Source organism: Zingiber officinale, chromosome 7B (genome assembly GCF_018446385.1).
Source record: "Zingiber officinale cultivar Zhangliang chromosome 7B, Zo_v1.1, whole genome shotgun sequence".
In the NCBI taxonomy this organism is placed as follows: domain Eukaryota; kingdom Viridiplantae; phylum Streptophyta; class Magnoliopsida; order Zingiberales; family Zingiberaceae; genus Zingiber; species Zingiber officinale.
In genome coordinates this window covers 69,041,201-69,113,289 of record NC_055999.1, presented here as the reverse complement: position 1 = coordinate 69,113,289, position 72,089 = coordinate 69,041,201, and the positions used below count along the sequence as shown (strand labels likewise).

Here is a 72,089-nt window from a genome sequence, read left to right as displayed (position 1 = left end):
TTCTCCTTTTCTCTCTTCCTCTTGTGTGGCCGAAATCCTTCATCTCTTGGAGCTTGGAGGAGGTGGCCGGATCTAGCTTGAGGAAGAATAAGAGAAAGCTTGCATCCTTTGGAGCTTGGTTGGTGAAAAAAAATTCTTCATCCTTTAGAAGATATGCTTGGCCGAAACTTGAAGGAAGGAAGAAGAAGGTGCCTTGGTGGTTCTCGTCTCGGAAGATAGTTGCCCACACAACGTCCGGGATTAGAAGAGGAATATGGTAGAAGACCTAGAGGTTTTTGTTTGCAAAAGAAAAGGTATACTAGTATTTAATTTCCGCATCATATTAGTTTTATTTCTTTGTAAAAATACCAAATACAAGAGGCATGCGATTCTAGTATTTCGAATTAGTTTTCGATATTGTGTTCTTTTGTTTTTCTTTTCCTTGTGATTTGATTGTTCTTTTTGGTTGACCTAAAGTTATTTAAGGAAATTAAATATTAGCTTTCCTTAAAAGGCTTTGTCTAGGCGGTGGTGGTTGTTCCCATATCCAAGAAGGCCATGTGCCTCGCCATGCAGTCCTAGAAGCCAATTTTGGAAATTAATATTTAATGGAATTAATAACCTAGGTGATTTGGATCGAACGTGTTAAGTTTCGCAGGAGATCCAAGTTTAAACCTAAAAGAACAAATAAATTAAACTTTGGATCAAACGTGTTAAGTTCCGCAGGCGATCCAAGTTTAATTTAAAAGAACACATGGTAGCTAGGAAAAGGTTCAGACCTTTGTATAAAATTTTTATACAGTGGAACCATTAGGTTTTCCGAGTAGCAACCAACATGTGTTGCAGACATTGACTCGTCATCCCCTTCAACACCATGAGATATATAATTACCATCATCCGTTGTGTCATTTTCTACTTCGTAATCCATGTTAAGGACATCCTGGAGGGTTGATGTAAAGGTCTCGGCATGTTCACCTATTGCCCGATCATTTCCAAAAATTTCACACCAATCCTGATAATAAGGCCACTGTTTGTACCTCATTGATCGTGTGGTGTGGTCTGACTGCAAGAATTAGGCAACTAATTAACTACACAGTATTATTGAAATCATTAAAGCATGCTTACTTAAAATACCTGAATGATTGCTTCCCATGCTTCGTCAGTAGCCTCAATGGTTGTGTCAGTATCATTCCACCCTACTCCACTTTTGGATAATATCGTTACCAAAGTACCATGTGTTTTCTTCCACACATGTACTTTTGAGTTTATATGTGGATTCCCACGTATATTTGTCCCTAGGATTGTTGCCTGCATTGCATTTTCTAATAAAGTCAAGTACCCAGCTCTAAATCCGTTCTCACTTTTCCATCCCTTGTTAATAACATCTTCTAGCGCTTGAATTAAAACTTCTTCTTAATGTGCACTCCAGCTACGTAGTGTTTTTTCTGCTTTCTTACCTTTTCCAACTAGACTCCCGGATGTTGATCCACTATCCATAGCTACCCAGCAAATAACCTCTTATTCCTATAAAAAAAAAAAGATATGAGATGTGTGAAGTATGTTGACAAATATGCAGCACGCAACTATCATGTAATTCATACATTAGTAGATAATATCATAAAATAATAAACATAGAATCCATAAAGGACAGTAGTACATATCTAGCAAAATAAAGTGACTAAAGTTTGAAATACATCAATCAATTAATTATTATTAATTGTTCCACAATAACATTGCAAAGTTATCTCTCCAAGTATCCCAGTCGTCTGAGGAGTCAAAACTGGTTATGTAATCATCTTTTATGTCATGACTCGGGCTACCAACATCCTCATCCACTTCTTCCATAGGATCATTTGGCATTTGTGATCGGATGAAATTATGTAATAGAAGACAAGCCATTATGATTTTGTTTTGTGCTTTCAACTGGTAGAAGGATGGACTTCGAAGGATAGCTCATCTCTTTTTCAGCAACCTAAACGCTCTTTCAATGACATTGCGAGCTTGAGAGTGCCTCCAATTAAATAACTCCTTGTAATTGTGTGGTCCGACTGCGCGGTTGCCCCAAGCATCCCTATGATATCTTACTCGTCTGTATGGAGTCAAGAATCCCTCAACATTTGCATATCCATTATCACATAGATAATAACACCCTGCATTAATAGGTAAATATTACGATTACACTATTTAGGAAATCTTTTTGTAATATCTTTCTACTAATTCAACCAAAAAGGATATATGATCCTGTCCGAACCAGGAGTCAACGGACACTGGGCACGTGGCGCTCCCTGCTGGATCCTCGAGCGCTCCGGCGAACCTGCAGCAAAACCGAGCCGGGAGGGGTGTCCCGGCGACGGCCCTCCGACGCTCAAGTCAGGCGAGGAATAACGAATAGGTGGCCTCAAGATGAAGATTTGCATACCTCCGGTGAAGAAATGGAGACCTTATATAGACCTCTCGAAGAAGCCTGGGCGCGCCAGTCAAAGCAACCACCCGCCTTTGACCATGCCCAAGTATGGGTCTGTCAGAAGGGCCATGCCCAGATATGGATCTGTCAGGAAGACGTCTATGAGGCCATACTGCTACTGTATCAACCTTCCCATGATGTGACGGCAAGATCCTCCATCGTGTGATCTTGTGTACGGCCTAATCATCAGACATGCTTCTGCTGATATCCCATAACCCGAGCCGAGCGCATAGGCCGCTCGGCCACCTTTGTACCCTCGCCCCTATCCTGGCCGAACGGACCACCCGATCGGCCCTTCGGTCCCAGCCGAGCGGACTTCCGCTCGGCCCTTCGATCTTCTTGCCTTGGCGTCGGAAACCCAAGCCCATGGATGGGTTATCTCTAGCTCCGCTCGGACCATTACCCGCTTGGCCAGCCTTCCATCCGTCCTTAGGTTGGGACCCTTCAGAAGGTGGGCCCCCCATTCTTACCGCCGGATCACTTGCCTTCCCTTCAAGTCTAGTCGAAGGAGGAAGTGAGTCCGACTGACTGGACCATATGTGTCCGAGCGGGCGGTCGCCGTCTTTCTGTAGCTTATAATATCCATGGGGCCGTTCGGCCCTTCTGCCAAATTCAGCCGCTCGGCTCTTCGTTTTGGTTGTCTTGTCGCTCAACATGGGTGTTTGCTTGTCTAAATCTTCCCGGAAATCGTGCAATCTTTTTCATTAAGGCGAAGCGTGCGCGGTATGGGCGCATTAATTGCGCTCGATGACAGGGCGCCACGTGTCGACCATTGCGTGGCGGCGGCGTCACTTACGATGGGACGCCCCCCGTTTGAAATGGACGGCCCGATGGCGTCCTTGTCCTTCGTGACCTGGATCGGACGGCGGAGGCCGACGGGCCCCGGCTGTATAAAGTCTCAGTTCTCCTCCTCTGCCGCACGCTCGCTCGTGCTTCCTCCTTCTGCCTCCTCTGCCGCTGTAGCCTTCGGCTACCTTTTCCCCGGTGATCTTTTCCACCCGTTTCCTCCTCGGTGAGTCTTCTTCCTTCACTTACTAGGTTTTCCCTGCTCATTTCGCCTCTTTCGCTCCCCTTCTTTCGATTTCTTGCTATCCTCTTGCCTCTCCGAGATGGCAAGTTCCTCTGAACCCGCCACCAGCGTTCACGGTCCCTAGTATGTGGCCATGGAGAGTCAGTTTGATGAGGAGGGTGCTCGGCGCCTAGTTCGGACATATGGGATTCCCGATAACCATGAAATAGTTATAGCCGACCCGACTGACCGACCACATGACCCGCCGATCGGCACAATCTGTTTCTTTTTAGACCAATTCCAGGGTGGCCTTAGATTTCCTACCCATCCTTTTATTTTAGAGGTTTGTAACTATTTTCGCATCCCGCTCGGCCAACTTGTGCCGAACTCCTTTAGGCTGCTGAGCGGGGTGGTCGTCCTCTTTAAGCTGCACAGTATCCCTCTTGACCCCAAAATATTCCACTTCTTCTTCTACCCCAAACAATCCGAGCCGGGCACTTTTATTTTCCAAAGTAAAATAGGCTTTAAATTTTTCGATAATATGCCGACCTCCAACAAACATTGGAAGGAGTTTTTCTTTTACATCCGACTTCCCGAGCGGCCAGCATTCTGAACCAGATGGCAGACCGCTGTGCCGACTCAGCCGGAGCTTGGCAAGTTCAGAAGCAACCCAGCCTATCTTCATGCGGCGAACTGGTTGTCCGGTCAGCGATACAAGATCGACCAGTTGCTGCTCAAAGGGGTGTTGTATATTTTCGGATTGTCTCCCGTTCGGGCAAATCTCCCCTTCCGCATGAGTAAGGACCCTTTACTCCCTTGGTCTTTTTTTGTCTAATTGATTTTAATTTCTTTTATTGCAGCTGAAGTCATGTGGCGCTCCAAGGCTACCGCTAACCTGAAATTGAAGTCCGTGGAGATTGAAGCGGCTACGAAAAAAGAGCTCGCCGAGCGGGGACTCATCCCCAGCCGCCCGGCGGATGCAGGAGAGGGAGGGGCGCAGTCCGCCCCTGAAACAGAAACTGCCCCATCCGCTTCAACGGAGGTTGAGGCGGATCCTGTTTCCTCGGCCCCCGTCGAGCTGGGCGTTCCCCAGGTTGGAGATCCACTATTGGAGGTTCGGCGGAAACGTCGAAGAGACCCCAGCCTTCCGCCGACCCAAGAGGGGGAACCACAGGCGCCGATCAGCGTAACTTCGCCTGACCGCACGCCCCCGCAGATCGGGACCCCTGTGGCCTCGCCTATCGCACAACCCTCCGGCTCTCCTCCCCGAACTCGCCGCCGCTTACGTCGGTTAGGCGAAACTTCCACCATAGGGGAGTCTTCGCATCAGGCGGCCGCGACTGAAGAAGCGCCGTCCGGCCACCCTACCATCAAGACTACCCTCCTATTCCCGTCAGAAGAATATTTACTGTCTGCCGATCGACCATCGAGCCCCGTTCACGAAATAACCCTGACTGGTCCGCTCGCCAAGCTCTTCGAGGACGCCCAGATTCAAGTGGCCCTTATGACGCCCAAGCAGCTCGGTGATAACAATATGCAGCAGGCCACTCAGGTAAACCCATCTTCATTCCCGTGTCATGCTGTTGTTTGATTCCTGATATTATTATTTCCCTTACAGCGCTGGGCTGAGCAAATTGCCACGAGCCATCGGCTAGCCGAGTTGGAGGATCTCCTAGAAAAACTCCAAGTGTCGGGAGGTCCCACGGCCGAGCGGGAGAAACAAGCTCTTGAGGCCGAACAGAAGAAGGCTGCCGATCTGGCTGCAGAGGTGGTCCGACTCGATGACTTGGTGAAGAAGCGGGACGGGGACGTGAAGCGCGCCAATGGTAGGAAGAGGCGGGCAATTGCTGATCTAGATAAAATGAAAGTCGAAGTCCGGGCCCTAGATCAGCAGTCTAAGAAGCTAGGGGAGATCCGTTCGGCCGAACGCACAAAAGCTGAGATGGACTTGAAGGCTGTCCGAGATACCTTAACCGCTTCCCGAGCGGCACTCAAAAAATATAAGGAGGGCGAGCCAAGTCGGCTAGCAGCAGCGCGCCAGGAATACCTCCGCTCGGAGCGCTTTGGCGAAAAGTTTGGTGGCAACGTCTCCTCAACCTTCCTCGAGGCGGTCAAGGTCACCACGGCGTACTTCAAGAAGGGGGGCATCTTCCTGCTGACCTGAGCATTCCCCCTCCCGAACTGGCGGCCATGATTGACGACATCCCGGACACCTTCTTTAACTTTGAAGACCCCGAGTGAGGCGAGTTTTTTGAGTGCTTTCTGTGTTTCATCCGCTCGGCGGATGTAAAATTTTTGTATGTGTCGTTCGGCATAATTTTTCTTATAATGAAACGATGTCCCTTTGCTTGTCTTCCTACTCATTGTCCACAATATTCTTCTGTTTGCTTAACGTTGATGCTTAGCGTCAGTCATGTTCTTAAGCATTCTCCCTCACGCGTCCGATCGGCTTGGCTCATTGCATAAAGTCCGAGCGAGGAGGCCTACTCGCTCTGCACGTATCCTGCCTGCGTGAAGTCAACAAATGCCGAGCATCGAAGGACCAACCCCCAATCGGGCCTGAATGTTTTAATATTTGTAGTTTCCGCGGTTTCTTACTCTGATATTCGTTCTTCCGCTCGGTATATTTATAGCCGATCGGCGCGGCTCTCGATTTTTAACGACGGTGCTCGTCGGCGCGGATGTTTATAGCCGATCGGCGCGGCTCTCGATTTTTAACGACGGTGCTCGTCGGCGCGGATGTTTATAGCCGATCGGCGTGGCTCTTGATTTTTAACGACGGTGCTCGTCGGCGCGGATGTTTATAGCCGATCGGCGTGGCTCTTGATTTTTAACGACGGTGCTCGTCGGCGCGGATGTTTATAGCCGATCGGCGCGGCTCTCGATTTTTAACGACGGTGCTCGTCGGCGCGGCTCTCGATTTTTAACGACGGTGCTCGTCGGCGCGGATGTTTATAGCCGATCGGCGCGGCTCTCGATTTTTAACGACGGTGCTCGTCGGCGCGGATGTTTATAGCCGATCGGCGCGGCTCTCGATTTTTAACGACGGTGCTCGTCGGCGCGGATGTTTATAGCCGATCGGTGCGGCTCTCGATTTTTAACGACGGTGCTCGTCGGTTTGCCGCTCGATTTTTATAGCCGGTCGGTGCGGCTCTACGGTTTAACGTCTGGGCTAGACGACTCTGGCTAATTTTGACGCTTCCGTTCGGCGAAGCTTTTGCCCTCCTTTTTATCACTTTTGGTTCCTTTCACCCAGCTCGGATAACGTACTCTTGGCCGAATGGCTCAGGGTCTGCTTCGTCGAGCATCTAGGCTAGGATAATATACCTCCGTCCGAATGGTACGGGGCCTTCAATTTTAGAGCGCTTGGCCCGACCCATTTACCTCCGGCCGAGCGGCTCGGGGCCTTCGTTCTTTTGTTGGCGATGTCTTATTTGTTCTCTTGATTTTTCGTTTCTTTCACCCTGCCCGGTAAGGCTGGAGGTGGTTCGCGCTCCACGGCCTATCTAGCTGTCGACCTTCCTCATCCTCCAGATAATACGCGCCCGAGCGGAGCTTTTCGATGATTCTGAAGGGACCTGCCCATGGAGCTTCAAGCTTGCCGACGTCGCCGACCGGCTTGACTTTCTTCCAGACAAGGTCGCCGATCTGGAATGATCGGGGAATGGCGCGCCGGTTATAGTTTTGCTTCATTCGTTGTCGGTACGCCATCAGCCGAACGGACGCCCTTGCCCTCTCCTCTTCTACCAAATCCAGCTCCATGTTTCTCCGTTCGGCGTTGTCCTCATCGTAGCTCTGGATCCGGGCGGACTCCACGCCGACTTCAACCGGAATGACGGCCTCGCCACCATATACCAAATGGAACGGTGTGACTCCTGTCCCTTCTTTTGGCGTTGTTCGGATGGCCCACAAGACGTTCGGCACTTCATCCGGCCAACTTCCTCCCAAATGGTCGAGCCGAGCGCGCAGAATACGGAGAATTTCCCGGTTGGCCACTTCATCTTGACCGTTGCTCTGAGGATAGGCCACGGATGTGAAGTGTTACTCAATGCCGTAGCTCTTGCACCAATCCTCTAACATCTTCCCTGTGAACTGCCGCCCGTTGTCGGACACTAGTCGGCGAGGGATGCCGAACCGACAAATGATGTGTTGCCAGATAAATTTTTTAACCATTTGTTCAGTGATCTTTGCTAGCGGCTCGGCCTCCACCCACTTGGAGAAATAGTCTACCGCCACTAGTAAGAATTTCCTCTGCCCAGCCGCCATCGGAAATGGACCGACAATATCCATTCCCCATTGGTCGAACGGGCATGAAACGCTTGACGCCTTCATTTCTTCGGCCGGTCGGTGGGAGAAGTTGTGATACTTCTGGCATGAAAGGCAGGTAGATACTGTCCGAGCGGCATCTGTTTGTAAAGTTGGCCAAAAGTATCCGGCCAAGAGGATCTTCTTGGCCAATGAGCGCCCGCCCGGATGACCCCCGCATGATCCTTGATGTACTTCTTGGAGGATGTAAGCTGAGTCCTCCAAGCTTACACATTTCAGCAACGGGCGCGAGAATGCTTTCTTGTAAAGCTGATCTCCGATGAGTGTAAACCGACCGGCTCTTCTTCTGAGGAGCCGGGCTGCATATTCATCGGAGGGTGTGGTGCCCGAACGGAGAAATTCTATAATAGGTGTCCTCCAGTCGCTTGGAAACGTGAGGCCTTGCATCCGATCGACGTGCGCCACCAGCAGTACTTTTTCAATTGGTGGCTGAATGGCAACTGGTGTTATTGAACTCGCGAGTTTGGCTAACTCGTCTGCTGCCTGGTTCTCCGTTCGGGGGATCTTCTGTATAAGGACCTCTCGGAAAATAGCTTTGAGTTTTTCAAAGGCCTCAACGTAGAGTTTAAGCCGAACATTGTTGATTTCGAAGGTGCCAGAAAGTTGTTGAGCGGCCAACTGCGAATCCGAATAGAGAGTCACCCGACCGGCACCCACATGCCGGGCTGCCTGCAATCCGGCTATGAGGGCCTCATACTCTGCTTCGTTGTTGGTAGCTTGGTAATCCAGCCGGACGGATAGGTGCATCTTCTCTTCTTGAGGTGAGAGCAGCAATATTCCAATCCCACTTCCGAGCCGAGTGGAAGACCCATCCACATATATTCTCCACATAACTTCCGGCTCTGGCCTTTGCACTTCAGTCACAAAATCTGCCAATGATTGGGCTTTGATCGCCGAGCGGGGCTGATATTGGATGTCAAATTCACTTAATTCTGTCGTCCACTTGATGAGCCGTCCGGACGCTTCTGGATTCAACAGTACTCTTCCGAGTGGACTGTTCGTCCGGACAATGATGGTGTGAGCCAAGAAATACGGTCGAAGGCGCCGAGCGGCTAGAACCAAAGCAAAGGCCAACTTCTCGAGCCCAGTGTAACGAGATTCAGCATCTTTCAAAATGTGGCTTAAAAAGTACACCGGCTGCACTTCGCCGCTCGCCTTCACAAGTGCCGAGCCTACAGCATGCTCAGTTGACGACAGATATATATAAAGTGACTCACCCCCGATCGGCTTGGCCAGTACAGGCAAAGAATTTAAATATGTTTTCAACTCTTCAAATGCTCGGTCACATTCTTCATCCCACTGGAATTTAGTAGCCTTGCGCAGGATCTTGAAGAATGGTAAGCTCCGGTCGGCGGTTTTGGAGATGAATCTGGACAAAGCAGTTATCCGACCGGTCAGCCGTTGTACTTCCCTTGTATTTCTTGGGGGCGGCATGTCTTGCAGAGCTTTCACCTTGTTGGGATTTGCTTCGATTCCCCGCTCGGTCACTATGTACCCCAAGAAACGCCCTCCTTTTGCTCCGAACAGGCACTTCTGGGGATTTAGCTTGACTCCATATTTGCGCAGTGTTCGGAAGGTTTCTTCCATATCCTTGAGAAGATCGGCGGCTCGGACAGACTTAATGAGAATATCGTCCACATAGACTTCCAGATTACGCCCGATCTGCTCCTTGAACACTTTGTTCATCAAGCGTTGATAGGTGGCCCCGGCATTCTTCAATCCGAACGGCATCACATTATAGCAATATGTGCCGCCGGCCGTTACGAAGCTTACTTTTTCTTGATCTTCCCGGGCGAGCGGCACTTGATGATATCCTTGATAGGCGTCAAGCATGCAAATTAGTTCGCAGCCGGCCGTAGAGTCCACCAGCTGATCTATCCGGGGCAGAGGATAGAAGTCCTTGGGGCATGCTTTGTTTAAGTCCCGAAAGTCGATGCAGACTCTCCACTTGCCGCCCGTCTTGGAGACTAATACCACGTTAGCCAACCAGCTCGGGAACTGCACTTCTCGTATGTGGCCGGCCTCCAGAAGTTTCTCTACTTCCGCCCGGATGATGGCGTTCTGCTCGGCACTGAAATCCCTTTTCCTCTGCTTCACTGGCCGAGCGTCCGGACGGACATGCAATTCATGCTGCGCCAGGCTCGACGAAATTCCGGGCAACTCATGTTTCGACCAGACGAAGACATCATGATTTCGTTGGAGGCATTGGATCAGTTCCTCCTTTTGCTCCTCCTTCAGATCAGAGGCGATAAAAGTCGTGGCCTCCGATCGGGTCGGATGAATCTGAACCTCCTCCTTTTCATCATAAATTAAAGCAGGAGGTTTCTCGGTGATGGCATTTACCTCGATTCGAGGCGCCTTCCGAGCAGAGTTGGATTCTGCTCGGACCATCTCGATATAGCATCGCCGAGCTGCTAACTGATCCCCCCGTACTTCTCCCACTTTGTCTTCGACGGGGAACTTCATCTTCTGGTGGAAGGTTGAGACGATGGCTCGGAATTCGCTAAGCGCCGGTCGTCCCAAAATGACGTTGTAGGACGAAGGAGAGTCGACCACCACGAAGTTTATTGTCCTGGTCCTTCTGAGCAGCTCCTCTCCCAGTGAGGTAGCTAGCCGAATTTGTCCGACCGGCTGAACTTCGTTGCCAGTAAACCCGTATAGCGGGGTCGTCATGGGCAGCAGCTCGGCACGATCAATTTGCAGCTGATCGAACGCCTTCTTGAATATGATGTTGACCGAGCTCCCTGTGTCAACAAATAGGCGGTGAACAGTATAATTTGCTATTACCGCTTTAATGAGCAGAGCGTCGTCGTGGGGCACTTCTACTCCTTCCAAGTCTCCGGGGCCGAAAGTGATTTCCGGTCCACTTGCCCACTCTTGACTACAGCCGACTGCTTGGATCTGTAGCTGCCGAACGCCCGCCTTTCTGGCCCGGTTGGAGTCTCCTCCGGTTGGCCCGCCAGCAATGACGTTGATCTCTCCCCGGGAAGTATTGCTCCTGTTTTCCTCTTCCCGCGCGGACGGTCGTGACCGTTCTCTGGACGCCCGGCGATTCTCCTGTCTTGGAGATCGGTGCCGATCGGGTGTCTGTTGATGTCGCCTTTCGGTGCGGGTCCGGTCGGCTTCACGGGTCCTTTGTCTTCTGTCGATGGGAGTAGACTGTCGTTCGGCTTTCCTGGGAACGGGATTAGCCACGAAGGGAAGACTTCGACAATCCCTCGTGTTGTGCGTATCTGACTGGTGGAAGGAGCAGAACATAGGGGTCCACCTCTTCTTCGGCTTGGGCCGAGCGGCAGCCACTTCTTGTACGTGCGACCTGGCATGGGGGGATCGGATTGCTTCGGCCCTCGGTCCTCGTGGTGGCTGCTGAGCGGCATGCTGTTTACGCTCGGCCTGAACAGGTGCCCGCTTCCTTTTTCCGAGCGGCTTGCGCTTCTTCCACATTTATGTATTCGTTGGCCCGATGCAGCATGTGATCATAATCTCGGGGCGGCTTTCGGATGAGCGACCGGAAGAAGTCCCCATCTACAAGGCCTTGCGTGAAGTCATTCATCATCGTCTCCGATGTGGCTGTTGGGATATCCATCGCCACTTGGTTGAACCGCTGAATGTAAGCTCGAAGCGATTCTCTCGGCTCTTGTTTGATGGCGAACAAGCTGACACTTGTCTTCTGATACCGCCGACTGCTAGCGAAATGGTGGAGGAAGGTCGTTCGGAAGTCCTTGAAGCTAGTGATGGATCCGTCCGGCAGCCTCCGAAACCACCGTTGCGCCGATCCCGAGAGGGTTGTAAGGAAGACGCGGCACTTTACTCCATCTGTATATTGATGGAGTGTAGCTGTGTTATCAAACTTACCCAGATGATCATCCAGGTCCGTTGTTCCGTTGTACTCGCCGATCGTCGGAGGCACGTAGTGCTTGGGTAGAGGGTCTCGTAGAATAACCTCCGAGAATTGGCGATTGATCCGCTCGGGAGATGAGTCCGCCCGGGGAGCTTTCCCTTTTCTGTCATCCCGCCTTGGCATTTCGTCTGAAGAAGAGCCTCTATCTCTCCGAGCTGGCGCGGCTTCAGGGGTGCGAAATAAGGCCCGGTGGAATGCGACGGTGGCTGGAGGTGCTTCCGCTCGGCCGCCCGACGCAGATGTTGCTTGTTGCTCCGGCCGTTCGGCCGCTGCTTTCTGTTTTTGTTCCACAAGTTTGGCGGCCCTTATCTCGACTAGAGCTTCGAGTTCTTCCGTCGAAAGCGCCACCGTGTGTTGTCGTCCAGCCTCGTCCATCGTTCTTGTTCGGATGCAGGTGCGTTCCCACAGACGGCGCCAATTTGATCCTGTCCGAACCAGGAGTCAACGGACACTGGGCACGTGGCGCTCCCTGCTGGATCCTCGAGCGCTCCGGCGAACCTGCAGCAAAACCGAGCCGGGAGGGGTGTCCCGGCGACGGCCCTCCGACGCTCAAGTCAGGCGAGGAATAACGAATAGGTGGCCTCAAGATGAAGATTTGCATACCTCCGGTGAATAAATGGAGACCTTATATAGACCTCTCGAAGAAGCCTGGGCGCGCCAGTCAAAGCAACCACCCGCCTTTGACCATGCCCAGGTATGGGTCTGTCAGAAGGGCCATGCCCAGATATGGATCTGTCAGGAAGACGTCTATGAGGCCATACTGCTACTGTATCAACCTTCCCATGATGTGACGGCAAGATCCTCCATCGTGTGATCTTGTGTACGGCCTAATCATCAGACATGCTTCTGCTGATATCCCATAACCCGAGCCGAGCGCATAGACCGCTCGGCCACCTTTGTACCCTCGCCCCTATCCTGGCCGAACGGACCACCCGATCGGCCCTTCGGTCCCAGCCGAGCGGACTTCCGCTCGGCCCTTCGATCTTCTTGCCTTGGCGTCGGAAACCCAAGCCCATGGATGGGTTATCTCTAGCTCCGCTCGGACCATTACCCGCTTGGCCAGCCTTCCATCCATCCTTAGGTTGGGACCCTTCAGAAGGTGGGCCCCCCATTCTTACCGCCGGATCAATATACAAGTGGTTACATTACCTCTTGAAACTTTTAATGAATCATCACGAGTCAATGCATCTCTAAGAACTCTAGCATCTGCTGCAGATCCCTCCCACCCAGTAAGCATGTAGATAAAGTTCATATCGCGGTCACAAACCCCCAAAACATTAACCGCAATAGTACCTTTTCTTGTTCTATATTTCGCCTTATCTCGGATTGGAACATGTACGGGGATATATGTTCCATCTAAGGCACAAGACATCCCTGAATTAAATTATAATGCAAATAATAATGTTATGTTACTATCTTTATATTAATGATACATTCAACAACAAAAACTCATAAAATAATAAAAAGGATTCAATATATTACCTTGAACCATTTCCAACTTTCATTGATGCAACTATCATCTACAGGTCGAGGCTTCACTAGTAGTATTGGATGTAATTTCAGAAGTGATCCCATAACTTCATAGAAATGTGTGCTAATTGTCTGTCCACTGCGTATATAATCATGACCAATAACTCGATTTTTCTTATGATGCGCCAATATAGATAGAAACATGGCTACCTTCTCTTGAATTCATACATATCTAGAAACTATCAACCCTCCAACAGTTGTTAGCAAGTAACACAACCGTGCAAATGCATTCTGATCCATCCTCAAGTTTACCACACATTGAACATCTCCTACTTCAACAATCCTATGCAAACTTTCCAATTGCCCATTAATTCTTTGTGTCAAGGTGTACGAGGCTAGTGTTGTACGAGGTTCACGACGTCGCTTTTTGAGTAATCTCATTCGATGTCGTGTTAAAAGACATAACAGCAAAAAATTTAGACAAAACATTTGATGCAGCACCACAAGAAGTACGAGGTTTCTACGTCTAATGTCCATCTTCCAAAGATAAGCCCTATCGTCTTGTCCACTAAACTTTTTCACCAATTACCAAAATAATTTGAAGAAACACATATGAGTCCTGATGAACAATCAAACATAATGAGCGATTCGAACACCACGAACATATGATATACCTTACGAAAAATATGAAACTCTCGTTACATAAAAATCATCCTACATCTTACCCACTAACGAACGATCCAATCTCACTAAAAACAACTCAATCTCAATAAGCAATAAGTTAACAACTCGATCTTTTAAATTCTAATATTAAAAACCCAGCAATATCTAAGATGCTATCTTAGATGCACTCAAGAAAGTTTAGTGGACAACCTACTGGATTTCGTCCAAAATAATAAAAAGCCGAACAATAAAATGGAAAAAAAAAAGTCCAAAACAATAAAAATTTGAACAATAAAATAGAAAAAAGAACGTCAAACAAGAACACAAAAATATCATTATAGCAGCAGAGAATGTGAGACAACAACAAATAATAACAATGATCATCTACCTTCAAAAACTAGTAGATTTTGTAGAGATCAAGTCCACTGAAGAGGCGTCTCAATATTTGGATCCACCCGCAGATTGTTTCTACACACTTCGTTGGTATAGAAATGAGAAGTTGAGAAGACGAGCCAAAGGTAAAGTTTAGTTTTTGTTGTAGGGCAAAGGGTAAAAATGTCCTTTTAACTAATTATCAGGTTTACTATTCAATTTGAGATCATTAATACCTTATTTGAAAAGGAGTTGATTTTCTAAGTGCTACAGTATTTAATCAGGCTATGTAGTTATCATTGACTTTTTTTTTAATCAATCAAACAAATTTGACTTGCAATCCTATCTTAATCCATCGTACCAAAAAGGGCCTAGGAGTATAAGAAACAATTTGTCCCTGAAAAGTGATGAACACGAATTTCCCCTACGTTCCTATTTCCTACAGCTAACCACGGATAATTTAGTAATATATACTTCCACCTTAACTTTGATTAAAATCAAAATGATTTTCTTTCAAATTAACAACAAATTGGATGTTCCTGGCTAATAATCCAAATAACTGGATACCCGGTTTTTAAAACAAATGATAATTATCCAAATAAAAATGCTTATTTGATAACTTATAATATTTGTCTAACATGAATGATATCAAAAATGATAATCCAAATAAATTTTATAATTATGGAACAACTATTCAGTCACCAAGGTGGGAAAAAAAAAATTGAATACGTTTGTCACAGCGTCCCCATCAATTCATCTCAGGATCAATACGGAAGAGATAAATCACAGACGACTATTAGCCTTTGGAATAATGACTAGTATATAAGGGAAGTATTTACCTCGGCTTTGCCGAGATTCGAACCCCAGACCTCATGATGACAATATCTCATGCGCTAACCACTAGACTCATCCAAGAAGACAACTATTCAGTCGCCAAGACCAGTGGGTGGATGGTAAATTTATTATAAGAGTCGAAAAGGCTAGTAGATGGTTGGAATTAAATTTTGATCGGCACATGTCATTGGAAAAATATTTCTCCCACCCTTAATATTTAGTGATTAACTATAAATTAAGTTCATGATTTACCTCTATAAATGGACAGCTTTGATTATTTTAATAATTAGAAATGTCTTTTTGATTTTTTGGCTAACCACGAATAATTTAGTAATATGCACTTCCACCTTAACTTTGATTAAAATCAGAATGATTTTCTTTCAAATTAATAACAATATTAATTTGGATGTTCCTTGCTCATAATCTAAATTACTGGACACCCGGTTTTAAAAACAAATGATAATAATCCAAATAAAAATGCTCATTTGATAACTTATAATATCTGTCCAACATGAATCATGTCAGAAATGATAATCCAAATAGATTTTATAATTATAGAACATCTATTCAGCCAAAAGGGCTAGTGGATAGTAAATTTACTACAATGATAGTGATGTTGGGATTAAAACCTAACCGATGAATGTTCTTGAGAACAAACATTTCTCACCCCAAAATACTTGATGATTGACTATAAATTAACTTTGTAATGTACCTTCCTTTATATAATTTTAGAATGGATTGTGAAAAATATCGAGAAGTAGCGCCCACCTTTTTACTACAACTATTCAGTTAAAAATCATCAAGAACACAGTGCATTGGTAGATTTCATTCAACATGCATCTTACTAGTAGGTACACAAGCAATTTTATCGTTAAAAATATACAATATAAAAATGCACCTGTCAATACTGGATTATTGGGAAAAAGTATATTTGTGAACAGTATTATCCTGCTTTGCAAATATGAAATCTTAGGAAAGGATCTATTGTATGCATTCTTATCCTACTTTACAAAAAACAATTTCCGTGACCCAAACCCATAATCTCCTGATCACATGGCAATAACTTTACAATTACTTCAAGCCTCCCCTTGAAAAATATACAATATAAATGACAAAAGGCAATGCACTTGATTATCTTTGAAGGATCAAAACATTACCTTGAACTAGTTGCAGAAGATGCAAATTAAAGCTTGCTCCCTCCTTTCCTAAATATGGTTCCCATGGCCTTAGCTTTCTCCCTCAACAAAAATTTTTGAGTTTTGCCTGTAGAAGTCGTGGGGAGATCTTCAAACACGACTGTTCGAGGAGCCATGTAATGAGGCAACCGAGCACGACAAAATGTTATGATTTCCTCTGTAGTAACGGTAACACCATCCTTCAGTTTGACGAAAGCACAAGGGGTCTCACCCCAGTAGTCATCTGGCCTCGCGACTACTGCTGCTTCGAGGACTGCAGGGTGGCTGAAAAGCACGGATTCTACCTCGATCGAGCTGATGTTCTCACCGCCTGAGATGATGATATCTTTTGAACGGTCCTTGAGTTGGATATAGCCATCTGGTTGTCTGACTCCAAGGTCACCACTATGGAACCATCCTCCGCTCATTGCCTCCGTTGTTGCCTTTAGATCCTTGTAGTACCCGTTCATCACTGTGTTTCCCCGGAACATCACTTCACCAATTGTCTTGCCGTCAGCAGGAAGGCTTTTCATCGTGTATGGATCTTTTACATCAACCTCCTCCATTCCGATGTGATGAAGTCCCTGGCGAGCCTTGAGCCTCGCTCTTTCTTCCAAAGGTAATGCATCCCACTCAGGTTTCCAAGTGCAAACAGTTGCTGGACCGTATGTTTCAGTAAGGCCGTAAAGATGAGTAACGCAAAAACCAAGCTCTTCCATCTCGGACATGACATGGGGCGGAGGAGGTGCAGCACCAGTCATCACGCTTACTCTTCCAGGGAGTGGCTTACGCACTGTGATCGGAGCATTTACGATCATGTTGAGGACCGTCGGAGCACCACCCAGATGGGTAACCTTGTGAAGAGAAATGCTGTCAAAGATGGCCTTTGCTTTAACATTTCTCAGGCAGATATTGGTGCCGCCTTGAGCTGCTATGCCCCATGCAAGGCACCACCCATTGCAATGGAACATAGGCACTGTCCATAGATATACTGGCACTGTTGTAATATCGTTGAGAAGAATTGTCGCAATTGCGTTCAGGTATCCACCTCTGTGGCTGTAGATGACTCCTTTAGGCCTTGATGTAGTGCCAGAAGTATAGTTTATCGAGATCGGGTCACATTCATCAATAGGCCATTGAATCTGAAAGTTAGGAGAGGCATCTCGCAGAAGAGTCTCATATTCTAGAATAGTTGATCTATCGACACCACCCAATGCACCATCAGAGTCAGTCATATCTGAGATTATGATGATTGTAGGAAGATTGGCATTTGATTCGGCAAGAAGTTTTAGTGCCCCTTGGGCAATGTCAAGAAGGTGAGAGTCCACAAATAAAACTTTCGACTCTGAATGCTTAAGTAAAGTGGAGACCATTGCTGAGTCATGCCGTGTATTGAGAGTGCAGAGCACAGCACCAGCCATAGGGGCTCCAAAATGTAGATCATACATCGCAGGAATATTTGCAGCAAGTACAGCAACCTTGTCATACCAAGCATATGAGAACAATGGTTGTATGAGTACAAGCACAAAGTAGTTATTGACCGATAGCCAGTTCATCACAGGCATACCATCTAAAGAGTGAATGAAAAATGAAAGTGATAATACAAAACACGATGATGTTAATTAGGTTGCGTGATCTATGCAATGTATTACTAAATTTGGGGAAACATGTGATTCATGCTGTCATTATCAAGAAAACATTTAATGTTATCTGATTCTATCAATATGTCAGTCAAGAAATATTAACCATAAATTAAAATAAATAAGCACTTAATATGTAAGAGACAAACAAATACAAACAATATGAATGATTAGATTACATTTGAACCGAAAAATATAAGGTATTTATGCAGAAGGTTCCAGAAGTGGTGTGTACAGTTAGTGCTCTTTCATGCTACCCTCTTCCTTGGATTTGTTGAGATAGTGCCCTAAATGCTGAAGCTTTAGCAACTAAAACTCAATCATGTGCCCTAGCTATTTGGGATCATCCCTTCATTGAGTTTTATGCAATTCTAAGATTTCCTTCATTAGAACATTTTCCATCCCATGAAATTATTTGAACATAAACAAAATGATGCAGGACTAACTCAATAGGATCCCTTGAACTTCAAAAGGGCATAACTTTTTACTCTGGACTCAGGGGTCTTGCGTGCGGAATTTAGAGACCTACATTTATTACGAAGAACTGTAACCACCAGTTTTCAATCCAAAATCCACTGTTTAGGCCCTCATCTGAGCCTGCGAACATAGTTTTATTATTTTTGATAATTTCCATTTTTATGGTATTTAGGGTATTTTTGGTATATATGGATTAGGATTTATCTATATCAACGTCCTATTTTGTTAATTAGGATTTTTGTTAAAAAATTTCCTCTTATGAAAGATCTCTTTTCTTTCTCTACAAAATAGGAATTTCGATTCATATATTAGGAGTTTTTTTCTTTTTTAGTCTTAGGGTCTAGAGTTTATATAAATACCGCTTTAGCTATATGAGGATTCATCCCCTTCTTATCTACCTGCAGGATAATCGTTATCCTTCTCAGCGTCACAAAATCATAAACCACATCATGCATCTTCTTCAAGTCTGGACATGCATGCAATACAACTTGGCCATTGTAATTGCTAATAGAAGCAAATAACAACACAATAAACAATTATCTCTGTTTTTTCTCTTTTGTATTTAATTTCTTTGCTAAGGAAAGAGGTGGACCATGGAAGTGAATCTGGAATGCAGTAGTGATGACCTAAGGTGAGAAGCTGTAGCAGAACATGCCGTTCAATAAATAAAAATAAATGGTCTAACAGTTTATCCTTAGATTAGATCTAAAACTGCATACGATGGATCCCTTCAGTAGCAATCTTATATGTCGACAAACGTTTTGGTCAATTTCTGAACATTATTTCACTTCTTAAGATGAGAAAAATCAAAATCAAACAATTTAACTGAGTGTGGAATTTAGAAGAAACATAGAGAACTAAATCATTGGCCACTCAATCTAGTGGTCCTCCTGGTGACAGAGTATATATTGATAGCAACCATTGTTGTTTTTTTTATAAAAAGTCAAAATCACTGGTCGTTAAAGTGACACCCACGTTGATTGACACCAAAATTGGCAATATAGTAACAGATCAAGCAGTAAGAAGGAGAAAGAACCCAATTTATAATTCAATCAGTATGGATGAGTTCAGTAGAAACTTTAAGAATAGGGGATCCTGTGCCCTAAAACTGGAGATAGAACTAAGACCATCCGATAAAAAAACCTAGGCAAAAGAATGGAGTTTACCAATAATCAATCACCATAAACTATAATAACACATCCAGCAATCAGGAGGCTAAAGAGCCAGATCTGTAATCCTCATAGTACCAGAAGACAGCAAATCCTCTTATTTCAATCTCAGTACTCCATGAAAGAGGCTAAGGTATTAGCAAAATCTTACAACGTCTCCGCGAGAAACCCCGAGGGCGGTGAGGGCGGAGGCGAGCCTGAGGCACCGGTCGCGAGTCTGCTTCCATGTGTAGGAAGTGGAGCCGTACACGACCGAGGCGCGCTCGGCGTAGACGACGGCGGCGCGCTCCAGGAAGCTTATCGGCGAAAGCGGCAGGTAGTTTGCCGGGCTTCTGATGCTGCCCTCCATGGATCTCCCCCCTCTCTCCGGCGAAGCGAGACTGACTTTGGTTCTCCTTCCAATCACTTGATTTACCTTACCCTTTTTGCTGACCTTGGTCGTCGATTTCCAGAATTGTACAACTTATAAATCCTACGTGGGACCCAGGTCTTCAAATCTCTTATCCTCAATATCATTGATCCCTATTTTCCACTCATCCTTCTAATCTACCACCGGCGAATCAACACTATAACACTTAATGAAGATAAATTCAAGAAAGTCAAGGAGATTTAAGGATAGAAGATTTGAACTACACCTCCTCCGTTTTCTCTCACTATCTCTCTCCAATTCAAATGACTTTTCTATTCTCCTTTTCTTTTCTTTTTTTTAATTTTTATTTATTTTTATTTTTAAATTAATTCTGTTTATTAATTTTTCATTAATACTTATATATATTTTTTAATTTTTTTTAATTTTTATTTTTTAATTAATTTTATTTATTATTTTTTCATTAATACTTATATATATTTTTTAATTTTTTTTATTTTTATTTTTTAATTAATTTTGTTTATTATTTTTTTCATTAATACATATATATATTTTTAAATTTTTTTAATTTTATTTTTTTAACTAATTTTATTTATTATTTTTCATTAATACTTATATATATATATATATTAATTTTATTTAATTTTTATTTAGTTTTATTTTTTTTAATTAATTTTTTTATTATTTTTTCATTAATACTTATATATATTTTTTATTTTTTTAAATTTTTATTTAGTTTTATTTTTTTAACTAATTTTATTTATTATTTTTCATTAATACTTATATATATATTAATTTTATTTAGTTTTTATTTAGTTTTATTTTTTTAATTAATTTTGTTTATTATGTTTTCATTAATACTTATATATATTTTTTAATTTTATTTAATTTTTATTTAGTTTTATTTTAATTAATTTTGTTTATTATTTTTAAATTTTTATTTCATTTTTATTTAGTTTTATTTCTTTAATCAATTTTATTTATTATTTTTTTATCAATTTTTTTTATTTTATATAATTTTTAATACATGTCAAAATCTCTCCCTTAGATTACCCTTATCAAACTCTTGACACATGTTAGAACATTTTCTCCCTTTAAATCATCCTTCCCTCCAACCCTTGGCACATAACACATGTCAGAATCTCTCACCCTCTTTAAATTACTCATCTTCCAACCATTGACACCTGTCAAAACACCTCCTCCCTTTAAATTATCTCTCTTCAACACTTGACATATGTCAGAATCTCCACTCCCTTTAAATTTTCCCCCCTTCCAACCCTTGACATATGTCAAAATCTCTCATCTCTTTAAATTACCCCTCTTCTAACCCTTGACACATGTTAAAATCTCTCATCACTTTAAATTACCCCTTCCAACACATGACACATGTCAAAATCTCTCATCTCTTTAAATTACCCCACTTTCAATTCTTGACACATGTTAGAACTCCTCTCTCTTTAAATTACCCATCCTTCAATTCTTGACACATGTCAAAACACCCCTCTCACTTTAAATTACCCCTCCAACCCTTGACACATGTCAGAACCTCCCCTCCCCTTAAATTACACACCCTTCAACTCTTGACACATGTCAGAATCTCCCCTCCCCTTAAATTTACCCACCCTTCAACTATTGACACATGTCAAAACCTCTCCCTTTAAATCCTCCCCTTACATTTCATTTTTAGTCACTCTTCAATTACACCTCCCTCCACTGTTATCTCCCTCTCAGCCTCTCCTCTCTTCCTGAAACATAGTTATCTTCTTAGCCATTACTTTTCGTAATTTATAGAAGGAAATTATGGATTATTATTTGGGTTTATTTTCAGATAGTTAGTCAATTGAGAATGATGTTCATAGTGGAAAGAGTATCTCCAACAATAGTTGCGATTATACAGTCGAATTTACCACATATCAGGTTAGTTATTATCATTATTTTATGCATATTCGTTATTTATTTTATAAGTAGAGAAATTATATTAAGATTGAATAATGTCATACTTATACGTCTTTGTTATATTTTTTATATAGATATTTAAAAGTAGAGAAGACATGATAAATTGGGTAAAGACAGTTGGTCTAAAGAATAATATTGTAGTAGTTATTAAAAATTCTGCTAATTTAAAATGTGATAAGCTATCAAAGTGTCATCTTATGTGTGAAAGAGGTGGAAAGTACAAACTGCCACGATATCTAGTTGATGGACAATCCTTATAAAGAAATACTGGGACTAAAAAATGTGAATGGCCATTTGAACTGCGAGGTATACCAATACCTCCAGATGATGTGATGTGGGGTTTAAGGGTTGTCTATGGTTTTCATAATCATCAATTAGCAGAATATATTGATGGAATATATTGATGGTCATGAGTACCCGAGTAGATTAAAACCAATAGAGAAAGAATTTGTGTTCGACATGGCCAACAACATCACGCCTCATGAAATTCTTAATATTTTGAAGGAAAGAGACACGTCAAACACTACGGGTATCAAAAGTATTTACAATGTTATTTTCACAAATAAATACGCTAAACGGGACGACCTAAATTATATTAAGTATGTTTTGGATCAATTAATCAATAAAGAAAACCTCCATAATTACCGTACAAATCCAGACACCAACGAAATCACAGATATTCTTTGGGTTCATCCAAAAAGTCTAGAGTTGTCTATCAACTTTTCATCTGTGTTGATCATTGATGTCACATACAAGACCAATGAGTATTGGATACCACTATTGGAGGTTGTGGGTATCACATCCACAATGCGAACTTACTCACTTATGTTCGCATATCTTAGTAATGAGAGGACAAGGCAACTGACATCGACATTAGATACCTTACAGAAGTGGATGGTTGAAAAGAAGGCATCGTTGTCATTGGTGTTTGTTTCATATCGGGATTTGGCTCTTATTAATGTCATTGAAACATGTTTTCCCAATACACGTCACATCCTTTGTTTTTGGCACATAAACCAGTGCGTAATGAAGAAATGCACCCCTATGCTTGGTCTGAAGTGGCAACATTTTTATGCATCATGGCATTCACTCATTAATTCATCGACACAATGGTCTTATCAGCAGAAGTGGGATGTCATGCGCAAGGAGTATCAACGATTTGAGGGTGTTCTAAATTACCTTTGGGATTCATAGTTACATCCTTACAAAGAGCGGTTTGTTTCAGCATAGGTTGATACATATATGCACTTTGGGAACAATTCAAATCAAATGTATAGTCACTTTATTCATTTATTATTTAAATTTTGTTCATTATTATACTATTTCAATTCTTTTCAGTATTAAAGCACAATGCATTTTTTTTATTACAGGGCAGAGTCTGCATATGCGAGGCTGAAGTTATATTTGGGAAATACCATGTCATTCCTACAGACATCTTTTAAAAAAATACATAAAATGTTGAGAATTCAGTTCGGGGATATTAAGAAGTCATTCGAGAGATCTCTCAACATTTCACACCATCAACATTTACATGATGATATTTTCAGTCAAATAAGGTGTCGGATTTCATTAAAGACAATGAAATTAATTTCTAGTCAGCTAAAATGTATTGAGGAAGTATCTCACCAGCTAGTCGACAGATGCAACTGTTCTATTAAAATTGTATACGGATTATCAAACGAATATGATCTTGCACATTACCGTTACTTTTCCATTCCAATTCAGCTTCAGAGTATCAACGCTTATTGGAGGAGATTGTCGATGCACGTACATCGGTTTAATGACGAGAGAGCACAACCTAACAGGACATCCCACGTTGTTGAGATATTAGATGGGATGAATCCACATATGCGAGAGCATATGATAGACAAGTTTTTCGATATGATAAATCCATCTCAAAGTACAGTTCGAGCCCCTTCATACAACACAGAACATAGAGGTCGATCTACGGATATAGATGAGCAAAGTGGACGTCGCATACCTTCTTTTGTAGATGCATCCACTTCAGGATATAGGGTCTCTCAACCGACTGCAACATCTCAAGGGAGAGGAAGACGTGGAAAGAGGTCGAAAGTTCGCAATACTCAAACAACCCATGATCACTCTCCAGTTCCACCCATCCATGATACTTATATTGAGAAATTATCTGTGCCTCTGCAGCGTTATATTTCTCACACTGTTGATGTTCAACCTGATGGTTATTGTGAATTCAGGACAATAGCTGCACTAATTGGGTATGGCGAAGAAGATTGGTTTCAAGTAAGATTCGAGCTTATAGAAAAGATTTAACAAAATAAGGATCTATATGATCAACTTTAACAGGATCCAAATTTGGTAACCAATCTATTATTCTCATTAAATTGATTCGATCCGTGGGCACCAGAAATGTATTAGATGGACTCTATGCATTTGGGAATTGTCATCGCATCAAGGTACAATCTTGTACCACATACATTTGGTGAGAGTGTTGGGAATTGTTTTACTCACTTGTCATTAAGAACTCCTCTAGTTCCAAACCATGAGCGTCGAGAAATAGCTATTGCTCATGTTAGCAATCACTTCGTACAAATTTTCTTACATCCTCATTACCCTGTACCACCCATTCTAACGTGGTGATGGTAACATTCATCGTATGAAGCTAAAGGATGGGTCACTTGTTATAAGACACGTGTTCATTTGTGGTATGAAGTAATAGGTACACCACCACCAAACGCGTCGGAAGCAGAATTTGGAGGCAATATTGATTAAACTTTCTAGTTTTATATATTTTTATATTTTTTTAATTACATGTACTCTTCATTTGAAAAAAAATATTTATTCCTAAATTATGAATATATGCACTATTAATTGTTAGTATTTTTGTTAATTTTAAATATATAATTTTTCTTTTGATCCATATTTTTAAACTTTTAAAATTTTTACAAATAATAACTCTTAAAATTTATAACTAAAAATAAACAAAGATTATAAACATATAAAAAATTATTCAAAAAAAATAAAACTGATAAGAAATTAATAAAAAAATTGATTAACAAAAAAATAAAATCAATAAAAAAACAAAACTTAAAAAATGATAAATTGAAAAAAAATACAAGTATTATGAAAAAATAAATAAATAAAATTAATTAAAAATAAAGTTAAATAAAATTTATATAAAATTTTAAAATAATAAACAAAATTAATTAAAAAAATAAAACTAAATTAAATTTATATAAAATTGTAAAAATAAAGTATTGATTAAAAAATAATAAATAAAATTGATTAAAAAATAAACTAAATAAATTTGAAAAAATATCGTATTGATAAAAAATAATAAATTGAATTAATTAAAAATAAAAAATTAAATAAATTAAATATATATAAATATGAGAGCTATTTTTAAACAAAATTAATTAAAAAAATAAAATTAAATGAAAATAAATAAAATAAAAAGAGGAGGGTAAAGGAGTTATTTGAAATGGAGAGAGAGGAGGGGGGAATGCTGATGTACAAAATAGGGTAAACGTTTAAGCATCTACAATGGGAGTTCTTGATGTGGCTCCTCGTTGATTACAATAAAGTTTCTCTGTTCATTGTTTTTTTAATTTTATTAAATATTTTTATTTCTGATTTTTAAAATAAAAATATTAGAAAAACTAGGAGTTTATTGTTAATGTTTTAAATTATTACTATTATTTGAGATTAATAATGTGAATTTAAATTTTATTAAAATTTAATTATATAATTGTTGAGAATTTCTTTTTATAATAGAAAGATGTATAAGGTTTTTTACTTTTAACATGATGCAAATATAATAACAAAGAAATTTATGGAGAAGTTCAACAACCATGGATACTCTAATGGAATAGGAATATTAAGAGCATCCATAATTTTAAAATCTCTTCATGAGCTTCTTTATTACATCTGCATCATGTCAAAAAAAAAAAAAATCTTACACATCTTTTGACTATAAAAAATCTCTCAATAATTCTTTTATTGATCTCACACTTTTCATTATATATTTTTTTTTACTTTTTATTCTACATTATATATAAATAAATTTTAATAAAATTTAAATTTACAAATTATTAATCTGAAATAACATTAATAATTAAAAACATCAATAATAAACTCCTAGTTTTTTTAATATTTTAATATTTTTATTTTTTACTTTTAATGAAAGAAATTATTGCTTTATTGTAACAGTAAAATTATTATTTTATGATTAAAAAATTTCCGAAACCAATCTTTTGTAAAAAAAATAGAGTTTTACATCATAATTATTTATATTTTATAGAAAAGAAGCTTCTATTGGTACTTAAAAACTTGGAAAGATGACGTTTGTCATTTCGGAAATGGAGATTGAGAAAAGTTCATTATTTTAAGAAAACAAGCGATCAATCAAGCTCGCCATCAAAGTGAACCAAAGAATCGTCAAGAAAATACTTTGATAAACAAACCAGAAACAATTATATGGAACAAGTGTAAAAGCCAGCAAGTATATATCCTTTAACAAGAGAGAAACGGCAACAAAGACCAAAGCTTGTACTTTCAGGACTACATTTTAAAGAACTTAAGAACAAAGAACGAAAAACTCCATGCTTCGGAAATTCAACTTGCTCAAATTACTCTTGGTCTTCTTCCTGAATAATAAAGATTGACAAACAACACTTCAGTGCATAAATATACAAAAATAAATTAACAATGAAACTGAGTAAAGAATAGAAAGAAGAGAATCACCTGTCCATCCTCATAGTCTACCTCTGATTTAGATTTATCAGAAGTTTCTCCACTGTATCCCTCAGACTAAGGAAAGAATCGAAATGGTAAAAGTTAGCAAATGAGAGGAAAACGCAACTAAACTGCAAATGAGGCTTTCATGAGAAGCATTGTGATGTGGAGATAACTAAATTTTGATGTGAATTGATAGAAACCTGTTTTTCATTATAAGCGACAATTTGTTTCTGGTATTCTTCCTTTCTCTTGGCAGCCATCTCTACATATGGAGCCTTTTCCTGTTATTTGGAGAAGGCACACCGATGATTGAATTACACAAATTCAAATACAGAAACAACAATTTAGAATCTGAAACAATTCTTTGGATAAGATAAAACTCACAGATTCAGACATTGACCTCCACTTATCACCGCAAGCTGTGCTTACCTGGTCAAGGAAAACAAATCATGAACAATAGAAGATAAAAGAAGACGAATAAGGTGGATGAGAAAGATAATCACGCACAGCAGCGACTTTCTTGTTGTCAGGGTTCTGCTGCTGGAACTCCTTCCTAAACTCTCCCCTTCAGATTCAATCGTGGAAATATAAGCCAAAGGGAAAAAAGGGAATAAGAGATGTTATTTAGGGGAAAGCGATGATTGATGCTTACAGAAAGACGAAGAAGGCGCTGGGAGGCCTCTTGGGCTTGTTGGGGTCCTTCAGGGCCTTCCCTCGCTTCGCCTTCTTTCCACCGTCAACATCAGAGCCCTTTCTCTTACGAGGAACCCTAGAAAAGACCGCACCCACAATTTCACCGTCCGCCAACCAAACCTCAGCCAGATCGACCGCAAATAGATCCCAAAGGCGAAAGCGAAACCAAGAAGGAAGAAAGGCAGAGAAGGCTTACCTCGTGTCGTCCCTGCTCGACGCCGCGCTCACGGCTTTGCCTTGCCTCATGGCGAAACGGAGATCGGCCGGTAGGTAGCGTAGGGTTAAGGGTTGAGGAAGAAAAGGGAGAAAACGAGGAATTTGGCGGATTGGGGAAGCTTATAAAGGCCGAGGCGACGAAAAGGGAAGCGCTGATTTGGGCGGGAATTTGGCAGGATATTTGGGGTTCGACACGTCATCGATCCGACGGCAACCGCGCTATTGGCCAGTAGAAGGTTCAGATGAATCTGAAGCCTAATTGGACTTGGATCCGGTGCGAAAAGTATTCGAATCCGTACCAAAAAATTAAAACATTGTTGATCAATTATCTAATTAATTATTCTGTATTAAAAATATACATCTATATTTATATAATATTATTTAATAAATAAATAACGTGAGAGTCAATTTATATAATAAAAAATGATAATTTACTAAAAGACGTAGTTGATATATTGTATTTATTAAAATATATAGGATAATTTAATTTATACCAAAAGGCGTAGAAAAAAAATCAATTCTCAATTTACTCCACTGATGTCAATCTCTTATTTTCAATTAGGATAAGTATTCGGTTAATTCAGTTAATACGGTTAATTTGATATTAATTTTGTATAAATTATTTTTATTATTATTTTAAACAAATTTAGTTAATTCAGTGTTAACTAAAATAATTGATTCGGTTAATTCAGTTTTAGTAAAACTTTAATTTGATTCGATTAGCCAATACTAAATCGATTTTCGGTTAATTCGATTAATTTATGGACTGAATTAACCGAATGCTCACCCCTATTTTCAATCACCATTTTTTAAGCATCTAAGCCACAAATTGAATTGAAAATTAATTTGTGGTTCAAATGCATGCCCTCTCAATGTCTCTCTCCCTCCATCCCTCTGTCTGGTTTTATAAACACGAAAGAAATATGAACCTCCTTCGCTTACTATTCCTTCTCGTGTTGGTTGGAGGGATTGCAAAAGATCAGTTAGGGTTTAGTGATCCGTAAGAGTTTCAAGAGGAGTCCAAAGGATAACAGCAGTTAAAAACTACTACAAATAATCTCGGGTTTACCGACGGGAGTATCCGTCAGTAAATCATTATCCTGACGGATTGCCGACGGGAAACCATCAGTTGCGAGAACATACGTCGGAGCCTTATTTTCTGACGGAATTATAATTCCGTCGGTAGATCACCGACGGAATTATAATTCCGTCAGGGAAATTTGCCGGAAATACTGTGCACCCAACGCCAGCTTCTCCGACGGAAATAGATCATCCGTCGAGAATAAGGTTCATTACGGGTTGTCCGTATCGAAACTTATTGACGGAAATTGGATTTCCATCGGTAATCACCGACGGAAATTTGATTTCCGTCGGTGATTATTGACGGGATAAGAACTTTCGTCGGCAATCATCAACGGAAATATAATTTCCGTCGGTAAGTTTCGATACACATTTCCGACGGAATTTGTTTTCTGAAGGTATTCCATCACAAAATCAAAAAAAAAAACTTGCAGCAACCAATTGTATTAGGAATCAACCGTGTTTACAAATTACATATCCATATAAAACCATCACAATTGATGGTATTTCATACATATAAGCAGCATATTATACAATCTATACATACAATCATATTTTACACATACTAACAATTTATACATAGTTAATTTACAAATCCTAACAATCCATACCGACAAAACATCCATATATGAATCTAAACATTTCCATATATATGTCTAAACATATAGAAACAAACACAATATAAACAAAACATCCATATATGAATCTAAACATTTCCATGTTCAAATATATAAATTCATACCATGATAACAAATACGATAAAAATAACTAATAGTGTAAAATCCTGGAGAAAATAAATACAATAGATTATAATCAGATTGATGTATAATTCAAAATATTGGATATATGTATAATAATTTTACATGTAAAAAATAAATACCTAGATAGGATGATGATGATGATGATGATCGTGCTGAATATGTACACATTGACGCCTGAAACATATACTAATATAATATTTAGAAATAAGCATATTAGAATAAAACAATTAAATATATTTTACATGTAACTTGTATGATAATTAAAAATTTAAATTGTAGTTGAACAAACCTCAAAACATACTAATCACCATAGTTTGATGGGTTTTGAGTCTCTAGTGACTCAAAATCATGTAATCTCTGGGTTTTGGCGAAATTTGCCAACATCTCTTGCATACGGGCCAAGAGAGCATCATTATCCGTCCTCCTCTTCTCCTCAGCAGGCCTTCACTGGTCCATAGAAGCCATCCTCTCATCCATTGACTTCAGTTGAGTGCGCAGTTCTTTATTTTCGCATCTTAAAGACTGCATCTCACTAGAAGAAGAGGAACTAGCACGACCTCTAGGAGTCCTCAAACGATCAAATGCCACTTTGGCCTGAGAGCCAAGGCCGTAGGGGGTGGAGTTATTGTCCTTCCACCGACAATATCATAATATATCTCATTTAGCACGTCGGTGGATAGAGACTGTGGCTCCTCCCCCTTTGATGATGGCTGAGAGGCCTGAGCCACTCTTTCTGTCATTTGCTCCTATGTGAAAAATTATAATATTGATCAATATATAATTTGATAATAATTATTAAAGTTAATCAAAATAGAAATGAACAAATATAATAAAGTTAATAATCTTACGTGTAAGACCTGAGATCGAGAATCGACAAATGACCCATCTTTCTTCTTGTGGGTCTTCAGAAAGACCTCCATGCATGTGGGTTGTCGAGCAAGATCATACTCCTACATACACAAATAATTTGGTACATATTATACATACTAGTGTGATAATAAAATCAAAATTTTTTAGAAAGTATAACTTTAAATTAAATTATCAAATCCATAGCATGCTCAACAATAGATTTTGATCCTGACGTATGTCGAGCGATTCCGGTGCTTGAGCCACCTGATTCTATATTTCTATTAGATCAAGCCTTTTCAACATTTTCTCGCCATCTTTCTGCAACCCAGGTGGTCGTCCATGCAGTCCATGTCGTCTCCGAAACATACGCCGACCTAGTGCCCTTTTTCCTTATATAATACGTGAGGTCTCTGTAAAGTTTAACACAATAACTATTCCATGTAGCTTTGAATTGTTCTTATTGGCCATCTTCCCATGTGTATCTTTTCTGCAATTATAAGTTGAGATTTTAGTATATGAAAGGATAAATATATTATTGAATACTAAATATATTAATTTTACTTACTACGAATTCATTGTAATAAAATGTCTTCATCTCCTGGTCTACATGTCTCCATGTAGTACCAGAAGTACATACTTGCTCTTTAAACTTTGCAGTGATATAAGAGGCTACCCGGTGGCCATCAGGAACAAATCTGTAAGGAAAAAAAATAGGTATGAAAATTATTGAATAAATAAATGAACTTGTATTACTAATAACAAAAAATACATACGTATCTCCGATAACTCTAATAACCTTGTAGCCATGGGGTGCTACTGTCTGCTGCTCAGCCATAATAATATATCTACAAAATAACATAGCATGCATGTACTAGTAATAATATATCTACTCTACATAATATATCTACTCTACATAATATATCTACTCTAATAACATATCTACATAATAATATATATATATATATATATATATATATATATATATATATATATATATATATATATCTACAAACATGCATAACATTAACATTAGCATCACAATACAAAATTATATAGAAATTAACAGTTTTGACATCACATTAGCATATGTTTAATCAACATTAACAGTTTCAAAGTATTCATTGCTAGACTTTGTTAGTACAAATTCATCTTCACTGTTGGACATCTCTCCATCATCTATCTCCTTATAAGTGACATTAACATCTACAAGTAATTGAGATGTTGATTCAAGTTGTGTATCAATTGAATGTCTCTCCACTTCGTCATTCTGAAATGCATCAGGAATTTGAGCAGTGATGGTATTTGGCATTTCTATAATTGATCGAGGCTTCATTCGACAAACAGATAGCCATTCACTAGGTCTTCTTCTCTTTGTAGGGTATTCAAGATAGAAAACCTAGGTCGCTTGTACCCCGAACATGAAAGGTTCAAACTTGTTAAACCTTTTGTTTGCATTAACCTCAACTAAGTTATACTTTGGATGTATTCTGGTACCTATTCTTGGGGTAGGATCATACCATGAACATTTAAATAGCACACACCTTTTTATAGGTAATGAAGGATATTCAATTTCTATGATTTCCTAAAGTCTACCATAGTAATCAAACTGAGTGTTATTGTTGTCCATAGATCCTTTGACGCAAACATCAGAATTATAGATTAATCTCTGTGAATCTCGTTGGGCCACGTGGAATTTAAGACCATTAACATAGTAACCAGAGTAGACATTTGTTTTACGGAGGGATCCTGATATAAGATTCATTATCCTATCATCTGTCACATTTGATATTCTACAGTCTTTAACCTATACAATTAGTAGATATTAGAACACTACTTAATACACATGAACATAAATATTAGATAAAATCTCCGACTTACATATATTTCAAACCATAATGCAAATTCAACCTCTAACTTTTCAGCTACGTCATCTACATCCATTAATGGATTTTGTAGATATAGTTGTTGTTCATACAAGCTGAAAAAGAAGGTAATTTTAAGGTAATTAAGATATCAAGCAACAAATTAAATAGGGGATAATTTTTTAATTAGAGAAGTCAACTTACTTTATGTATAGTTTGACCTCATCACAATTTAAGAGTATGTATGTTCTTGCAGCATGATATTCTTCTGGAGTTAAGAATCTAGAAACAGATGCACCCATTGGCTTGCCAGGAAACTTAAAAATAAAAAGCATCGAATGGTCTATTGCTTGAGCATCATCATAATTTCTAGGACACTTGCGATGTCTGGTTTTCACATTATCAGCAAAATAATAGGAGCAGAAAGAAGATGCTTCTTCAACCAGATAAGCATTGTTGGGGTTGCAAGGTTGCAAATATAGTCCCACATTGAAAACACATGGGAAAGATCATGGGTTTATAAAGAGAAAGATATCTCCATTGGTATGAGGCTTTTTGGGGAGAGCCCAAGAGCAAAGCCATGAGGGCCTAGGCCCAAAGTGGACAATATCATGTCATTGTGGAGATATCTAAATTTTTTTCTATCCTACAATTGGTATCAGAGCTCGGACTGCCAGAAGGTTTAACCGCCGACTGTGCACAAGAACTATGGTCTGATTGAGCCATGTGAGTACAATATTGACCTCGAACAAAAAAAGTTGGGGCTCCTATATTCGGATGAAGAGGACCAGAACCAGGCAAGAAGTCCTAGTAGGTCGGGTGGACCGAGGGACAAGAAGACCTGGTGGGTCGAGGATCGAACATGGGAAGCCTGTGGTCCTTTGTTTGAGGGGGGATTGTTGGGGTTGCAAGGTTACAAACATAGTCCCACATTGAAAACACATGGGAAAGATCATGGGTTTATAAAGAGAAAGATATCTCTATTGGTATGAGGCCTTTTGGGGAGATCCCAAGAGCAAAACTATGAGGGCCTAGGCCCAAAGTGGACAATATCATGTCATTATGGAGATATCTAAATTCTTTTCGATCCTACAAGCATTACATATTGACTCCTTAACTCTTGCTTTGTTATGAACATTATTTTTTAATTTTCTCAAAAATTGTTCGAATGGATACCATCTATATTGCATAAGACCTGCTATTTGTGTCTCATATGGCAAATGTACTAGCAGATGTTCTATTGAATCAAAAAAACTAGGTGGAAATATGCACTCTAACTTACATAATATGAGAGGAATGTCTATTTCTAGCCGAAGCATATCATCCATCGTAATACACCTCGCTGTCAAATCTCTAAAAAATAGACTTAATTCTGTGAGCGCTTGTCAAATATTATGAGGAAGTAAATCATGGAAAGCTACTGGAATAATTCTTTGCGTGAAAACATGATAGTCATGACTCTTCATCCCAAACATCTTTAACCTATTCATATCCACGCATCGAGCCATATTTGAGGCATACCCATCTGGGAATTTTACTTCCTTCAACCAACTACATAAAGCCTGCTTCTCATCTTTGTCCAATGTATAACAAGCCTTTGGAAATCTATTGGTTGTTTCATTTTGATGCAACTCTAATTTGTTTACTAGTTCTTTTAATTCTTCATGAGATTTTGCAGTGTCCTTAGTTCTTCCAGGCACATTCATCACAGTGTTGAAGATATTATCGAAGAAATTTTTCTCAACATGCATGACATCTAAATTATGTTGAATGAGTCGATACTTCCAATAGGGGAGTTCCTAAAAAATACTCCTTTTTTCACCCACAGTTGCACATCCTAACAATGTATTTATTTATCTCATCGGAACTAGATTAAGATACTGGTAGAAATCCATAACTATCTATTTGTTCAATGATTTCTTCACCTGAAGTATGGAATTTTGGAGGTTTTCTGACTACAATATTTTTCAGGATTTTTTTTATTTCGCCTAAAAAGGTGATCAACAGGTAAAATTTTTTGATGATTATCAAACCAAGATACTTTCCGACTACAAGGTAAGGAAAATGCATCAGAATCTATCATGTAGTGTGGATAAGCTAATTTACCCACCGTGCTCCATCTTGACAACATTGAATATGCTGAAAAATCATTGATCGTCCATAATAATGCAGTATACAATCTGAAATTAGTTTTACTTGCAACATCATAAGTCACCGACCCTACATTCCATAAATCTTTTAATTATACAATTAGTGGTTGCAAGAAAATATCTATCTTCTTTTTGGGATTGGTTGGACCAGGAATAAGCACAGTAAGGAACATAAATTCATCTTTCATGCACATCCATGGTGGTAAATTGTGCGGTGTTAATATAACTGGCCAGGATGAATATTGTTGTCCTGACTGACCAAATGGTTGAAATCCATCTGCGAAAAGTTTCAATCTCACATTACGTGGTTACATTGCAAACGAGAAAAATACAGTATCAAGATGTTTCCATGCAGAGGAATCACAAGGATGACACATAATTCCTCCTTCATGCTTATGTTCATATGCCATGTCATGTGACAAGCTGTAGTGACAGATGCATACAAGCGTTAAAGTCTAACAGTTAAAGGAAAGTAATACATCACTTTTCAAGCAATATTTTTCTTCTTCTTCCCTAGTATGCGAGTATGATGCTTATAACGAGGGTGAGTACAGATTTTGCATTCATTCAGTTCGCTATCTTCATTCCAAAATATCATGCAGTTATTTACACAACAATTAATTTTTTCTACAGGCAAACCTAAACCTCTAACTAATTTCTTTGTATTGTAAAAATTATCTGTCATTATGTTGTCTGCAGGAAGCAACTCTGACATCAATTGACATATATCATCATAACATCTTTCAGAAAAAAGATGTTCTGCTTTCATATTCAATAACCTTGCAATAGCTGATAATTGCGAGTGACCTGAGGGAATGCCTTCTCAACATTTCACTAGCCTTCTCTTTCACTAGCCTTTAACATTTCATATAGTTGCTGATATTCAGGTGTAGGTCTTTCGTTTATATTGGAATAATCAATTACGACATTAATTGCATCGTGAACCATTGATTGCATTCCAATATCATAAGTTGATGAGTCAGACGTAGTAAAAAGTTGTGCCAGATGATGAACCAACAGAAGGCCCAATTGTTTCATACAAATAAGGTTCTCCGTGACAGTACCAATTGTAGTAATTTGGCATAAAATTATTTCTACATATATGTATTTTTACAGTATCTTCATCACGAAAAGCTCTATTTTGATATTTTTTATGATTGCACGGACACTTTAATTCGTCACCATTCATACATTCTGGATGACTACTTTTAGCAAAGTTGACAAACTCTTCAACTTCAGCAATAAAATCATCTCTAATAAATCCATTTTCTAATCGATTGTACATCCAAGCTTTGTTCATAGACATTATCCCTTAATGAGAATATAATTTAAAATATTATTAAACAAGCATCCCTTCAACAAACAATCTAAAGAATGCCGATAACTAAGTAAGTTAATCAATTAACATGTTTAATACTCACATTATTAAAATCAAGATGTTTACTATCTAAAACATAAATTTACACAAGTATAACATTTACCATAAACCATAACAATCACCATAAAGCATATATGCATTATTAACCTACAAATCTATTTCAACATGTCAACTATTTAATATAACAAATATATAAATGCATTGTTTAAGAAAAAAATACCTGAAGAGAGTGGGCTAATAGGAAAAAAGTAGCACATGCAGTTACCTACAAAATATAAATTAAAAATTAGCTAAAATTAAACAGAAACAATCATAATTAAAAATAGCCAAAATAAAAAATATAGCACACGGCTGGCGGCCGGCACAACTGTTGGCAATAGGACAGAGTGCCAGCTGCGTTCTAGTAGCCAACACAGCTGCTAGGCGCGTGCTGGCGGCCGAAGACGGCGCCAACCGCGTGCTGGCGGCCGGACACTGCGCTAGCCGTGTGTTGGGAGTCGGAGATGGCGTCAGCCGTGTGCTGGCTGCCAGAGATGCTGCTAGCCGCATGCTGGCAGCCAGAGACGCCGCTAGCCGCGTGCTGGCAGCCGGAGACGACGCTAGTCACGTGCTGGCAGCCAGAGACGCCACCAGCCGCGTGCTGGAGGCCGGAGACCCCACCAGCCGCGTGTTGGAGACCGAAAATGCCTCCAACCGCGTGTTGGAGTTAGGAGACGCCGCCAACTGCGTGCTGGCAGCCAGAGACGCCTCCAACTGTGTGCTAGCCATTGGAGACGCCTCCAGCCACCTGCAGGCGGCCGGAGACGCCTCCAGCCGCCTGCTGGCGGTCGGAGACGCCTCCAGCCGCCTGCTGGCGGTCGGAGATGCCACGAGTCGCGTGTTGGCGGCCAAGACACCGCCAGTCGCGTGTTGGCAGCCGGAGATGCCGCTAGTCGCATGCTGGCGGGCGGAGATGCCCCCAGCCACGTGCTGGCGGGCGGATATGCTAGGAGCCCCGTGCAGGCAGATGAAAACCCATGGAAGAAGCTTACCTGGAGAAAACGGAGTGAAACGCAACCTATCGCCGCCATCGCCGGAGATCCACGCATGTGCGAGAGAAGGAAAGGGGATCGTGTTGCCCTAATAATTTTGAGTTTACCGATGGAAATCAAATTCTGTCAGTAATTACCGATAGAAATCTTGATTCCGTCGATAATTACCGACGGAATTTGATTTTCCGTTGGTAATTACCGACGAACTTTGATTTCCGTCGGTAAACCCTAGGATTTACCGACGGAACCCTACTTCCGTCGGTAAATCCTATTTGTTTCAACGGAATTATTTTCCGTCGGTATATTCTATCGGTAAAGCAGAAAATTTTTGTAGTGAACGTCAGCGTTGAAGGACAAACTTCTAGCAAGAGTGAAATTAGTAGAAGAATACAGTTAAAGATTTGGCAATGTATGTATAGATTTATTACTGTAAAATAGGGTAGTGATATAAAAAAAATTACAGTTTGGTTGTAATGGGTGATGACAAAAATCGTGCTTATGGTTTCATTGGATGTTTGGGGAATAAATATTCCACAACACCTACAATATGATCTACTCCAATACTTAATTGATTTGTGAGGTGCTCTATTATGATGGTAGGTTTCAGCTAGACCTTGCTCATGTATGTTAGGTTAATATGGTAGGTATCAGGACGTTGGGCCTGTCGGCTTGATATGCGATCATATCAGTCCCACTTTCTGCCTTGATCAAAAATTTTGTTTGATACCATATCTACCTTCTCTCTCGCTCAACCCTTCACAGTGATTGGGAGTTTGTATAAATCCAATTACCCTTGGTCCATCAATGTGTTTATACCAAAAGCCACTTATCATCCCAAAATTATTTGATTACACCCATTTAACATGTTGTTAGTTTCTGTGGTTGTAAGGAATTAAATTGTGCTAACCATTTTTTATTTAGGCTTCTCATTCTCTTAGTGGTTGCCCTAGTTTACGAGAATTTTCTACTTCAATGCGGGCCTGATATCATACCATATCAGGCCCACGATGGGCCTGATATCATACCATATCAGTCCCACAATGGGCCTGATATCATACCATATCAGGCCCACGATGGGCCTGATATCATACTATATCAGACCCATCATGGACTTGATATGGAATCACATAAGGTCTAATGTTATGTTTGGTTAAAACTTGCTTTTACATCATATAGAGTTTTTCCTTGCTCAACCCTTCCTAGTGGTTGGAATTATGCAAAATTACAAAAACCTTAGGCCCATATCAGTCGGATTATGTCACAAACCACTAATAAATTATGAAAATATAATAGGTACATCATATACTTGGTCTTTGATAAATTTGTATGTACAACAACACTTGATTATGTAGTTACAAATTAACTAAATTAGTTTATAATTTATTTATCAAGGACGATCATATAACTGAAGAAATTCTTTCTGAGATATGGAATACGCTTAATACAAATTCTAGCATTGGACATGGAGCTCATGTAGGAGAATTATCCAGAACAAATATTCCATCATCTTCGGAGTATAGTGGTGTGCCTAACACAAATAGAAATAGAAACAATAATTTCACATTTGATCTAAATGAAGAAGCAAGTATTCAAGAAGATGAGATTTTGAATCCTTGTACAACACTTGGTGATTACTTTGAGCCTACTTGGAGTGAGGAGGAAGGGTATTATACCCGAATTGGAGAGGAATTACAATGTAATACAGATGTACAAGAATTCTTAGTTAATGATATGCGGATTGAACAATATGAAATTTTTCCAGGGCAGTACAGCGACTTAGAGGAGGAGTTACCAATAACTGATGATCTATATATTCTAAATTCTCGATTGCTCCAAAGGTCAATTAAAGAGGCAACATATGAGCATGAATTTTGTGTTGAACAGATTTTTATCATGACGTTTCTCCATATCAACCTTGTACTCTTTGAACTTATCAAAGCACTCAGACTTGCGGCCCATCAAGTAAATGCACCTATATCTCGAATAATCGCCTATAAAAGAGACAAAATATTTGAAACCACCTCTTGCCTGGATAGTCATAGGCCCACACAAATCAGAATGAACCAATTCCAACACTTCTTTGGCTCTATACCCCTTTGCTTTAAAAGACCTCTTGGTCATTTTTCCTTCCAAGGAAGACTCGCAGGTCGGAAAGTTTTCCACTACCAATGAACCCAAAGGTCCATCGGCTATTAACCTTTGAATCCTACTCAAGTTAATATGACCCAACCTTAGATGCCAAAGATATGTTTGGTTCATTTTCGAAGGTTGCTTTATCTTATTAGAATTAGAAGATGTGTTATTAATTTTCATTTATTTCATCGTGGGAGTTATTGGATTAAGAGTATACAAATTGCCAACCAACGCACCAAAACAGATAACTACCATATTTTTCTTGACAACCACTTTGTCACCAAAAGAAATAGAATATCCATCCATAAATAATTTAGAAACTGAAATCAAGTTCTTTCTAAAACATGGTACGTAAAGATAATTTTTCAAAATCAAAGTTTTATTCCTATCAAAAGATAAAGAAACATCTCCCACTACAACAGCCGCCACTCTCGTAGCATTACCCATGTAAACGGTGATCTCCCCTTCATGTAGTCGTTTGGTTTCCTGGAACCCCTGCAATGAATTACAGACATGATCAGTGGCTCCCGTATCTACACACCAGGTACCGGTAGATAACATCGCTAAACATGTTTCAACAACTAATGAATAAGATATACCTTTATTGTTCTCTTTTCTGCGAGGTCAGTCCACCTTCCAATGTCCAAACTATTTGCATGTGAAGCACTTTCCCTTCGACTTCTTCACACCTACCTGCAGCCCAGTCCCTAGAGGTTGAATCACTTTCTTTGCTGAACCAACTTGTTTCTTCTTCTTCTTTCTGCCTTTCATCTTAGAGGCAAAAATGTTTTCAGCAATCTGAACTTGAGAACTTTGACGAAATATCCCTTCTGCCGCTTGGAATTCTGTCAGAAGTTTCGCCAACGAATAAACCCTTTTGTTCATGTTGTAGTTTAGACGGAACTACTCAAAACTCTTGGGTAGCATTTGGAGAATGATATTGACCTGGGTTTCCCCATCGATTTCAGCTCCAAGGACTTCCATCTCATTCAAATGAGCCATCATCTTGAGGATATGATCCCTCACGGGTGCCCCCTCAATTATGGTGGTCGTCATTTAGTTTCTTATGGCCTCCTGCCTGGCAACCTGATTCTGGTGTCCGAAGAGTTCCTTGAGATTGAGCATCATGTCATAGGCAGTGGGTAGGGTCTGATGCTGATGTTGCACCACATTTGACATAGAAGTCAAAATGTAACACCGTGTCATCTCATCTGCCTTGACCCATTTCCTATGTCTCTCTATCTCCTCTTCACTAGAATCCTTATCAGGCATGCTAGGACAGACCTCAAGAAGAATGAACTTGTATTCTTCAGCAGTTAAGACAATGTCCAAGTTTCATTTCCAATCAATATAATTTGAACCAATAAGTTTATTTTCTTTTAAAATAACAACAAGAGGATTGAAAACCATTTTGAAATCATGAGAACCACAAAATAAAATATTTAGTCAAAACTTTAGAATTTAAAATAATATTGATTCCTCAAATAATATAATTTAAATTCACCAACACCTCAAAACACCGTGAATTTCGTATGTCACGATAGTGTGGACGTATACTAATTCAAATATTTATAAGAGGAGGTTTTACCCATTAATTTTATTATCTTGTCAACCTAACTTTATGATAAATAAAATTAATAGTTGATTCATCTTCGGCCACACAAATAATAACAGTGACTCTGATGGGGAGGATACTATTAAATGCACCTAAGTATATACTATTACTTGATACTTAGTTCATTAATTAGGATTATGCCCATTCAGATGGAGAAGATCACACATACCTAAATAATTTCCTATAATCATCCATAGAGGAAGTTTGATCTAGTGATCCACAAACAAACTCATCCGATATGGAGGAAGGCACTTAAAGCCAATGCGCAAGTTTGAATGCATCACTTACAAACCAGTAATGGAGACCGTGGACTTTATTTAAATAATCCCTCTCCTACTTAGTTATTTAAATTGAGGAATTTTAACATACACACACATCACAACACATAAAACAACATCACAACACATAAAACAACATATAAAGGAAATAAATATGAAAATAAATTTCCAACTATTATGGCCTCATCCAACGTTGTCCTCTAATATGCCGCCAATGGATCAAGCCGTCGCGTCTATCTCGCTTCCTTCTCCGCCGTGCCTCCGGTCCTCAAAATAGCACCACGCATGGCAAGGATATAAGCTGCAACAAAAAGAAATAAAATTTACATTTATCGATCCTATATTCCATAAAGGAATTTACATGTAATCTAGATCGAACAGAATGTAAAAAATAATAATAATACAGCAACCGACCGTATTTAACTATTACAATCATGGACACACAAACAGCCTCGACATGCCCGAGGGTTCAAATCATACACAAACACACAAAGCCATAATAGTTAGATCCAGGATGCTTGTAACCACAGAATTAATCTATCTAGCACATCCTACTATTATCCAGCCTAAACTTATGTATGAACAGTGCATAATTTAATCGAAAACTAATCACACAGAACCAGAAAACTTGCTCTGATACCACTTGAAGGCGCTAGAATTCTGTTCTGTTTAAATTTCCCTGTACAAAAATTCTACAAGTGCAGAACTATTCCTACCAACCCGCATGTTCGATCAGACATGTGTTTGATCAATGAAGCAAGTTTTTGATGGATCAAAGCACACCTTGATCGAAGTACAAGATCGTTGGCCTCTTGTGTTGGTATTCAAAATAAATACAAAGAAAACTTAAACTAATTACGCAACGGAATTAAAGAACTAGTTGTACCTTTTCTTTGTAGATAAAGACCTCTTGATCTTCTGCCGTATTCCTCTCCTCTTCTTGGACGTCATGTGAGCGATGATCTACCAAGACAACACCACCCGCCTTCTCTTCTCGGTTTCCAAACCGCTGGCTACAAAAGGAGGCTCTAGGATGGGGCACCTTCTAATCTTTTTCCTTCTCTTCTCTTCTTCCTCTTCTTCAAGCCGTCGCCTACCAAGGGAGAAGGGGCACCAGCCCTTAGTAATAGGTGAAGGGGCGCTAACCCTTAGCAATAGGTGAAGGGGGGGGGGGGGGGGAGATGAGGGCCGCCAGCCACAAGGGGAAGGATGTGTGCCGCCGACCCTAGGAGGAGAGAAGAGAATTGTGGGAAAAATTAGGTTTTAGGGGGCACCACCTACTCCTTTTATAACCTTTGCCGTCGGTTACAAAGAAAGAAAAATAACAGAATTCTGTTTAGAAAAAATCTCCCTTTCTATAACCAAGTTAAACCAAACCAAGTTATGGATGGGTGGATGCGAAGTTTTATATAGAGGCTACAACAGGGACCTAGAGGAGGAATTGGTTTAGGCCTCTTAATGGGCTTGGGCTTCCTGTGTTCGGTCTGAACACCCAACTCAAGTCCATCAATAATAACCCATACCACTAAAGGTTATTATTGAACTACCACACCAATCCCATATTACAATATGGGCTCCTTCTTATCATGAGTGTGTTAATCTCCCCGTGTTTAAGATATCGTAGGTCTGTTAATTAATTGAGTTACTGACAATCTAATTAATTAACATCTGATTCCAAGAGTAGTACCACTCAACTTTATTATCATGTCGGACTAAGTCCACCTGTAGGATTTAAATGATAATCCTCATGAGCTCCTCAAGGGGGCATCATCAGCTTAAATAATTAGGATACAGATTCCTTCTATAATCAACAACACACCATATAAATAATACTATCTTCCAACTCATCGGGTGTATTGATTTAATGAATAAATTTCACCCATTGATAAGTTAAAGAAATAAATACTAAGTATACATGCTTGTTATTATATAGGGATTAAGAGGATGCACATCCATAATAACAGAGGTTGCGTTCTTTTATGTAGTTAGTATAAATCGAACAACCTCACATGGTCCTGCTCAATACACACATAGTGTACTAGTGTAATTTTATAGTCAAGACAGACTAATATCAAATTACACTACAACCATTCCAATGGTTTGTCCCAATCCATCTTGGTTGTGAGCTACTATTTATAATTTTTAAGGAACTGATAACATGATCTTCTGTGTGACACCACACACCATGTTATCTACAATATAAATTAAATGGATAACTGCATCGATATATATATAAATATAAAATGCAAACATTTGACCAAAGTGATTTTCATTTCAAAATAGATGTTCATACAAAAGCTAGGCTTATAGTATACATCCTAACATAAACATATGAGATATAACCCAGTTGACACTCAAAAAAATAAAGTAAAAGTCATCTGCTTCAATCAACCATATACATGGAGAGTAGTTGGCCGGGGGATATAGAGTTCATTGTTACGAAATATATAAAGGAACACCAATGTGGTACCATTAGGGAAAGTACTGATCATCAAGCATGCTCTTCCTCCTTTGTAGCATCTTTTGTTGAAGAGCAATTTCTTGCTAATGAATAGTACAAGCCAAGTATGATTATATTAGATATAAAAGCTAGGTTTGGAGTGACCATATCATATAGAAAAGTATACATAGCTCGAAAGAAAGCGATGAAGAAAGTCGTTGGAGATCATGACCAAGCATATAGAGATCTTCCACTATATCGTGAGTTAAGAGTTAGAGATCCTGAAACTTATGTGGCACTACACAAGAATGGGGATAATCAGTTTCAACGCTGTTTTTGGGATTTTGGAGCTTGTAGAAGAGTATTCAGGTCTTATCTATGCAAATTGATCGGAATTGATGCCACACATCTAAGAGGAAAATATCCGGGTGTGTTGTTGATGGCTACAACAATTGATGCTAATGACAATGTCCTCCCAGTAGCCTTTGGAATCGCTGAAGTTGTGGGTCTGCATGGGAGTGGTTTTTGGATCATACGAAGAGATTCTTTGCTGTTGATCCAGAGTCAATGAACATAGTATCAGATAGACATCACGACATTATATTAGCAGTTAGGAAAGTCTACCCTACCGGCCATCATGCTTTTTGTTACCACCACATGTCTTGCAATATGGTAACAGATACTGAAAGTAGGTCAGGTTTAGGCTTGTTTTGGGTAGCAACTCGAGCAAACACAACACTCCAATATAATCTCATAATACAGTGCATGCTTGAAAAACATCCATATGCTCATAAGTGGCTTCAGAACATTGCTCCTAAAAGATGGGCTAATGCAGACTTTAATGGAAGAAGGTACACAATGCTAACCACCAATTATGTAGAGAGTTTAAATGCTTTGCTCAAAGAGACACGTGAACTTCCTATAAACAGGTTAATTGATAATACCAGAAGAAAGGTAGCTTAATAGTTCTTTAACCGTAGGGAGGAAGTCTCGAAATGGTATATTGCTTTGACACCTCATGCTACCAAAGAAATGTATTCAAGGAGGGAGAAAGTTAGATGATATAAAGTCCACCCCTACTCTTAATCTGAAATGGAAGTAGAGACATGGGGTGCTTCATTCATTGTTGAGTTGGAGAGAAAATATTGTAACTGCGGGGAGTTTCAAATTTTAGGATTGCCTTGCTCACATGCAATTGCCGTCATCATTCACCGAAACATGGATACGCTCCCATATTATGAGCATTAATTTCATTCACAGAATTGGAATTGGACATATATGGATCATATTTACCCCTGTCGAAGCAAGGAATTTTATCCTAGGGGAGTAAACAACATTATAGTTCTATATCCCAGTAGCCTTGTGCAGCCGGGTAGGTGAAAGAAGGCACGGATCGAGTCGAAACATAATGGGAAGGTAAAAATCAAATGCAGCCAGTGCAAACAACTAGGCCATAATCGGAGGACTTGTAGAGCCGCTAGCCCCTGGGTCTTGACTTACTTGTAAATTGGAGGGGTTGATCCATATATTTTGACATTTTATATGTAGTACATCCATAGAATTGTAAGAAAAATAGTTGTGCAAAGTGATGTTACTGCTATATCTTTGTATGTTGTATTTATTTTATAATACAGTGTTATCTATTGGTATGAGAAGTGTAAACCAATCCCAGTAAGGCAAAACTAATACTTCACACCATATCTCAATTTTGTAAAATAAAAATGCGCTAGCAGTTGTGAATATTCAGAAATATAATAGGTTTAGTCCATCTCTGCATTTCAATTCAACAGGTAGGGGTTGTTAATTTCAAAGTCATGTAAATTTGTTTTAAACTATAAATAAGTTAAAACTTAGACAAAATGATTATTGTTATGCTTGAAAAATAAAATTGGACACCGGTTGTCGTTCATTGAAAAAAAATAGGTGCACTGTTCTGTGCCAAATGGCACGAAGTAAGAAATTCTTATCCAAGGTGTATAACTAAGTCTTGACACCATATATACCATCTCCCCTTTCAAACCTTCTTAGGGAACCTGATTTCAAGTAAATCCAAGTAGTGTAGAGCCATCAGTGGATTTTGGTCAAAACCCACTGATGGACCTAGACACCTCTGATTGGATCGATTCAAAGTCTAGTTAGATTCTGGTATTGCAAGGACTCCAACGGTGCTATCCATTATTCATGTGCAGCTCTCTAGGGTGGTAGCACGTTTTGAAAAAATTTCAACCTCATATTGGGCCTCATATGGTACCATATCAGGCCCAACGTGGACCTGATATAAAACCATATTATAGGTTTTGAAAAATTTGATACTATCTCTCCCTTTTATAACCTAAAAACATGCTACCATGGGCTTTAAGTCAACAGTGTGGGGAGTGAAATATAAGGTGCACCGTTATAAGGTTGTTGTTCGATTGTTGTTCATTGAATACAAATAAGGTGCACCGTTCCGTGTCAAATGGCACAGAGCAAGAACTTCTTATCCAAGGTGTATAACTAAGTCTTGACACCATATATACTATCTCCCCTCTCAAACCTTCGTAGAGAACGTGGTTTTAAGTAAATCAGACCTAGACACCTCTGATTGGACCCATTTAAAGTTTGGTTAGATTCTGATATTGCAAGGACTCTAACGGTGCTATCCATTACTGATGTACATCTCTCTAGGGGTGATAGCACGTTCTGAAAAAATTTCAACCTCATATTGGCCATGATATGGTCTCATATCAGGACTACGTTGGGCTTGATATGATACCATATCAGGCCCAATATGGGCCTGATATAAAACTATATCAGGCCCAACGTGGGTCTGATAGGTTTCAAAAAATTTGATACCATCTCTCCCTTCTATAACCTAAAAACGTGCTACTATGTGCTTTAAGTCAACAACGTAGGGAGTGAAATATAGCTAATAGTATTGTAACATAGCTTTATTCTGTGCCTAATTTTTGACTTAAAAAAAGGAGTAATATATAGAAAAAAATAAATCGATATAATATGAGCTAAAAAATTATAATTTTGAATAACTACAAAAAATTCAGATAAAATAAGAATATATATATATATATATATATATATATAAACTAATATTAAAGCTTCTCCTCTCTCGATTGTTGTTCATTGAATATAGATAAGGTGCACCGTTCCGTGCCAAATGGCACGAAGCAAGAACTTCTTATCCAAAGTGTATAACTAAGTATTGATACCATATATACCATCTCTCCTCTCAAACCTTCATAGGGAACCTTATTTCAAGTAAATCCAAGTAGCGTAGGGTTATTAGTGGATTTTGGTCAAAACCCACTGATGGACCTAGACACCTCTGATTGGACTCATTCAAAGTCTGGTTAGATTCTGGTATTGCAAGGACTCCAACGGTGCTATCCATTATTGATGTACAACTCTCTAGGGGTGGTAGCACGTTCTGAAAAAATTTCAGCCTTATATTGGGCCTGATATGGTACCATATCAGGCCCAACGTGGGCCTGATATAAATCCATAGCTCCTATATTCAGTTGGAACATAATTTAAATTTACAGCATGGGAATTTGATTCACCATAATTTTAATTTATACAAACAGTATATCATTGCAATAATAGTCTATTACACATTTTTAATTACAAATATTCAATTTCTACATTTTAAAGTTTTTGTCAGACATTATTGTCCAAGACTAAATCTATAAGCTCTCATTTCAACTTGTATAAAGTCCGTTGATCTCTGAAACATTAAACTCTCTGCATAGCGCATCATAAAAAAAGCACAATCTAACCTACAAGAAAAATAATATAATTGTGAGAGTCTATTGTGAGGTAAAGAAGATGGAACATACAAAAATACATACGATTTACTTTGTGTGAGGCCATTAACTTGAATCATTTTAAAGTCTCTCCTGGAGAAAGGTGCTAATCCTTTATGCAATATGTGATAGTATGACCAGTTTAACTCCTTAAAAAACAATACCTACATATAAAAGACAATAGTAATTAATACATAACTAACACCAATTGGAATATATATATATATATATATATATATATATATATATACAATTTAATAAAAAATAGCAGTGTAATTTCCTATGACGCTGAGAGAGTTATAATGAATTATATGACCTTCCTCTAGGTCTATGACCATTAGATGTCAATGATCATCTTCATTATTTAGAGGGTAGAAAATATATCTAATGAGCTTGTCTTCATCAATTTTTGCACTTTGTTTTAATTCATCCACATGCATCATTCCAAACAGTTCCTATGTAAACAAGATATCTAATGAGTCGACTGCATCCAATCTATATAAAAAACAATCTGCCATGAGATAAAAGACATACTCGAAATATAACCCCACAAAATATGGATGGGTAGTATGGTGAGTTAGAGTTTTTGGCTTCATTAGCAAGAATAGTCCAATAAGCATTTATGCAATCCCCATTGATGTATTGAGTCCAATCAAATATTGTCATAAGAGATTGCATATCTAAAGAGAAAGTATCGTTCGACCATATTGTAAGCACAGTCACCCTACATACAAAGATATAGATAATGGTATTTATTAAGTTAGCACTAATAAATATTATTAAACTCCAATAATAATCATTCGTTAACATGATTATGCGATTACACTACCAACTAACTTACTTTAATTGACTGAGCTTCAATAATGCATCGACTATTACACCATCTTTAGTCTTCTTAAAAAATATCTTTGCTTGCTGAAATAATTAAAATACTAATATGTCATTAAGGATTATAAAATAATGATTTACCTACTGTTGATCCTACCTTCAATATTTTGGTCTTCACCTTCTTAAGTTCATCACATTTTATTTCCATATGTGATGAACTTGTCTCTTCGGTCTTTAATGGTGCAGGAGCATCTAGTTCTACAGCCTGTACAATCTGTTTGCCTTTTTTTTTTACAATCTAATTTTAGACTTCTCTGAGTTCTCTTTCTTTTGGGGCCTAATACAAAATTAGTTGGTAGTCTAGGCAGATTAGGGTCTATGCCTTCTTTATCCATGGTAGGGGATGCTCGTGCCTCTGTTGAGACCTTGCTTTGTATGACTTTTTGGAGCTCTTTAATTTTATTTTCAGCATCGGCTATGATTTTGTCTTTTACAATTAAAATTATGTTATCCACGACAACATTGCTAGTGTCAGCCTTGTTGCCACTCCTATCCCGTTCCTCATGCAGTTCACTTATTTGTAGATCTTTTTCTTTAAGCATAGACTCCATCTCAGCAATTATAATATCCTTTGCTCCTAAGAGACTATCCTTTTCATTTATGACCGTTGCCAGGTTCTTATTAGCATCCTCCAAACTTTTAGTAGCTTTATGTAATTGTTGCTTTAAACTTTCAATTTTTTATCCCTTTTTCTTGCACTAACTACAATCTACCGTATCTACACACTGCAGTTTACCTTCTTCACCTTGATGTGGGGATCCTTGCCCAACCAACTCAAGAGCTTCAGTTAGCGAGCCCGGTTTGGTAGTAAATCTAACTCTGACTCTGCCAACATTAAATCTACAAAAATTTTATTTACAGTTACACAGTCTATCAACTTTTTGACTGTGTCAACATGATAGTTAGGCCAACTCCACATAGTATTCTAGGAAATTATTCAGGATGGTTTGGATCAATGATGTTGATGTGCTCACACACCCATACCTACAATATGATTATAAAAATGAATCATATTCATAACCAATATCGTGAGATATATTTAATCGAACTTACAACCAAAATATTTGGAAATCCCTTGCGCAAGGGGGCCTTGGACGTTGAATCAGCAACTAGTGGTTTTGGTCTCAATGTAAGCTCCAAGCCAATGACTTCTAATTGAGGAGTCATAAAACTGTATACTGCATTGCACCAGTTAAACCTAGCTAAGTTGTCAAAATCATCTACACAGTCAATTAGGAAGAACACAGGTATTCTAAGAACACTACTACTACCACAAAACAAAATTGTTGCAAAAAAATACAAGATATACAGTTGACATTATAGTTTATCATTTGATCTCGACTTCATTATCAATTTCTCCAAATGATTGGCAGAATAATCAAAATCTTGGAAAAACTCCATGTACAGTGCGCTGGAGGCCTCATTTAAATCGAGACGAACTATCTCTCCATTGTCGGGTAGGCCTAGAATCAGTGCAACATCTACCTTTGTAAATTTTAGTTTCTTCCCATGGAAGATATAGTTTTGTTCTGCCTGATCCCAATTATCAAACATATTTTGGACCTGAGCTCTTACAAAAGAACTATTAGGGAGGTCGAGGATCCACGAAAAAGGTGTGCCTTGAATCTTCTGTTCTTGTTCTATAGTTGGTTTAATAAAAGAAATAAATTTTCTGAAGTGACAAATGCTACTTTTCCAGTTCATTCTTTTAGTTCTTCTTTGTTGACATAACTTGGATAACTTGGTCGAGCAGCACTTCCACTTGTCAATGCTCCTTTTGTAGTCATTCCGAACTTAGCTACCATATAATCACACATAGAAAAACAACTCTTAGATTCTGTAATAACGATTATGCTCTTATTCTAACATGCCCTTAACATTAACACAAACCCTAGGTGAAACCGTTAGAGAAATAACCACTAAATTAGCAACGGAGCTACGTACGAACCCGATGGTTGGATGCCGGTGATGCTAGAATCACGCCACGAACGGAGCTACGTAGGATGCCTTTGAGAAGAAGATGACGGCCGAAGCAGGAGAGTGCGAGCTTTTTGCTTTGATTGAAACGTGAGCCTAATATATCCCATATTTTTATTATAAAATTATTTTGATATTTAATTTATATATTTCATTTCATTATATGATTTTTAAAATCTAATCTACTCTATTTATTTCCAGTTTATTATTATTATTTTTTAATAATAGTGTTTTAATATTTTATTTATGATTTTAGTGTTAGCACATTTAAATAAAAATATTAATTTGGATATTTAATATTACATTCTTTAATATTATAAAAACGTATTGAAACCTATCAAGCCCACGTTGGGCCTGATATGGTTTTATATCAGGCCCAATATGAGGTTGAAATTTTTTTAGAACGTGCTACCACCCCTAGAGAGCTATACATTAGTAATGGATAGTACCGTTGGAGTCCTTGCAATACCAGAATCTAACAAGATTTCGAATGAGTCTAATCAGAGGTGTCTAGATCCATCAGTGGGTTTTGACCAAAACCCACTGATAACCCTACACTACTTGGATTTACTTGAAATAAGGTTCCCTATGAAGGTTTGAGAGGGGAGATGGTATATATGGTGTCAAGACTTAGTTATACACTTTGGATAAGAAGTTCTTGCTCTGTGCCATTTGGCATGGAACGGTGCACCTTATTTGTATTCAATGAACAACAACCAAGAGAGGAAAAGCTTTAATATTAGTCAAGACTTAGTTATACACTTTGGATAAGAAGTTCTTGCTCCGTGCCATTTGGCACGAAACGGTGCACCTTATTTGTATTCAATGAACAACAACCGAGAGAGGAAAAGATTTAATATATATATATATATATATATATATATATATATATATATATATTCTTATTTTATCTAAATTTTTTGTAGTTATTCAAAATTACAATTTTTTTAGCTCATATTGTATCAATTTATTTTATTCTATATATTACTCCTTTTTTTAGGGTATTTGATTTTCTTCAAATTCTCGTTCAGTAGGAAGGTTTAAGAGGGGAGGAGTTATGGATTTTAATGCACACATTTTAAGTTACGAGAACCAACAACCACCATTTTATTTTTAACTCAAAAATTAGGCAGAGATTAAAGCTATGTTACAATACTATTAGCTATATTTCACTCCCCACGTTGTTGACTTAAAGCGCATGGTAGCACATTTTTAGGTTATAGAAGGGAGAGATAGTATCAAATTTTTTGAAACCTATCAGGCCCACGTTGGGCCTGATATGGTACCATATCAGGCCTAATATAAGGTTGAAATTTTTTCAGAACATGCTACCACCCCTAGAGAGCTATACATCAGTAATGGATAGCACCGTTGGAGTCCTTGCAATACTAGAATCTAACCAGACTTTGAATGAGTTCAATCAGAGGTGTCTAAGTCCATCAGTGGGTTTTGACTAAAACTCACTGATGATCCTACGCTATTTGGATTTACTTGAAATCAGGTTCCCTATGAAGGTTTGAGAGGGGAGATGGTATATATGGTGTCAAGACTAAGTTATACACCTTAGATAAGAAGTTTTTGCTCCGTGCCATTTGACACGGAACGGTGCACCTTATTTGTATTCAATGAAGAACAACCGAGAGAGGAGAAGCTTTAATATTAGTTTATATATATATATATATATATATATATAAACTAATATTAAAGCTTCTCCTCTCTCGGTTGTTGTTCATTGAATACAAATAAGAATATATATATATATTCTTATTTTATCTGAATTTTTTTGTAGTTATTCAAAATTGTAATTTTTTAGCTCATATTGTATCGATTTATTCTATTCTATATATTAATCCTTTTTTAGGGTATTTGATTTTCTTCAAATTCTCGTTCAGTAGGAAGGTTTAAGAGGGGTGGAGCTATGGATTTTAATGCACACATTTTAAGTTACGAGAACCAACAACCACCATTTTATTTTTAACTCAAAAATTAGGCAGAGATTAAAGCTATGTTACAATACTATTAGCTATATTTCACTCCCCATGCTGTTGACTTAAAGCCCATGATAGCACGTTTTTAGGTTATAGAAGGGAGAGATAGTATCAAATTTTTTGAAACCTATCAGGCCCAATGTTGGGTCTGATATGGTCTCATATCAGGCCCACGTTGGGCCTGATATGGTATCATATCACCCCTAGAGAGTTGTACATCAGTAATTGATAGCACCGTTGGAGTCCTTGCAATACCAGAATCTAATCAGACTTTGAATGGATCTAATCAACGGTGTCTAGGTCCATAAGTGGGTTTTGACCAAAACCCACTGATAGCCCTACGCTACTTGGATTTACTTAGAATCACATTCCTTATGAAGGTTTGGGAGGGGAGATGGTATATATGGTGTCAATACTTAGTTATACACCTTGGATAAGAAGTTCTTACTCCGTACCATTTAACACAGAACATGTGAAACTTTTAGTTACCGGGTTAACAACCAATTTTTTTTAACTCTTAACTTAGTTACTTTGGAGTTCCATAATTACATGCCTAATTCAAATTTCGATGCAGACCTTGTACACTTGAAACCGAGTGTTGGACCTATTCTATTTGGATTTCTAAAAAATCCCATCTGTTACAAATTTTTTAGTTTTTAGAAGATAGATATGGTTGTTGGTTGTTATACTTGGAGACTGCTCTAGTTCCCCTGTATAAAAATTTTGTACAAGCATAGAACTTTCCTAGCTACCCTTGTGCTCTACTGAAATTCAACTTGGATTGCAAACAGAACTTAACATTATTAATCCAAGTTGTCCTTCAGAAGTTAAATTTGGATTGGGAACGATACTTAACATTTTTACTCCAAATTTAACCGATTTGTTCTTCTTAAGTTAAGTCATATTACAGAAGTTGATCAAATATCTATTTCAAGGATCGACTTCCAGGTTAAACATGATGAGGCACATGGCCTTCTTGGGTATGGGAACATCCACCACTACCTAGACAAAGCCTTTCAAAGAAATCGAATATTTAAACTTCTTAAGTAACCTAGGTTTAACTACGAAGACCTCAATAGAAGCACAATATTGAAACATGAAATCGAAACGAAAAATTGATTACAAAAATGATAACTAAAAAACCGATAACCTCTTGTGTTTGGTTTTTCAAGATCTATACAAAAAATGAACTAGTTATGATGCGGAATTAAATAACTAGTTATACCTTTTGTAGCTTATAGACCTCACGATCTTCTATTGTATTCCTCTTCTTATCTCGGACGTCGTGTGGGTGACGATCTACCAAGATGAGACTCCACCAAAACCTTCTTCTTCCTTCCAAGTTTCAGCCACCAACAATCTCCTAGAGATGAAGAACTTTGGCCACCAACCAAGCTCCAAGGGATGCTAAGAAATAATGCCTCCTATCTCTCCTTCTTCCTCTAACAAGATCCGGCCACCAACAACTCCTAGAGATGAGATGCCGCCGGCCACCAAGGAAGAAGAATAGGGGAATAAGAGGGTCGGCCACCACCAAGGAAGAGAGGAGAGGAATAATAGATGTGTTGTTGTGAGGTGAGGCACCTCTACCCTCTCTTTTATATTCCTTGGTCTTGGCAAATAAGGAAAGTTTTAAACATAATTAAAACTTCCTTATATTTTTTGCCAATGTCTAAGAAGGAAAATTTAATTAAAACTTCCTTATAAACCTTTAATGGTCGGCCCCTACCTTGTTCTCCAAACAAGGAAAGTTTTAAACAAAAAATTAAAACTTCCTTAATTATTTCCTGTAAGAAATTTTAATTAAAAAAATTCTTTCTTTAAATCCCTTCATGGTTGGTTATAAAAAGAAAGTTTTATAAATTAAAATATCTCTTTTAAAACATGTGTATGGTTACAAAAAGGAAAGTTTTATCAAAAATTAAAATCTTCCTTTAAACAACAAATAAGGAAAGATATCAAACCTTTCTCTTAATCCTTTATAGAAAGCTATAAAAGGAAATATTTATAATTTTAAAACTCTCTTTTAAAACCATGACTTCCACATAAGGAAAGATTTAAAATTTATCAAAAAATTAAAATATTCCTTTTTAACTACAAATAAGGAAAGATATTAAACCTTTCTCTTAATCCTTTGTAGAAAGCTATAAAAGGAAAGATTTATAATTTTAAAACTCTCTTTCAATGTGAATGTGGCTGACCACCCTTGCTTGGGCTCCAAGCTAGGGTCGACCACAACTTGAACCCATCTAACCTTGGTTTGGCCGGCCCTAGCTTGGGCTCCAAGCTTGGCTTGGCCGGCTACCTTAAGGTGGGTAAGAAGTTGGGTTTGGTGGATATAAGACTTTATAAATAAGAGGCTACAATAGGGACCGAGAGGAGGAATTGGTTTTGGTCTCCCAATGAGCTTGAGCTTCCCGTGTTCGCTTTGAACACCCAACTCAAGTTCATCAATAATATCTCATTCCACTAAAGAGTTATTATTGCACTACCGCACCAATCCCATATTACAATATGGGTTCCTTCTTATCATGAGTGTGTTAGTCTCCCTGTGTTTAAGATATCGAATGTCTATTAATTAAATGAGTTACTGACAACTCACTTAATTAATATCTAGCTCCAAGAGTAGTACCACTCAACTTCATTGTCATGCCGGACTAGGTCCACCTGCAGGATTTACATGACAATCCTTATGAGCTCCTCAAGGGGACATCATCAACCTAGATTACTAGGACACAGTTTCATTCTATAATCAACAACACACTATATAAATAATATAATTTCCTAACTTATCGGGCCTATTGATTTAACAAGCTAAATCACACCCTTTGATAAACCAAAGAAATAAATATTAAGTATATGTGCTTGTTATTATATCATGATTAAGAGTACACACTTCCATAATAACAGAGGTATTGTTCTTTTATATAGTCAATATAAAAAGATACTACCTCAAATGATCCTGCTCAATACACTCATAGTGTATTAGTGTAATTTATTAGTCAAGATAAACTAATACTTAATTACACTACAACCACTCCAATGGTTTGTCCCATTCCATCTTGGTTGTGAACAACTGTTTATAATTTATAAGGAACTGATAACATGAACTTCTGTGTGTCTCCTCACACCATGTTATCTTCAATATAAATTCAGTGGACAACTACACTTCGCATAAATGTAGACATTTGACCAATGTGATTCTTAAATATTTATAAAAAACTAGACTTCTAGTATACACTCTAACAATGGTGTGCAATATAAGTTATATAAATTTTGTCTCTTTTCAATGATAAGCACCAACATGACAATTTGGATATTGTGATTTTTAGTTCACTAATCACTATGTAATAGTATTATTATTCCTGTGACAGTTTAGTATGCTCTTCTCATATCACACTTACCACTGTATTAAACAACATAGACTACATACGAAGATATAAAACTACAAACACTACATAATTGTACCTTTACATTCCCTACCAACTTTTTGGCTTACAACACTATGGATATTTAATCCAATGTTTTACAGAACTTATCCCTCAAAATTGATACAATTACATCAATTCTATTTTTTTTCATGTCTCCTTGTTTGAAGTCCATCTTTATATCATATAGAAGACATCAAATGTATTGGATCACAAAGAAGCCATAGTCAAGGTTGTAAATAACATCACCAATTTAATGTACAATATTTTATATCAATATTTTCTATTCACACTATTTGCTCGACTTACCTGGCTTCTTGTCGTGGACATTCTATTGTGCGAGACATCCATTGATCGAAGGGATGATGACTTTCAAATTTTGGATCAATAGAAGCAAGGTGCTCACGACTATAGAGTTTTAAATCCGATACCTGTAAGATTGAAGAGGAAATTTAAATTTTACATCAACTAGCATTTATACTATAATACAAACGTACACATGAATATTGGATGCTCACTGCTACATAAAATTCATATTTGTATTTTCTTCCACTTGCTAGAGAATTGTAATGATTGAACGTCAGTGATTTGGTGTCCAACATCAACAAGTGGAAGTGTGCATTATCACTACACAAAGGTATAAAAATATACCTAACATCTTCATCTTCTGCATCTGTCTTTATCAGTTGTTGGAAGGCAACCTTAATTGAGAATTTTATTAATGACTACAAATATGCAAAATCATACATACTTAACCAAATAATAAAATATATTCAAATTTTAAGTATTCTCAAATAGATTCCTTACTTCGAAGAAGGTTGAACAATAAATAGACTTATTGTATGTCTTACCAGACAAGGATGTCCCCCTAAATAGAATTTTACAATACGTGTCAATTACCTCCCCATTTGTCAACATCTCTCCATTCACACCGGATAAGAGGGAATACACATTTAAACCAAAGGGTGGTTCCTCCCAAACTAATTCATTTGTAAACCTACAAAGTAAATCAATGATTATAATTCACAAAATTTAATTAGAGAACCATATAATTATCTAAATTATAAAAGCATATAATTGTCTTGACTTATAAATTAATTAAATTAACTATGTAATTCACATACTTTAGTTTCTTTAACACTTTTAACAAGTACGCCACATCTTCATCTTATTTTTTTCTTCAAATTATTAAATTGCTTCTTCACAAACTATACCCATCAACATAAAAAGGAATTTAATTAATGATTTAAATCAAACAAATTACTATAAAATTTGCAAATATCGACTTACATCAATGGCTTGTTTCTTCATTTTGTTATGTGTGGCAATCCTATCTGCATCCTTCTTTGCCTCTTCTTCAGAATTGTCTTCCTTCAATTGTACAATGTCTCTTTATTCTTCCATATCATCCACATTAATTTTTCCTTTCCCCTTCTCTAGAACATCAGGTTCTTTTACAATTTTTTTCCCTCTCCTTGTCTTGAAACGTTCTCCGCAGGCTCACATATTTGTATATTTCTCCGCTGCCTCTTAGGTAAAATTTTCAACCACAATGGACTATCAATTGGAGTATCCCTGTAATCATAGTGAGTTCTATCACGTCCTTTCCTACTTCTTGTTGCAAAAGCTACTGGTTCACATTGAGGATCGCCTATAGACTCGCTATATTGAGATTGTATGCCTTTATTTTCTAATTTTTTAAGTAATTCTTTCACCCTATCGTTCAAATGTATATTCTCTATTGTTAGCTCCTTAAATCTGTTTGCTTGAATAATGCAATTATAACATTCCTTATTACTTTGGCTTCCTTCTTCATTTACTTCAAATTGTGATGTCTCCATTGCACGTGGAATATCATCAACGCCAACAAGATTCTCAACCAATGGGTTCTCATATTCGGTAGAGATTAGGTCAATCATAACCTGTCAAATTATTAAAACACATGTTAAAAAAAGGATTTTTAACCTAACTAAAGTCACAGTAATGAAAATTTACCTCTTTAGATGAGACTCAATCGAACAAATCGCTCACCTTACTAATATGTGAAGGAATATTCCTCCACTTATTTATTCTTGCTCCTTCTATTTTGTATGATTTTTGGATTGGAACATGCTCCAAAAATCATGTCTGATTCACCATCACAAGTGTTAACTATTTATACATGTTTGCAAATTATTGTTAAATTTAAAATCATTTATAAACTTACTGCCAAAAGACCAGCAAAACCCTTTAGGTAAGGGAGGTTGGTGTTACCATGTATTGTCTGAGTTGATGAAAATATGCCCCCAATCTTAGGTAATTGTGGAGCTAAAAATTCATGGATGGCTTCAACCCAGTTGAATATAGCAAGATTCTCAAAATCATCTACTATATCTATAAGACATAACGGAAACTTATATGTACTAGAAGAAAATAAGACACAAACAAATATATAAAAAATATAGAATTTGTAAACTAATAAAACATCATCTTCTCCTTCAACGCGATTGACATAAAATTTAAGCAACTCCTCAATTCTTGATCTAGTCGCTTCTTTTTTATTTGAGAAGTATGTTAGAAAGAGGTCACCGGATGCTTTATTTGAATTGATCAGAATCAAAACTCCTCAGTCTGCAATACCAAGCAGCAATGAAACGTCTCTTCTTGTGAAGGCAACCGAAACACCTGACCAAGTTAAATGATTAGTTGACATCTACGAACATATACATAAGTATTGGACACACCGTGGGCCTGATATGATCATATCAAGCCCACGTTAGGCCTAATATGATGTCATATCTGTTGGATCAAGTGATTCGCTAGAGTGGGGGGGGGGGGGGGGGGGAATAGCGATTTAGAAATTCAAGTAGAAGATCGAGTACGCAGTGGAAAGATAAAATCGAAAAAAGAACAATGCTAACACAAGTAATTTTTTACTGGGTTCGGAGCCTTCGTCGACTCCTACTCCAAGGCCCGCACTCGTCGAGTGCTTTCGTTGGGCAATCCACTAGCAGTTCGAAAAATGTGATTACAAGTGAAATTATAAATGCTTTTAAAGTAGAAATACCGACAACAATAAGTAATGAAGAAGAAAGGCAGCACGTTGTCAGAGAAGCTTCGCAGCAGGAGCACAACACAGCAAAGCAAGTGTTGGAAGGCATTGTGGTTGAATTGTTCTTTGCTCCAGGGCTCACCCTCCTTATGTAGGAGGCTCCGGGCGCTCGGATCCCTTCCGGGTGCTTGGAGTGTGATGTAGCCCGGCCAACTAGAGTGCTCCATATGGCGAAGCGATAAGGGGATAACATTTGCACTCCGGGGGCCCAGACCTCTGTTTTCTAGCAATCTGCAAGAAAACGTTAGTCCGAGGCAAAATGCAAAACTACCTTGCAAAACAAAGTGTTAGCACAGTTTAAAAAAAAAGAATAGTAATTAGATTCCGTCTCGCCGATACTGGAATTAAGTCAGGATCTCAACTTAGAGTTCTGAAATGGTTCTGAGTTGGATCGACGCCTAAGTTCCCTTTCCGGGAATGCGTCCTCACAGTCAATCCTCTCTAGTGACTTACCTTAATTTACCTGCCAGACGTCCGATCAGCCCGTCGACCTGTCGACCCATCTGGACTTCGTGCTAGCTATCTGGTCAGCCCGTCGACCTAGCTGGGCTTCATACTAGACATCCGGTCAGCCCGTCGACCTGTCTGGACTTCGTGCCAGCTATCCGGTCGTCCTATCGAACTAGCTGGGCTTCTCTTGCACACTTGGTCACAGCGTTAGATCACAATAAAACTAACTTAACCTACTTTATCATTCATCAAAATCTGAGTTAGATCGTTAGTGCTAACCGTACCAACAATCTCCCCCTTTTTGATGCAATGACAACCTGGTTAAGTTAGTGAAAAAAATATGCAATAAATAAGCACAAGCAATGATGTTAAGTTAGTCTTGTTTTATTTTTGATAATTTTTCGTTGCTAACTAACTTAAACCATCTAACCCTCCCCCTTTGACATTCATCAAAAAAGAATGTAGAAAAAATAAGTGTTTTAAGGAAAATAATGCAATAGAGAATCCAAACTAAAATCAGATTGACTTGGGGGAGTTTAAAGTAGAAACATTTTGAAAATTTTTCTTTAAACCTTTTCTTTTTAGTTTTCAAAATAACTAAGTTTAGAAAAATCAACTTAATTTTCAAAATAAGCTTGAAAACAATTTTCAAACATCAATTTTTATAGAGGTTAATTTTCAAAAAGAAAGATAAATCAAAACCAATTTTATAAAATTTTAAAGCTAAGTTTGTAACCTCCAAAAAGCTAATTTTTAAACTTATAGTAATTTTCAAATATTAAGTTCAAAAAGAGTTAGGTTTACTAAAGTAAGTTTATATAAATTTTCAAAAATAAATTTGTATAAAATTTATCTTTAGATTATAAAAGGTAAGTTTACAAACTTTAATTTTCAAAGTCAACAAAATCTAATTTTCAAAATTTATAAAAATCCAATTTCCAATTTTTGAAACTGAGTTTATAAAAGTTAGTTTTAAAAAAAATATTTTTCAAAACTATTTTTTTTAAAAAAATGCTAAATAAAAGAAGTTTGAATTAATTCTCCCTCTGAACCTGACATAAAAAATATCTAACCAATTAGTTACTCACTGCCTATCGGATGATAGCGGTTTTCACTTAGTTAGTCAGATTAAGTCAATTGTAATTAGTTAGTATTTGACTAAACTAAATAACTTAACCTGATTGATATGTGTTTTGTATTTAACGCCCAGACATGTGTTGATGTACTGAAATAAACATCTTAAGTCCAGTCAATCTGCTTATACATCTCACCCCTTTCTATGTTCAACAATCACAAACAAGGTAGTCCTAGTGTGTTGGTGAGATGCTCAAGTACTAGCCCTATAGGAACATGCTTTCTAAGGAATTGATCTACTCTAAGGCTAAAATTGATTTTTGAAATTCTAAAAATGGAAAGTTTTGAAAGTTTTATCCTAGAATTTAAAACCACCATTTTTTAAAACAATTTTGAAATTAAAGAATCTTAATCTATTAAACACATTCCTATCTTCTGACGTAGATTGCTAAGCTCACTTTCAGGGAGGGGTTTGGTAAATATGTCAGCTAAATTAGACTTGGACTCAATGTATTTGAGTTCAATATCTCCTTTAGTGACATGCTCCCTGATAAAGTGGTGTCTAATTTCTATATGTTTGGTTCTTGAATGATGCACAGGATTTTTTGTTAAACTAATTGAGTTAATATTATCAATTAATACTTTTACATTTGTGAGGTTTAAATTAAAATCTTTTAAGGTGTGCATCATCCATAGTAGTTGTGCGACACACTCTCCTATAGCTATATACTCTGACTCAGTTGTAGATACAACAACACAGTGTTGCTTTCTACTAAACTAGCTGACAAGTGATGTACCTAGTAATTGACATCCACTACTTGTACTTTTGCGGTCTAATTTACACCCAGCGTAATCTGAGTCAGAATAGCCTATTAACTCAAAATTGTTAGTTCTAGGATACCAAATTCCTACATTTGACGTTCCTTTAAGGTATCTAAAGATTCTTTTGACTTGAGTCAAATGAGATTCTTTAGCACAAGTTTGATATCTAGCACACATACTAACTACAAATAAAATATCAAGTCGACTTGCAGTTAAGTACAGTAGGCTACCTATGACACTCCTATAGTATTTTAAGTCATTTGATTTTCCATTTGGGTCATCATCTAGGATTGTGTTAATTGCCATAGGCATCTTTATTTCTTTAGTATTTTTCATCCCAAATCTTTTTAGTAACTCTTTAGTGTATTTTTGTTGATAAATGTAATTACCCTCATTTGTTTGTTTTATTTGTAGTCCTAAAAAGTAAGTTAATTTTTCTACTAGACTCATTTCAAATTCTTGTTCCATTAGATTTGTAAATTCTTCTAGGAATTCTGAGTTGGTTGAACCAAAGATTATGTCATCTACATAGATTTGGGCTATAAAAATATCCTCTTTTATTGTTTTAACAAATAAGATTGGGTCGATTTGACCTTGGTTAAACCCTATTGATGTTAGGAAAGAGGTTAACCTTTCATACCATACCCTAGGTGCTTGCTTAAGTCCATATAAGGCTTTCTTTAGCTTAAAAACATAGTCAGGGCGGTCTAGACTTTCAAATCCAGGTGGCTGTCCTACATAGTTAGGGTGGTCTAGACTTTCACAGCACAGGCACGGGTTCGGTGGGGATTGGGAAGGAAACAGTGAAAAAAAAGAATAAAAGAAATAGAAAAGAAAAGGAATTAAAATAAACATTTTCTCGCTTAAATGGGTAGCCTAAACAGGCTTTTCCGGGCCTAGTTTTTATCCCCGTAACCTAAGTCATACGAGCTCCAAAAAATTTCCGAAAATTTTTCAAAAATTTTGGAAAATTCCCTTATGGTGATTCGCCTATTTTCGCTATTTTACATTCTCCCCCACTAATATGAATTTGGTCTCCAAATTTCGTTATCTACCATTAATAAGTACTAGGCAAAGCTAAACCGTATAAATGCTGAACGGAACCATAACTTACATAACTCAAATGAAAAGGTGGGGGTATCGAGCTCGGATCATATCCTCGAGCTCCCAGGTAGCCTCCTCATCGGAATGATGTTGTCATTTGACTTTAACTAGTCGGATTGTCTTGTTCCGCAACTGAAGCTCTTTCCGGTCCAAAATTCGTACCGAAACCTCCTCATAAGTGATGTCGGGCTGAATGGGAACTGAGATATCTGCCAGCACATGAGATGGGTCGGCTACGTATCTCCTCAGCATAGATACATGAAATACGTCATGCACGCCTGCCTGGGACGGTGGTAGGGCCAGCCCGTAAGCCACTGCTCCAATCCTCTCCAAGATCTGGAAAGGTCCATCCAATGTATCGCGGAGCTAGCTTACCTCTGAGGCCAAATCTCTTCACCTCTTTCGTGGGTGAAACTCACAAAAAAAACATGGTCGCCAATAGAGAACTCCAGGGGTATGCGTCTCCGATCAGCATAACCCTTCTGGCGGTCCTGCGCCTCTGATATCCTCCGTCTGATAGGTACGAACCAAATCTGCCTCCTGCTGAGCTCTATGAGATCCCAACAGCTGGGCCTCCCCAACCTCATCCCAGAGGGTGAGTGTCCGACAAGGCCTACCATACAACGCTTCAAACGGTGCCATCTAAATAACCGAATGAAAGCTGTTATTGTAAGCGAACTCTACCAATGGCAAATGGTCCTCCCAACTGCCTCCGAAATCCAATACACATGACCTCAGCAAGTCCTCTAGAGTTTGAATGGTCCGCTCTGACTATCCATTTGTCTGCGGATGGAAAGTTGTATTGAAATGGAGCTGAGTGCCCAAAGTCTACTGCAGACTCTGTCAGAATCGAGACATGAACAAAGGGTCTCTATCCGAAAATATAGTCAAGGGACACCATGTAATCTGATGATCTCCCGGCAATACAGATCTGCCAATCGATCCAGGGAATCAATCTTCTGGATCGCTAAGAAGTGCGCCGATTTGGTTAATCGATCAATGATTATCCAAATCTATCATGGCCTCGTCGTGTCCTAGGTAAACTCACCACAAAGTCCATAGTGATATGTTCCCATTTCCACTCAGGAATAGGAATCCTCTGAAGTAATCCTGCAGGTCTCTGGTGCTCAACCTTCATCTGTTGACAAACAAGACATCTAGCTACGAATTCCGCGATGTCTTCCTTCATACCATTCCACCAATAAGAATGTCTCAAATCTTGGTACATACGAGTACCGCCTGGGTGGTTAGCAAATCAAGAGTGATGAGCATCCTGAAGTAGCTCCTGTAAGACCGGGTGAGACTGAGGTACGCATAATCTGCCTCGAAAGTATATAACACCCTCCTCATCTCGTGTGAACTCGGTCTGCTGCCCGGAATATATCTGGCTGCCAATGAACTGCAAATGCTGATTACCAGCCTGGGCCTCTCGGATCCTCATCCTGACTGACGATTGAGCAACTATGGTAACCAGAATACCCTGCTCTGTCTGTCCCTACTCCTCAAGACCTAACTCGGAGAAACCCTGAACCAAGTCTGTAACTGAAACTCGGTGGCAAGCCAAAGTCCCTTTGGACTTCCTGCTGAGTGCATCGGCAACCACATTAGCTTTTCCCAGATGATAGCTAATGGTACAATCATAATCCTTCAGGAACTCCATCCATCTCCTCTGTCGGAGATTGAGTTCCTTCTGAGTAAAAAGGTATTTAAGACTCTTATGATCAGTGAGAATGTCAAATGTAATACCATAAAGGTGATACTGCCAAATCTTCAAGGTAAAAATAATAGCGGCCAGCTCCAAATCATATACGGGATAGTTCTTCTCATGCTCCTTCAACTGCTGAGAAGCATAGGAGACTACCCTGTCGTGCTGCATCAAAACAGCGCCCAAACCCTGTAGAGAAACATCGGTGTAGAGTACGAATCCGTTCTCTCCAAAAGGTAAAACCAAAACTGGAGCCGACACTAATCTCCGCTTCAGCTCCTCGAAGCTGGTCTCGCAGTCCTCTGTCCAAGTGAACTTCACGCCTTTCCTGGTCAGGCGTGTCAGCGGCATAGCAATGCGGGAGAAACCCTTGACAAAACGTCGAAAATATCTAGCCAGTCCCAGAAAACTGCGGATCTCCTGCACTGACTTCGGCTGCTCCCAGCTGGTGACAGCCTCGATCTTCTGAGGGTCTAACGAAATACCTCTGCTAGAAACCACGTGTCCCAGAAAACTGACTGAAGATAGCCAGAAGGAACACTTGCTGAACTTTGCTATAACTGATGTCGTCGAAAAGTCTCCAAGACTATGCGAAGATGCTGTGCATGTTCCTCCTCGGAACGCGAGTAGATCAATATGTCGTCGATGAAATCGACAACGAACTAGTCTAGATACTCCATAAAGATGCGGTTCATCGAACCCATAAATACCGCTGGAGCATCGGTAAGCCCAAATGGCCTTACCAAAAACTCATAATGTCTGTACAACAAACATTCTCAACCAGAGGCCCCCGATAACAAGTTCGAAATATGATCACTAACTACAAATCACCAAAGAATAGATCATCTCATGTGAGAGCAACGCTCTATCACAAGAAATACTACATATGTGGGAGCAATGCTCTACCACCAACAAGGCAACCTATATGGGAGCAGCACTCCACCACAACAATCCAAAATATGTGGGAGCAACACTCCACCACAAACAATCCATAATATGTGGGAGCAACGCTCCACCACAGACAATCAAAAATATGTGAGAGCAACACTCCACCACAAACATCCCATAAGTGTCCAAGACGTCTCACTATCCAACTAGAGACTGCACGAGATCACTCTACCACATATCACTGTGAGCAACAAAGAGTATCACAATCTAGTAAGCAAATCAAATCCATCGTCAACTCTATCAACATCGTAGTGGGTCACCCACTAATAGGAGAATTAGTTGACAGGGTAATACAACAAATGACATAATGTAGACACTCCACATCCTGCATTCAACATAAGTAGAATCATCATAATGCCACCAACAATACACCTGGCACACGTGCACACACCACATAGGTATGATCGACATAATCCTCCAATTAGTACACACCAAACATACTCATAACACAGGTATAAATCAATGTGATACCTCCAAAAATACATTCCGAACCCGTGTGCATATATCAACGTAGGTATAATCGACAATACACCTCAAACAACACTCACCTAACATATATACACCTATGCCAAGAATATAATCAACGTAATACTTCCAACAAATCATAATAGACACGAGTGTATACACAGAACAAATATAATCAACAAGATACCTCCCATAATACCCTAAACACATGTACACATAACATAGATATGAATAATCAGCATATATAACCCAAATCAACCTGGCATTCCCTATGCTACCTTATAAGTTATCCAACTAGGTACATACAGTCAAAAATTAAAGTCCACATGGAATAGGATACATCGATCCTCTATAGACTGACCCAAATCGACAATGGTATACGGCTAATTCAGTCTTTTCCACGTCCGTACAAGCCATGTACTCAAATGTGCTCTAGATACCCAACTCAGCACAAATAACCCAAAGATTCGAACCTCTAAAAATAGAGTATGACAATCCCCTACTGATCGGACCAACAAAACTAAATCAGTCATCTACTAACTAATCAAGAATACATTAATCCTCCACAAGCAACTAAAGTATATCGATCCACGACTACCCAAATCGACAAACGTAAATCAGTCTTCTACTGACCGATCTAACAAGAGTAAATCAATATCTACTGATGAAATTAACTAAGATAAAATGATATACTACTAGCTAAGTCAACATGAATATGTAAATACTATCCACTACACAACTAATAATAGCAGAGGCTGGTATGTGCCTCCATCTCCTACTAGTAGTAACAAAAGATAAAACTACTGGTGGTATAATATGAAAAATCACCAGAGACTGTAATCCTTGATCTCTATTTGGGTCGATCATCATTAGTGGTTAACCCATCACATGTAATATAAGCTACAACAATCAAACAGGTACTAAATAAAAAGTGTTAATACATGTCATAACTATCATAGTTAACAATGCATACTAACAAAAAGGTAGGATAACAGTATACCAACATACCTCCTATAGCTTGGAGATGTCCTACCACTGCCAGGTCCCAAAATTCGAAAAGTCACATCGAGAAAAACCAAATCACAAAATCTGAAACACAGGAAATAAGAATACTAAACCTGCTCTGATACCAAATAAATTGGTATCAGATAAATCTCGAAAATCCAGAACACATAGCAAGTATCGTAAACCTGGCTCTGATACCACTAAATTGTCACGCCCCAGAGGAGTCCCTACCAGAGGAAATTCTGGCAGCATCTCTCCTATACGGGTGACAATCTGAATCATTTCTACAATGCACAATATACCTCAGCCACAAGCGATTGGAATATACATACAACCACGCAGTTTATATGCAGCCTACTCGACTGATACAATAAAAACACAACCACACAGTTATATGTAAATCTAGCAACCCACTCAGCTTTACCAAAACCAAACACAACATAAAATACAATGGACAACACATACAACTAAAAATGAAGAATGCTAGCCGGCTAGGCTTACACCACACAACAAAACAACACTCCAAAAATAAAGCCGGAACATAAATGCTAAATACACAAATCTCATATACTAAAAATAGAAATAAACAAAAGCGGAGATAGGTCTTCTGATGTGATGCAGGGACCGGCAGACAGGATAGTCCAAGCGACTCCATAAACAACCTGGTACCTGAAAAAGATAGTGTCTACGGGGGTGAGTTCAACAACTCAGCAGATACCTAGTTGACATGTATAGTAAACTATAACAAATGGTAATAACTATGGAGTACAGTCTCCTGGACAAAAGCTGGAAGATGCACAATAGAAAAGGCTGAAGAGAACTGTACTCACCAGGGCCTCCTATCAGAATAGTCAAGTCATCAGACCGAGAGTATCATAAATCCTATATGCATGTCAAACATATGCATCCATCCAAATGCAGCATATAAATGCAACAAACACAATCAGTAAATGCATAAATGCATATGATGCCAATAACATGATCACCCCTGACGCCAGTCAACCATCTCACACACAATGGTGAGACCGAGTGGGTAGGTGATAACCATGATTTTACTGCATTATTTTGATTCATATATGCATGGTTTGATGTTGATTTCATAAGTTAAAATCATGGTTACATCACATTTTGTGCATAGTGTGTATTTTTGGACTTAATTATAAATTATATTATTTTTGGTGTTATTTGATGCTAATATTTGATTCTTATTTTGTAGGCATCAAAGGATCATGAATTTGGATCTATTTGGACCGAAATTGGACTCGAATCGGAGTTCAAACAAGAAGATCAAGCTTTGGAGCGTTATGAGCTGTTTATCAAGAATAGGACAGATCTGGACCATCCGTTGAAGATCTGGCCGATCCAACCTAATGGGGAGCAGATATGAGCCATTGATGAAGATCCAGAAGTTTTGATCCAGATCTGAGTTCATCCAGCCATTGATCCAGCCGGATTAATCTGGGCCGTTCATTGAAGATCGGCAGATCTGGGCCATCTAGTGATGATCTGATCGATCCGACCTACGGGAGGGTAGATCCAGACCCTAGATCAACATCAGTACCTTCGGATCAGATTTTGGATGAACTTTCACCGTTGATTTAGCTCCAAATTGATCTCAGCCGTTGGTTCAGATCTGGAACAGATTCAAAACACAGAAGCTACAGTGTTTTCCAGTGTCGATTCTCCACAGCACTGTTTGCGTCCCGCGGCGTTCTTCTCCAGCGAGATTCTAACCACCATCTCGATCTCTAGATCAATTTTCCGGCCAATTTCATCGCCGACGACGTTCTCAGCTGCTTGCTACCATCTCCTGATGATCTGATCTCGGTTCTAGGTGTTCCTACGGCGAGAATTCTGCTCCGCAAACCTCTGCATCTGCCGCTGCCGATTGTGAGGTGTTCCTCCAATCGGTGGTTCCGCTTCCATCAGTGAGCTTTGGCGGTGTTCCTCCACTGCTACTGGACCATTCCCGACGACATTCCATCCATCATCTTCTCCACATCAGATCTGAGGTTGCAGTCGTAGATTTGCAGATTTCTTGAGTTGGGCGGCTCCGATTTTCACTAGTTCTGTTTGGCGTGGTCTTCGATGGCGCTGGTAAAGGTTGAGCTGAGTGTAGCTATTGAGATTGTCTTCTCCGATTGCAGTTGGAGTGTTCTCCGTTGTTTCCTTGTGTGACGGCAAGGAGAAATTGCCGTGAGAAGAGATTTGGAGTTGAGATGGTTTAGGTTTTAATTTTTGCATTTTTTTTATTGTTGATAGACTTAGATTTCAGTTTCTGTTATTGGATTCAGTAAGCATAGTTCTTGTTAGCTTAATTATTTTAATTCAAGTGTTTGAGTAATTTAGTTTTAATTGCTTTTGAAGTTGTTGTTAATTTAGCTTTAGCTTAAATTTCAGCACTGTTGAGTAGCTTAGTTTTAGTAGTTAAGATTTATTTTTTTTCTTTAGAACGTAGTTAAAATTTCAGCACTGTGGACATACGAGGATGGACAAAATAAGAAATGAGAGCATTAGAGAGAAAGTAGGAGTTGCATCTATTGAGGAAAAACTCAGAGAGACACGTTTAAGATGGTACGGACATGTATTTAGACGACCAATAAATGCTCCAGTTAGGCGATGTGAAACTATGATAAACATGCATATAAAACGAGGAAGAGGAAGACCAAAAAAGACTTGGTTAGCAACAATAAAACAAGATAAAATTTATTTAAATATAGATGATGATATAATAGGAGATAGAGCTCAATGGCGTAAAAGGATTCATACAGCCGACCCCACTTAGTGGGAAAAGGCTTGGTTGTTGTTGTTGTTTAGAACGTATTCATTCATGTCTTGTTGTTTATTCTTAGCTTAAGAGTGTGTCAATTGTTGGTGCAATTTCCAGTAGGTCAAGGTTGACCTAGTTGACCAAGCGTAAACCTTGGTCATGGTTTCGATGTTTGACAATACAGAAAGACATGTAGACATGGACAATGCAGGTGCAATTGTCCATGCGGAGAGATACTGATCAGGGTCTGATCAGGTTGGATGAAGAAGAGTCAAGTAGGTCAAGGTTGACCGGATACTTGACTGGGAAGTCCTAACTGGGATGTTAGGCAGTTCGGAAAGTCCTGGTGAGTGAAACCAGGCAGTTCGAAAAGTCCTGGTAAGTGAAGCCAGGCAGTTCGGAAAGTCCTGGTGAGTGAAGCCAGGCAGTCAGGAAATCCTGGTGAGTGAAGCCAGGTGAAAATCCTAGTGAGTGAAGCTAGGTGAAAGTGAAAGTCCTGGTGAGTGAAGCCAGGCAGTTGGTGGAAGTCCTGGTGAGTGAAGCTAGGCAGTCGGAAAGTCCTAGTGAGTGAAGCTAGGCAGTTGGGAAGTCCTGGTGAGTGAAGCCAGGCAGTTGGAAAGTCCTGGTGAGTGAAGCCAGGCAAGGGAAAGTCCTAGTGAGTGAAGCTAGGCAGTTGGGAAGTCCTGGTGAGTGAAGCCGGGCAAGGGAAAAATCCAGATGGATCAAGGGTGATCGGACATCTGGTGTTGGAAAGACCAAGTGGGTCAAAGGGATTGACCGGACACTTGGTGGGGAGTCTTAGCAGGTCAAGGGAGTGACCGGATGCTAAGCATGATGTACCAACAGGTCAAGGTTGACCGGATGTTGGTGTGGGAGACTTGGGACTTGGTATTGGGAAAAACCAAGCTCTGGATCGATCTGGGGACCGATCCAGTGATACGGCTGATCGGTCGGTGACCGATCAGTAACCAAACAGAATGCTTCATGGGTTATCTGATCGGTCCCAAGACCGATCGAAGCAACAAGAGAAGAAGGAGAAAGGCTGATCGGTCCGGGACCGATCAGACTCCTCTGACCGATCGACATAGCCCGATCGGTCGAGCTTAGCTCGATCTCCCCAAGACCGATCGGGGGACCGATCAGCCACCGATCGGTCTGTAACTATCCGCTGGCTCACATCTTCTCTTCTGGCTTCTTCTTTGCAGGCGAGTGCAGGTTATAAAAGGAGTTCAAGGGCTTCTACAGAGGCTCTTCTTCTTCCTACTCCTGACTGTGATCGAGCTTTGCTGAGCTCTTAGCTTACTGAGCTTCGTGTGAGCTCCTTCTTGAAGCTTCGGGTGAGCTTTCCTCGACTGATCAGCTGCTGCTGTGAGTTGCTTGTTGGCATTCGTCCGTGAAGTTGTTGCTTCATCCGGGACTTCAGTCGACGAGAAGGCAAGCGAGTATTTGTACATTCATTGTGTATTTTGTTCTTGCTCTTCTTTGTATTTCCATATTGCTGTTGCAAGCTATTGTGGCGAGGTTTCTCCACCCATAAGGAGTTTATATTAGCCGATTTTCTGGGGACTCATCCACCGACGGATTGATAGGCTTCGTCCACCTTACGGATACGCCGAGGAGTAGGAGTTTCATCTCCGAACCTCGTTACATCGTCGAGTTCGAGTTTGAGGTTTGATCTTTCCTTTTTGCGTTTCTATTTAGTTATTTCTGCTGCGCTAACCCTAATCGTAGGAAGAAACGCGAAGAATTTGGGGCGGCTATTCACACCCCCCTCTCTAGCCGAGTACGACGATCCTAACAAGTGGTATCAGAGCGAGGTCGCTCTTCGTTGGATCAACACCCGGGGGAGCACGAGCTAGAGAATGGATCTATTTGGAGAAGATGTCACGATTCCACCCTTCTTCGATCGCGACGACTTCGCGTTTTGGAAGGTAAGAATGAAGTACTTTCTTATGACTAACCTAGAAAATTGGAGGTGTGTGCAATTAGGTTTTACTCCTCCATTGGATAAAGAAGGAGAACTTTTGGAGAAGAAGAAGTGGACAAAGGAGCAAATCCACCAATCAACCATCAATGATGAGGTAACGAAAATCATTGAATTTTCTTTACCTAATGATGTTTTGTGTAGGATAGGTGGATATAACGATGCCAAGGAGTTGTGGAATAACTTGGCGAAGTTCCATGAGGAGAGCTCCACTTCAAGCCATGAAGAGGAGTCAAGTGAGCCAAGGAGTTCACATCATGGAGGGGTGGATTTAGAAGTTGAGGGCTACTCAGCATCTAAAGAAGAAGAGGAGGAGAGTTTCTCTTCAAGTTCGGAGCAAGGAGAAGAAGCTTCTACCTCCGGAAGGGATGAAGGAGAGAGCTTACATCCCACCTCAACTCTAGGTAACTCAAGCCATTTAGTTTCTAGCAAATTACACATAATGTGCTTTGAGTGTAGGGAATTTGGACATTACAAGAGTAAATGTCCAAAGAGGGTTAGAAAGACTCCACCGGCGCCAAAGATCAAGGAAGCCGGAGTCCCGATACGCAAGAGCAAGGAGCACGTGGTGTGCTTCCAATGCAAGCGAAGGGGACATTATCAGAGCCAATGTCCGAGGGGGAGGCAACCTCACAAGGACAAGAAGACGAGCACATCGATAGGGGGAGGTAAGGTAAACCCTAAGGTAATCTCTAAGGCTCATTTTTGCAATTCAAATAGAACACATGCTAGTAGTTTTGTTGCAATTGTTAATAATAACAAGCATGATAACCCTAGAAACCAATACATGTGCTTAGGTGCCAAGCATGTTAGTCTAGGTAAGGACAACACTAGAAATACCAACCCTAGGATTAATTCATCTAAGGTTAAGGAAAATCTAGGTAGAAACCCCAAAACAACTAGACACATGCCTAGGAATACCTCAAAGAAAAATGAAAAATTAAAAATTGAGGTATTAGAGAAGGAGAATCAAGTCTTGAGGTCAAGACTTGATACTTTGGAAAAGACTCTTAAGAACTTGGAGAAGTCATCTCTAGGGTTTAAGGGTCAAAAACCAATGTCCAAGGACAAGAAAGGTTTGGGTCACAAACCTAAGTCCCAAGTGGTCAAGCCCACTTATCATAATGTTCCATTCGATTATGGAACAAAATCTAGGGCTAGGAAGACCATCACCAAGGTCACAAGGGAAGTCACCCCTAGAGTTGATCTTGATGAGTCCCAAATGACCAAGGCTTCAAAGCCTAGGAGGGTGATTAGAAGGGTTGCTAGGGAAGTCATCCCTAGTGAATACTTAGTGAACCCAATGAGCTCAAATAGGTATTGGGTTCCTAGGAGCGTGATTCCATCACGCTAGATGAGTTAGGGTGTGCCAACCTTACTTGAATAGGTAGTTAACCTAATCATGGCAAAAGGTGGCACTTTAGGAATTTTCAAGGTGCAATCAAGCCTTGAAAATGAAATTGAAAATTATTCCTAAGGTGATTAGGATGTGCCAATCACATTTGAGGAGTTCTCTTAGGTCAATTTAATTGGCACATAGTGATCTAAACATCCTTGGTATGTGATTTTAGGTCTATTACACTTAGGAA

General features: G+C 39.1%; 2 protein-coding genes across 2 annotated transcripts; both read right to left on the bottom strand.

The window, feature by feature from the left end:
• Positions 1–16,127: 16,127 nt before the first annotated feature.
• On the bottom strand, positions 16,128–19,931 carry LOC122005941 (butanoate--CoA ligase AAE1-like). The gene is made up of 2 exons (XM_042561195.1): positions 19,631–19,931; positions 16,128–17,671 (listed from the first exon to the last, which is right to left on the bottom strand). Exons 1-2 carry the CDS (start codon positions 19,826–19,828, stop codon positions 16,202–16,204), a joined length of 1,668 nt encoding a protein of 555 aa, XP_042417129.1. The 5' UTR covers positions 19,829–19,931; the 3' UTR covers positions 16,128–16,201.
• A 6,269-nt stretch (positions 19,932–26,200) lies between these two features.
• On the bottom strand, positions 26,201–27,516 carry LOC122005943 (HMG1/2-like protein). Its single transcript, XM_042561196.1, has 7 exons — positions 27,405–27,516; positions 27,168–27,284; positions 27,023–27,080; positions 26,900–26,944; positions 26,716–26,796; positions 26,522–26,587; positions 26,201–26,424 (listed from the first exon to the last, which is right to left on the bottom strand). Exons 1-7 carry the CDS (start codon positions 27,452–27,454, stop codon positions 26,407–26,409), a joined length of 435 nt encoding a protein of 144 aa, XP_042417130.1. The 5' UTR covers positions 27,455–27,516; the 3' UTR covers positions 26,201–26,406.
• Positions 27,517–72,089: the final 44,573 nt, after the last annotated feature.

Bases quoted from the DNA above. Each gene is read 5' to 3' on its own strand.
- LOC122005941 (XM_042561195.1), bottom strand. From the start codon at position 19,828: ATGGAGGGCAGCATCAGAAGCCCGGCAAACTACCTGCCGCTTTCGCCG. The intron at 17,672-19,630 runs GTAAGATTTTGC...TGGTATGACAAG, and splicing joins GGGTTTCTCGCGGAGACGTT to GTTGCTGTACTTGCTGCAAA.
- LOC122005943 (XM_042561196.1), bottom strand. From the start codon at position 27,454: ATGAGGCAAGGCAAAGCCGTGAGCGCGGCGTCGAGCAGGGACGACACG. The intron at 27,285-27,404 runs GTAAGCCTTCTC...GGTCTTTTCTAG, and splicing joins TCGAGCAGGGACGACACGAG to GGTTCCTCGTAAGAGAAAGG. The intron at 26,588-26,715 runs GTTTCTATCAAT...TTCTTTCCTTAG, and splicing joins TCGCTTATAATGAAAAACAG to TCTGAGGGATACAGTGGAGA.